The 72,089-nt window shown below is 36.8% G+C and overlaps 1 protein-coding gene across 1 annotated transcript; it reads right to left on the reverse strand.

Moving 5' to 3' along the window:
- Positions 1–575: 575 nt before the first annotated feature.
- Positions 576–55,504, reverse strand: SLC9A3 (solute carrier family 9 member A3; the record flags this gene model as incomplete). The annotated part of the gene is made up of 16 exons (XM_080339355.1): positions 576–823; positions 2,146–2,259; positions 3,943–4,018; positions 4,584–4,760; positions 5,279–5,408; positions 6,035–6,150; positions 10,814–10,943; positions 13,266–13,336; positions 14,560–14,649; positions 15,472–15,674; positions 18,624–18,844; positions 19,722–19,899; positions 20,709–20,787; positions 22,866–23,026; positions 27,401–27,703; positions 55,309–55,504. 16 exons carry the CDS (start codon positions 55,502–55,504, stop codon positions 576–578), a joined length of 2,493 nt encoding a protein of 830 aa, XP_080195481.1.
- Between the last annotated feature and the right edge of the window lie 16,585 nt (positions 55,505–72,089).

The following is a 72,089-nucleotide window of genomic DNA, read 5'->3' on the forward strand; positions in this document are numbered from 1 at the left end:
ATGGGTTAAATGACTCATGTGACCTCTTATGGGTGAACCATCCTTTGGCACCAGCAAATGAATTGTCTTTCTGAGGCTTCAGACTACTTTGCTTACATCTGTAGGCAGTAGTAACAATGTTACTCAAAAAGACCAATCACTGTCTAAGGGGGTTGAATCAGAATTACCTGATTTCTTATTAGGAAATTCAGGTACAAATTTTATAATCTAGAACTGACTAATAAAGAAACCTGAAGCCTCTTGAAACTGTTTGCACAGTGTACTGGTATTTGGAATACCATTTTCTTGGCATTTAAAGCGTTCAGGCCAAAGCAAAGAGCAGGACCCTTCTCTGATGTAAAAATAACAAGCTATTGGCCCACAAATAGTTGGACAGTTCTTCTGCAGAAGGAAAACGCAAAGATGTTTTGTTATTCAAACTGGAAGAAAACAGAAAATGTGTGGTTGTATGGAGAAATCAGGAAGGAAATAGGTACTCTGGGAAAAGAAAAAGCAGAAAAGTAAGTTTACTTGTCAGTAGACAGGGTTGATAGGGAGGCTGAGTAAATATAAAGGTGATAATATCTTTTAAAATATTACATATGTGTTGATTCTGGGAGAAAAGCTCTGGGTTGGTCCTCTGCACCATCTGCTAGCAGGAAGGAATCTATTGATTTATTGCTGAGTCGGAATGGAGTTAGCCGTCTGAAGTTGTTTGGAGAATATGGGATCTGGACTCGGGCCCTTTGTGATGGTACCACAGTATCTTCACTAGATAACCATGGTGAGAACTTCATGTAGATGCTTTGATCATCATCAGCTGTAAATACTGGGTTATCAATTCCTAAAAGAAGTTCACAAGTGACAAATACAATTAATCAGAATAATTCCTTGGTAATACAGCAAGATGCTTTCTAAAAGGAGAATGACTATAGTGGGAAAAAAATAGGCTGATATAGGCTGGTATATGTGTGACTAAGCCAACATACAAACCACTATATACACACAGGTTGGTCTTTCTACCTTGGTTATTGCTAGCCATTTTGGATTTTTATTAAAGAGAAAAATTTGGTATTATGTCCAATATTCAGTTACGTTTGCGATATCTGGAGACAAAAGATAAATAAAAGAAGAAATCAGCAAATTTTAAGCAAAATAAAGCACAACAAAAAATAACTGCAGAAAATTCAAATCAAAGCCATAAAAAAGAAACAAAAGATGGAAAAAAATTGCAAAAGCATGAACTGCACAACTTCATAAAAGAATGTGTGTGAGGCAGCTAAAGCAGGCCACAAAACAGTCAAGAAGACTTCTAATCTAGATATAAAATTTGTAGTATTCGAATAGAAAAATAGATATTAAAAATGAGCCTAGGTCTTGCATCTTGCCACCCACTTACTTCTGGATTGATTTATAGATGTCTTTATATATTCTCAGACATAAAATTTGTCATGGAATAGTGAGGAGGCTGTATCAGTGTGTCTGCCCAAAGAGTACAGATACAAGTATTTTTCTTCACTGTATGTACCATGTTACACATGAAGTATACAACGGCATGCCAAAACCACAAAAATGCTAAAGAGAAACACTAGATTTTCAAACTTTATAAATCATATAATGTATTTTCTGTTATTTATAGTGATATACTTTCAATCTGATATTTTGGAGCTATTCAGGGCTGAAACACAAGTCCAATGAATATTCCAGGAATGCTTCAAATCTGCCCTTTTCAGTGACATCTATGAGACTGTAAGGATCTGTGGGAGTTGTGAGTTTAAGAGGAGATATCCTGCCTGAAAGAAGCAGGATGAAATTTATCACAACAAAGTGCTTCAAATGCAAGTAGAAAACATTTCCAAAGGACTAGTATTATCTGGTCTTGTGAGGCAGTAAAACTCTAAAATAACATTTTCTGTTGCTAGATATAATTAGTGGGTTTAGGTCTGGCTTAGACAGTCATGGCCACAACCTCTATAAATAGCAAAGTTGATGCTGTCCATACTTCTGGACATCCAAGGCTTGTTATCTGTCAAAATTAATATTAAGCAAATATATTTTCTAAGAGAACATAAATTAACAAAACATACACACCAAATCAGCAGCATTTCTAGTATTTTTTTTAACATTTGAGAAAAAAAAAAATCTGTAGGTAAATAATATTTTTACCAGTAGGTATATCTGTGAAATTTTGCTTTGTCACATTAGCCAGGAAATCAACTCCTTTGCCTAGATGCAAAGTTTCATAATCATTATTTTCTTCTGATTCAGAAAACTCCAAATCTGGAAAAAAAAAAGAAAAAAGTCAAATTTGATTAGAGATTTTTGTCAGTTCCAATAGAAGATGCTATTTCATAATGTTTTGATGCTGCCATAGTTATCAAAAACACATCAGTAACAAGGCTCTATATATTGGCAAAATTTAATCAATAATTTTAGCACTGAAATGTGAATGTATATAGAGTTTGCAGCTTACATACCAATTACATCAAGAAGCTCAATACAGGCATGTGGCTCACATTATTATCCGGTGCTATGATAGCGAGAGGTTTCACACTCTGGCTAAGCTTTGGCTATCAGAATTGTCTGCTTTCCTGGGACTGAAACAAACCAACCTATGATGTCATAGCACTGTTGCTGCTGTGTTTTGTGTCTTAAATGCTCACAGATTGACAAATGTCATTCCAATATAGTGACCAGTCACTGCATTTTCACCATTTGATGGAGGTCAGCATTAGTATCCTGACTGATTTCAAACCTGATGAGGCCATTGCTACTTCTGCTTCAGTAGAACTGGTTTTATAACAGCTGCTGAACCACTTGTTAAGACTGTCTTCCAATGAAGCTTTCTTTTTCCAAGTAGAGGATGACATTGATACACAGAGTTCTTTGACAAGACAGCACTGAATGACCCACTTAAAAGTATTCAGAAAGCTCTTCCTATGCAAAAGATTCTAGAATATTACACTTCAGTAAGCCTGTGTTGCCCCTGTCAGTCACAGAAATAATGCTCAGAAAATTATTCAAAGAACATACATAAAGAAAAAGATCTTTGCTTGGAGCTACTGAGAAAAGATAAATCCCTCTCTACTTGACTTCAGTTCTCTTTAAAATCAAGAGGCTGCGTGTGTACACAGAGGAGAGAACACAAATAAAAGTTAGTTCAGTGTCTTTAGAACCACATTTCATTTTTTAAGCGACACATTTTATAATTACATAGCAAACATATAGATGTCTATCACATCTTGCTATGACTGACATTAATGCCAAAAGATGGCTAACACAAGATAAAGGAATTTGGGGCTTTACATGCAAAACTTTTTTTTTTTTTTTTTTTTCCCCTAGGCCAGTCAGCTTCAGATCACACTTTCAAGGCTGACTAATTTGATAGATTTGTGCATGAAGGGTGAATCAGTGCTGGCCTTGGACCGTATGTTCCTTTCAAAGTTACACACTCCTTAAGTTCTAATGTGCTTGCTTAGTGTCAATCTGATTTAGACCCTTCCAAACAAATGAACCTTTAATTCAAATTGGAATGCCATCACAACTACTTAATTTTATATGGCGTGGTGTGCTGGGCAGACATATTCTGCTGTGATTAAAAAGAAAAATGTTAGCAAAAGTTGCACTGTGCAGTTTATCCAAAAGCAAGCTGAAAGTTCATCTACTTTGTAGCCAATGCATTTCTTTGTTTTCAACACTTAAATGTGATATTTTAAAAAGATGAGTAAAAAAGCCAATTAAAATTTGGTTTGTCATCCAGCTGCCTGGAAAAACAACTTCTAAATCATTGAGATGCTGCATTTAAGAATGGAGCAGATCCCCACACTGAGTTCTGAATTATGGCTAGAAGTCCCTTTTTAGTATCAGCTTCACTGTTGCATATAATGAATTTTTCAATGATGCTTTACTGACAGTGTAGCTGGTAAAATACAGATAATGAAACTGGTCTAAGAGTCTTTTTACCTTTTTCCTTCAAAGTAAAATCTTGTACTGGATTTTCTGAAAATATTGTTCCATTTGGTATGGCACTGCTGTTTCGCTGAAAGAAAATAAAGTTACCAAAAATGCTGTCATCATCAGATAGCAATGACAGTAACATCCTTTGAAATCATGAGTTCAGCAGCATAACCCTGAAATCTGTTGTACTCTTTGTCTGACACTCAATATGGATGTCATTAGTTTCCCCCCTACATACATACTTACTACAGGAAAAGAAAGGAACTTCGGCCCTTTGTATGCTGTGTGTTCCCTCTTAGTTTCATGCAAATTTTCTGGAATTCTCTATGCTGTAGCATTACCCTGATATATCTACCCTTCAACATCTCCCCATAGGGTTGAAGCATGCCTCAAGGTTTGTTGGTTTTCAAGTGACTGAAAATCTCTCGCCCAGAAGAAGAGACCCAAAGCACAGCGAAAAGCAGCATGTGAGAAGATGTCCCTTGAGTTATCTCACAGTTTAATCTCTTCTTGCTTAGGCCTTAATTCATGAAGTTCTATAGGGCAAAGCTAAATACAGGATGTAGGACCCTTCAGAGTCCTCTCTGCCCTCCCCACCCCTATGTATAATAGGCAGCTACTTTTGGGTCCTTGTGAAAGTATTTTACCCTTTTTTGGCCCCGGTCTCGCTTGTGGATTTTATTGAGCTTCTTGGCATTGTTTATTCCTAGTTTGGTACTCTTGAAAGATTCTAAGCGCTTCCTCATTGTTCTGTGGAAAATCTCCTTGTCCTGTTTCTCATCTTCACTGTGCATGATCTCATGTCGACTGTATAGGTGTTTGTGCTGTGGCCAGGAAGGGAAGACAATATTCATTTATTTAGAAATACAGTTGGAAGCCCTGAATCCATGCATTCAATCAGTGTCATGAAAATATGAACGACTCCATTAAAAAGAATAAACCAAAAACTAGTCTGAAGGCAGTAATGAAACTCCTGTTTTCTTTCTCTTTCTTCACCGTAAAACATGCATAAGTCCAGGAATTTTAAGTACATAAAAGTGACTGTCATTCAAACTAAGCCTCTCCCTAGAGGTGTCTGAATCACTTCAGCTGATACACACAATTTAATTCTGCTTCAGAACCTAAAATGGACCCAGTTCTGCTTTCCACTGGTCCCAGTGAAATCAAAGGCACTAGTTCTGTTAAAGAGGCATGATCATAAATGAGAAAGAATATAGACAAAGCATATGTTCCTCAAAGGTGAAAATTTTGCTGATGGGTTATTTACTTTTGAGTTTCGCTCCCAAGTTTTGCTTCCTGATGTCTCCTAGTTTTACATTGGAAAACAGTCCCATGTACTCACCTCCTGCCTGGGTTTATACAGGTATTGCTGTAGGGTGTGATGAGCAATGGTGTCTTCTGTATCCCGGATACTTTTCCTCCTCTGCTCTAAAGCTTGCATGTCAAGGCAAACTGGTCCAGTTTTGTCCCTCCTGAAGAAGAATAAAATATATATACAGTAGGTTTAAAAACCAGTAGTCACTGAAAAGGAAGAAAAAACAGGATAAGGGGAAAAGATAAGGAAAAATGAAGATTTAAAAAAAAAAAAAGGAAAAGTCAAAATTGGCTAAATGAAAATGAATGAGCAAATATCTAATGAGAAATGTGAAACAGTTATTGTTTTTTGTCCTTCAGGTGTGTGCATTAATTTCCTCAGTTTACAAGACACATGGTCTGTTTGTTGAAAGAATCATGGAAGAGTTAGGGAAGGAGCAATTTTTTTGCTTGCATCTCTCCTGGGTTTTTCTGAACCAGACACAGAAATGACATCTAGCTCTGTCTATAGCAGCTGGTAAACAAAAGGCCCATGAAGCAATGCTAACATGAATGTTCACTTCATCTTACCAGCCTTTACTGCAAAAACTTGTTTGTGTGTAAAATGCAACTATATAACTGTATATTTTATGTGGGAGAAAACATTAACTGAATTTCAAAAAAGTAGTGAATGAAACCCCTGTAATTTGCATTTTTCAAAATTTATAACACTGTTTCCGTTTCCTCAGATAAAACATGAAAAAACCCACATCAAACCCCCCCACAATCAGTCTACGTAACTTACAGTAAATAAGAGACAGAACTTTCCACAGTACTTGGGCGTGGGGTGCTGAAATCCACATTTACCATGTTGTCTGTACTTGGAGAACGTATAAATGCCAAGGAACCTCTACGTTCTCCCTGGCCACAAGAAGAAACAAGACATATTACGATTGTAAACACCTTGGGCAAAATGTGTATCAGAAAATGTGGATAATTTGTGAGGCTGCTGTATGCAAATGGCACAAGAAACAGGCGATGATAAGGTATATTTAGGTAATGAATACAAACCATTTTTTCATGTTATGATTTCTTTACATTGAGTGACCTTATCCCAGTGAACAAAGCTAGGAGAAAAACTATTCCACACTTGTAAATTGATTTTGAGGAGGTAAGTGAATTCTTAGCTCTTAAACTGTTTGGAAATTATTTCCTTGCCTTTTTGTAGTCAAACTCCTTTCTCTTCACAGACCCTTTCAGGGATGAACCTTTTACTTTGCACCACATTGCAAACCAAGTACATACAGATATCTATGCAGATTTTTATGAGTCAGCATATCACTGCACTAACAGCAGTGTTTTCAAATGTACAACACTTACTTTCTTGTTCTCGACCAGACTGGAAGCTGCAAATGCTAAGTGGTGGTAGAAGTCTACAAGACTATTTGAAACTGGTTATGGCATAAAGAGATGAGGTACTGAAGAGGTGACATTTACTTTCAGTTCTCTCGACCTACTAACCACACCCCTTCTAATACACCCCAGGATGTCATTGGCCTTCTTGGCCATAAAGGCACAGTGGTCATCCTGCTCATGGTCATCCTGCTGTCCATCAGGACTCGCAGGTCCCTTTCCCCTACACTGCTCTCCAACAGGTCATTCCCAAACTTATGCTGGTACCTGGGGTTGTTCTTGCCCAGATGCAAGACTCAAGACACTTGCCCTGGTTATACTTCATTAAATTTTTCCACACCCAACTCTCCAGCCTGTCCAGCTCTCGCTAGATGGCAGCACAGCCTTCTGGCGTGTCAGCCACTCCTCCCAGTTTGGTGTCATCAGCAAACTTGCTGAGAGTGCACTCTATTCCCTCATCCAAGACATTGATGAATATATTGAATAGTACTGGACCCAGTACCGACCCTTGGGGGACTCCACTAGATACAGGCCTCCAACTAGACTCTGCCTCATTGACCACAACTCTCTGGCTTCTTTCCTTCAGCCAGTTCACAGTCCACCTCACTTCCCAATCATCCAGTCTACACTCCCTCAGTTTAGCAGCAAAGATGCTGTGGAAGACGGCGTCAAATGCTTTACTGAAATCAAGATAGACCACATCCACTGCTTTGCCATCATCTGTCCCTGTTGTTATGTCCTCATAAAAGGCTATGAGGTTGGTTAAGCATGACTTCCCCTTGGCGAAGCCATGTTGACTGCACCTAATGACCCTCTCATCCTTGATATGCCTAGAGATGGCACAAAGGATAAGTTGTTCCAACACCTTTCCAGGAATAGAGGTGGGGCTGGCTGGTCTATAGTTACCTAGGTCTTCCTTCTTGCCCTTTTTGAAGACTGGAATGACATTTGCTTTCCTCTAGTCCTCAGGCACCTCTCCTGTTTTGCACGACTTGGCAAAAATGATGGAGAGAGGCCTAACAATGACTTCATCCAGTTCCCTCAGCACCCGTGGATGCATCCCATCAGGACCCATGGATTTATGGATGTCCAGATTGCTCAACTGGTCCCTAACCCAGTCCTCATCAACCAAGGCAGACTCGTCCATTGTCCTGACTTCCTCTGAGGCCTCAGTGGTATGGGGCTCCTCAAAACAGCTTCCAGCAGAGTAGACAGTGACAAAGAAGGCATTCAGTAACTCTGCCTTCTCTGTATCTTCTATCACCAGGGCACCCACTTAGTTCGTCAGTGGGCCTACATTGCCTCTGGCGTTAGTTTTATCTGCCATGTATTTGAAGAAGCTCTTTCTGTTGGCTTTGGCTCCCCTCGCAAGGTTTGATTCCAAAGAGGCCTTAGCTTTCCTAGTTGCCTTCCTGCATCCTCTGACAACAGCGTTATATTCTTCCCAAGTGGCCAGCCCTTCCTTCCATGACCTGTAAACTCTCCTCTTGCACTTGAGTTTGCTCAGCAGTTCCCTATTTAACCAAGCAGGTCTCCTGGTATGATGAAAGACAGTTGTTGAGTGACATTGTGGTAACATAGGCTGGACCCATCTATGATTCTGAATCACAGCAGAAAGAAATCATGTAGCAGGTGTCTACATTTTAAACTGTAATAAAAAGTACACCAAGAAAAAACATCTCCCTTGCAGAATACTGAAAGACATTTTGTCTACCTTTCTCCAACTCTAACTGTATTGGCTCCATGTTACATTTCATATTCATAGACCAAATGAAGCAGATGTTTCCTTTTACTGTGGTAGACTCACACATGTTACAGTAGTATGTTTTGGATCAGATCAGTGGCATTAAGAAGCGCAGTCTGGCCTCTGTGGGCAGAAAACTTCCGAGAAGAAAATAAAAATTCTGGGTCAGCATCATCCTGTCCATTTTCTTAAGTGCATCTGACTTTCTTTTCAAATCAAGTTTAATGCTTCATACATACATCATATCATATCATATCATATCATATCATATCATATCATATCATCAGTGGAGGAATTTTGGTCAGAAGTTATGACCTGTAAGTATTTTAAGTTGCTTGTATTCACTTGCTCTGGATTATTTTCATTTTGCCTGGTTTAGGCTCTCCACTCTCAACTGTAAGGAATTTATTTAGTTTCTGACTGAACTCTTTCAAGCTCTTGTTTATTGTACAAATGCAGCATAACAGCAGAGCTGAAAAAAAGAAAAAATTACAAAATACTTTTTTAACTCCTCAGTTTAAAGGGAGAAAAGAGTAACTGGGGGAGGCAGAACTTCACTCTTCCTGGAAGAAACGGCTTCAATTTCTATGTCAGTTTGTAAGTCATAGATGTTTATCTTAAATATTTATTTCAGAAGTCAAGGAAAAGTAGTTAAAGCAGTGTAACACCAAAGCAAAAATTAATGTGAGAAAGTTGTAGTGACTTCAGGATTCACAAAACATGACTAATCAGGCATATTAACATAACTAATTTCCACTGGAAGGAACTATGTTGCAAGTCTTTTGTAGAATCTGGAAAACTTTTAATTTCTATGTCTATTATTATCAGATCAGTAGACATTTGCCAATAGAATTTCTCTGCAAGGTACAATATATGCAGATAGTATTTAGACTAGGGTAGCAAAAGTCAATTTCCTTGTATTATGAACTGTAACTAAGGTACAATGAAAAAGGTAGGTCTCATAAAAAATTAATAACTTAAATTTAATCTGACATTACTATATGAGATTCAGGACATTCTTTGGTAAAGATTCTGGGCCTAAATCTATAGAGCTTAGTGATCTATAGAGCCCTTTGCATCTGTTAAAGAGAATAAATACTGTCATGAACCTACTGAACAGGTTCAGCAGTGAATCTGAACATGATTCTCATCGTCATCAGTATCAAAGTCATTATCTAGCTTTCTTTCTCTGAGGTACAAACCGGAAAACACCATGAGAAATAAAATTAGTTCTTGAGTTCAAATGGTCTCAAAACTGAATGGGTAATTTACAAAATCTGAAATGGAAGTCTTTGCTTGTATTGTGAACCACTCCCCATTTTTCACACTAACATAATTTCCTAATTTCATTTTATTTTCTGAATACTATCTTTGTAATTCTGTGTTTCGTTGGAAGAGTCTGCCTGGATACAACTCATTTTCCAAAAAAAAAGATTAGTAGTATCAGTCCTAGAAATAGTGTTTATTTTAATTAAATAAATTAGCAGTTATCTCCACCTAGCTGTGAAAATGAGTTTACTTGGAGATTACGGGCACAGAAAGATGATAACTTCAAAGATCACTATTTAAAATACTCAATTTAAAATAATCCTCTACAATATACGAACACTGCACGTTTCTGGTGATTTGAACTAAGGTGGCCAGTTTCACACTGAGGAAAATCACAAATTCTTATACAATCTGTTAACATTGCTCCAGTCTGGGAATAGTACTCCTGCAGAAGGCTGATAACTTCCTTCCATTCTGTAACTTCAAAAATTTCTTATATTGGAGGTCTTAAGTTTCTCTAACTTTACAATGCTGTGATTGCACTTGATATCTGTAGTGTATCACTTTAACCTCAGCTTTTGAAGTATGAGTGTTATGATTCCATTGAGCTAAAGTTACCCTTCCTGATTTTTATTCTATAACTGTGATCTGGCAGAATGAGATTATAGAAGTCCACTACTTGGATCATATATCCACAGCATTTGAAAGTGAGCTTTTTCAAATCAGATTTCTCATCACATACAGCCACTGTTCTACAGGACCCAGACTCTGTTGACACGTTTAGAAAGACAGTAGCTTGCCTGATCCCTTTGGTATTACAGTTTTTTTTTTTTTTTCATACAATGAATATAGAGAGACAGTTATTTGGTAAATCTAACAGACTGACATAAGTAAAATATATTCATACTTGAGAATCAGGCATTATACTGTCAACTACAGCCACTCAAACAGGTGACAGAGACTCAAAACACATTTAGAAAAAAAAGAGCAGAGCAGAAGTGAAAATAGTTGTCTTTTAAATATCTCTTGCAATATATCAACTTTAGGTTATATCACAAATTAAAACAAAAAAAAAAAGCAAAGACAAAGACAAAAAAAAAACAAACAAAAACCACAAAACATCAGTGACCCTGTATGTCAACAAGTGTTCATAAGTACCTCAGCCACATAGCTAATTGCATCCTTCAAGTTGAGTTCATGGAAAACATTAAGGATCTGGTCTCTTGATTTTTGAGCAGACCTTCTCATCAGTACTTTACTGAGGAATTTCCTATCAAAATTGGTCCACCTGATAATTTAAAGAAACTGTGTTAATGGCAACAAGCAATTTTAGTTTCACAGCATTTTTTAGTTTAGCATAAATGATATTTTTGTGAGTTAAGCACTTTTGAAAAAATGGTAAACACAGCAATGTGAGGAATTTGTGTTTTGGAGCTTTCAATTAGCATTTAAAGAAAGTTAAGGAAAAGCCTGCTACAGAGTGATGCAGCTGTCACAAAGCATTTAATAGGTTAACTTGCCAAACGCTACTACAACAGCAAGAGTGCTGTGATTACAGTATCCCATTCCAGAATCACTTTATACTCTGGGAGATTGTGCTACCTTATTTTTCTACTTCTGATGATGCATTGTTATATCTAATAGCTTCATTCTAGAAGTTTAATCTTCTTTTCTGCTTTGGAAGGGAATCTGCTTTTCCCTAGTTGTATAGTAGAAGAGCCAGCCTAGAAAATCAGTTCACAACAACAGTGCCCTTCCAAAAGCACTTCTAGAGGGCCTTATTCATGACATCTACATACTGTGGGGGAGAGAAGTGATGTATATTTTCTGTGATTTACACTTCCAAGCTTGTCTGATAGCAGGATATCTGCCATTTAATATTTAGGCTCCAGAAGATAAAGGCTGCTTTGCTCTCATCTGCCTTCCTCAAGATTTTCTCTAAAGGGCATGAGGCAACTTTGGAGACTACTATTCAAAGTGATTCTATCCATCTTGGCCAATGGCTATTTTAAGTTTATGACTTTTTATTCAAGTTGTTGAAACCTTTTTGTTGTTACACATTATTCACAGAATTGATAACTATTCCTCTTCTCTAGCCAGGTCATCTGAGAAGCAGCCTCTAATTGAGGCTGCCACACCTAACCACATCAGTGAGGATGCTTGGGTCTGGCATTTCTTTGAGGAAGCAGCATTTTGATGTACATATAGTCCAAAAGATGCAGACTTAGAGTGGTCTCTTTCAAAATACATTAGTCATTCAAACCACACACTCAACCATGAGTCTACATTAATCTACTCCTTCTCTTGTTACTCAGGGAAATTATCTTCTGACATGTAAGTCAAACTCTAATCTGAGATTTAAAAATATTTAGCCCCATGTTCAAAGCAGTATTTCAAAACTAGGCATATATTCCCCTGTATTTTAGCCTGCTGAAATTAATCACCAAAAAGAAAAAAAAATTCTAGACCAAAAGGAAAAGGATGTTCTATTTGAGAAACCTCATGAAAATTCTTCACTGCATAAATGAACAAAGAGCAAAACGAAATGAAGGAGACTGTCCCTGTAAGTGGGTAGAGACAGGTGAGCAACTGCTTGAGTTTGGATATAATCTAGCTCCAGCCTGTGAGTTGTATAGTTATATGAGCATAATGCTAAACCTAAGCTAATATACTCAGCTTCTCAGCAAGGGTTAGGAGAGTCCTTTGCAGAAAGCTGACACAACCATATGGCTTTTGGATTGGAACCGACATGTTGAGTCAGCAGGACATTAGCAGGTCAGAACTGTGACTGTCTGCACCTATGAAATGACCTAACTTCAGGGAGGGAACTGCCTAACCTTAAATAAACTCTTAAAGATATGCAGATTTAAGAGTTTTTCTGGTTGGTGGGTTTTTTTGTTGGTTTGGTTTGGTTTTTTGTTTTGTTTTGTTTTGGGTTTTTTTTTTTCCACATTTATTCATCTAGATTATGGAAGTCTGCCCATCATTATGGTAACTCTTCACATGTACTTTAAAGCAAATGATGTCTATATCTTTCAGCTGAATAATTCTGCTTCTCTCAAGATGAATCAACTATAAACAGAGGGGGATGGAAATGACCCATAGTTATCATTATTGATTTCAAACTAAAATACTTAAACTATGCAAGTAATTTCAAGGCACCCTATGCCGCCACTTTCAGGTGTTGAACCCATCCTTTGTAGAAATAGGATAAACAACTAGCATTGCCATAATTGAGTTTTTTAGTGTCTCCACACACAAATAATATTCATTAAATGCACTATTACATAGGAAGACCAATATGAACATTTTAGGGTAAATCTTGTGAAAATGGACAATCCTAAAACCTTGAGAGAAGCTGATCCCTGGATGTGAACTCAGACATTTGCAAGAGCCTAATCTGAACTGTGGAAGAAAAATAATAAATTCCAGTGTAGGGGGAAAAATAAACTATTTTCATATTTGCTATATTTCCAGTATTTTCAGTATATAACCTTGTAAACTACATTTGACATCCTTGCTGTCCTTAAATTCACAGGCTTGAAAAGTCATAATTTACAGATAAGATTTCCTAGCAGTATTTCAACATTCCAAGTTAGTTACTACTTACTTGTCTCTCAGATAATTATGTCCTATTTGTCCAGAAATGTCTTCTATAGCAGAAAGAATGTGATCAAAGGCCTAGGAAAGTGAATTTGGAATTAATATGTTTACAGAAATAAAAAACATATTTAGAAAATAACTCTGTTTATGTCATGTTAGACCAGGCGACTATGCAGAATAATTTTCTTGTTGCTAAGCAGATTTTCTTCCCATTTACAGAAATACTGACTACTATATGCTTTTCTTCAAAGGTCCTGATATTTCTAACATGTTCTTTACAAATTCACTAACTATTCTTGAATTACAAAGGTCTCAGCAATTTAAGCACCTATTTTAACATTCAGTTTTAAGGCTCCTTTTATCAACTCATTTTACCGTCTCCCTTTCTGCCCTATGAAGTACATCACCCACTATTAGTGTCAGTGATAAAATAAGTTGAAAATTTTCCCTAGTGTTTCTTTTTAGATGTTTTAGGAATCCGTATTTCTTTCAGAGTAAAAGTAGGCACTATTCTTTCGATGTCTAGGGCAAAATCCCCTACTGGGTATAGTAGATGGCTGATAGAAATCCTGAGGTTTATAAATCTTAATTCAAACCAAAACAGTTGCAGGTAGAATACAGTCTTTTTCTGTATATTTCACTCTGAACATTGGAGTGATTACTACAGAGTCTAGAGCATGCTAGGTTTAGAACAACATGGGTGATACTCATTATTCCTGAATATGATATTAATTACTGCCTCAGGAGATATCTGACATGGAAGTGGAGAAAATGATATTCAGAAAACCTCCATAGCATTCACACTGAATTAAACTATTACCATGAATCTGGAATTTCAGTATGTAATTAACATCTGCACTGGGCAGCAGACTACCTTTCTATGCAACATATAAGCTACAAAGCCTGCTTTCATATCTTTTCAATAAATAAACAATATTTAAGAAGGAAAAATAAACCTACGTCCACATGCTTTACCCTAGTGCTCTTCAATCAAATGTTCTCCTCTTGTAGATGAAGAGAAAGAAACATATTCCACCTATGCTGTTTCCCCAGAACTGTCAGCCCCATTTAATTCTCAAGTGAAAGATCAGAACCTTCAGTTGAGTATTCCTTCACATGACTCAACCCAAAGACAAATTGCAAACTACAGATAACTTTTGAAATGCTTGAAGGATTTTGCACTTGAAATTTGATTCTCCCCTCCCTTCCAAAAAGAAACTTTCTCCATTGTATTTTTTTTTCTCTTAAGGCACTCTGTGAAAATCCAAAAGATATCGCAGTTTTGTTTAAAAATATCTTACTCTGCCATGAAGTTTCTCATTCAGTTTTGGCTCTCTGTGTTCAGTTTTCTTCACTTTCAGCCACTGTACCAAAGGCTTGATAGTCAGTCCCTAAGGATTGAAACATGATAGTCAGTACTTAGGCATTATCTTAGGTTTCCCTCCAGCTGGTTATTGTTAAAGACAAATAGAGCATTTTTGACCGTTATATTTCTCATACTTCCTCAGTGGATCTCTGTCACATTTAGAAGATAAAATAATGCAGTACCCTCAACTCCTGTTAAAAAGCTTTAAAAATACACCAATCAGTGAATAAAACATATCTTCTTTAAGAAAAATATGGTAGTGGAAGTCTTTAAAGTGTTTCCTGTACCATTGAATGTGGCAGTTTCTGCACATATCAGTAGTTTGTGACCACAATTAAACTTTCTATAATAAATTTGAGAAAAAAATCTAAGCTGATATATACTGGCATATCTCTATTTAATTTAATGTTGTTTCTTTTTTCATCCAGAAAGTGCCGTTTTGCTTGGATACTAAATAGTTTCTTATCCCACTGCTTAGTATTACATTATGAAACAAGGACTTAGGCTAAGTTAGATTAGCTTAATGACTGTATTTGCCCATAAAAAGGACTGTTCCCTGTAGTTATTCACATGAGGTGAAGGATATTTAATCAGATATTAGCTTGAGCACTATTAATACCAAGCAGCTAAGATGGAACATTTTTTAGCACAGAGGTAATTGTGTTTTGTCCCTTGTGATGCCGTATGAAAACATAAAATAGGATCTTTGCTACTAAAATTACGAACTCAATTATGCTTTCAGTTCAGTGAAACAATATGCAACCTTCAGCTGAGAACTGCTTTAACCATTCAGTACTTTTGGGGACTCCTTCTTCTTGCAAGAAACATACTTAAGAAGTTGAATTACCTGGAAAATAACAGTAAAAAACACAACAATGATAGTTGTGCTGACAAACAAGTTTTTCTCTTTCACTTTGTTGGCATCCAGAAGTACAACCAGAGCAAAAGCAACTGCTCCACGTAGTCCACCATATGACATCACCACCTGGTCTATTATCCCCAGCTGGACCATTCTGTAGTGGTTAAGAATCCATGTCTGTAAAACTACACCTATAAAAAAGAAATGACAGCGTGTCTAGGAATACCCTTATGAAATGTCCATATCCCAACTGTGTGTAACAGAAACAGTATCATCAGTCTGCTTTCATAATGAACTCTCTACACCATCTACTTCTCCCTCTGTATTGTTACACTGCTAAGAAGGGTAGGGCCACTTGTTACCTTTATGTCTGGGCAAAGGAATTAGATGAAGCTTGTTCTGTGAGCTAGCAGCTCTTCTGAGAGTGCTGCCTTCTGGCATAGACACCACAGGTGAATTTCTGACATGTGCTGACCTTTGAAATTCACAGTTGAGAACGAACACAGCTTCTAGCACCATAGTCAGTGACATGCACAGGGTCTTTTAACAGAAAGAGAAATGGCTTGCAACAGTGTTGACATAGGGAGCAAGTGTGGTACTCTTTACAAATCACTAAAAATGACATTTGTGTCATTGTCTTATGGAGGGTTGTGTAATTATTCTAACACTGCCTTCAGGCCAACAGGTGAGACGCTGCCTGGTGTAGGAGACCTAAAGCTCTAGAAATCACGTCTCCCAGAGCTCCAGGCCATACAGATGGAAAACAGCTTCACCACTCCTGAAAGTGGCACAGCATGTGTGTCCCACTGCAGCAGGCTGGGACTGTTAACCAGTGCAAAAGAGATATTTCTCTTTTTAGAGAACTTTGAATTTGTGCTAAGGGGAGGGTGTCTTGTGTATATCACTGTGAGCAAGGCCTCTGGTGGAGGCAACGTTTAAAATTAACTAATGCCACCAACCTGACTCCTCCAAGGGTATGAGAGCTGCAACTATGTAAGACTCAATATCATCAGTTCTTTAGAAATTTATCAATGCCTAAGCTCAATTACTTTAATGGATGCATATTATTACTGCACAATATTTACTATTCAATTATTGATCACACTTATTATAGGACTATTAACCACTCATTCCAGGAATAAAAATGACAAAGTCAGGATACTGAAAACCTATTTAAATATCTCACACACATCAGCAGTTACTGAGAAGTGGCTAAATGAACAATAGTTACAGACTGTTTAGAAAGGAGGACATGGGGCTAGGCCCTTCATTCAGCCCATGCATCTTTAGACAAAATAAGAAGAAAATCTAGGAAAACTGATAACTAGAAGGGTGTGTTACCTTTTATTTGAAATTAATTCAAGACAAACATGTAAATAAACCCATTTAATTTATTCCCAGGTGTAGGTACATACACCAAATAACTATGTGTACTACTCTCTAGGAGTACTTAATTCTATGCCTTTTTTTCAAATTAGCACCTTTGATATTTCACAAAAAAAGTGATTAAATAGTAGAACTACATAGTTGGGCAAATAATCATTAGTATTTTGAAATGTTTGCAAACTTATATAAGCCAAATAAATTGACAGTAGGTAATCCCTACCTGTCACAGTCTTGTTTACTCAATTTTTCACCAGTCCCTGAGAATTTTTTCTTAAGCCAGAGAAACTACTGTGTAATTATGTATGGTCTTACATCACTGTGTCTAAAGCCTGAAGTCAGCCATGAAATTAGTGTAAGACAATCTCTTTATTAACAAATTGAAACAGCTAAAAGAAAGAGATGGCTGAGAGGACTCAGATATTTTGTTAGGCTGCAAGATAAAGAACCAGTGCCAATACCATATGCTGGGTCAACAAAGGTTAGCCACTGGGTGATTCACAGTATCACAGTATGTTTGGGATTGAAAGGGACCTCAAAAGGTCATCTAGTCCAATCCTCCTGCTGGAGCAGGAAGGCCTAGGTGAGGTCGCACAGGAACATGTCCAGGTGGGTTTTGAAAGTCTCCAGAGAAGGAGACTCCACAACCTCCCTGGGCAGCCTGTTCCAGTGCTCTGTCAGCCCCACTGAGAAGAATTTTTTTCTCAAATTTAAGTGGAACCTCTTGTGTCCCAGCTTGATCCCATTACCCCTTGTCCTATCATTGTTTGCCACGGAGAAGAGCCTGGCTCCATCCTTGTGGCACCCACCCTTTATATATTTATAAACATTAATAAGGTCACCCCTCAGTCTCCTCTTCTCCAAACTAAAGAGACCCAGCTGCCTCAGCCTTTCTTCATAAGGGAGGTGCTCCACTCCCTTAATCATCTTTGTTGCCCTACGCTGGACCCTCTCCAGCAGTTCCCTGGCCTTCTTGAACTGAGGGGCCCAGAACTGGACACAATATTCTAGATGTGGTCTCACCAGGGCGGAGTAGAGGGGAAGGAGAACCTCTCTCGATCTACTAACCACCCTTCTTGTAATATACCCCAGGATGCCATTGGCCTTCCTGGCCACAAGGGCACAGTGCTGGCTCATGGTCATCCCGTTGTCCACCAGGACCCCCAGGTCCCTTTCCCCTATACTGCTCTCTAATATGTAATTTCCCAACCTATACTGGAACCTGGGGTTGTTCCTGCCCAGATGCAGGACTCTACACTTTCCCTTGTTAAATTTCATTAGGTTATTCTCTGCCCAACTCTCCAGCCTGTCCAGGTCCCGCTGGATGGCAGCACAGCCTTCTGGCATGTCAGCCACTCCTCCCAGCTTAGTGTCATCAGCAAACTTGCTGATAGTACACTCTATTCCCTCATCTAAATCGTTAATGAATATATTGAATAATATTGGCCCCAGTACTGACCCCTGAGGCACTTCACTAGATACTGGCCTCCAACTAGACTCCGCACCATTGACTACCACTCTCTGGCTTCTCTCCTTAAGCCATTCATGTTAACCGCAGGGCTAGTGATATCCTCATATGTAATCAAAAGTGAAATTCTATTATATTTTCAGCATGTGATGAATCTTACTGTGGAGATCCACCCTCCTAACCCAAAACCAACCATAAATTCAACAAAAATAAATTGAATGATTTAAACAAGCTTCTCCAGAAGCATCAGCAATACAATGCAAGGACGGGAAGAAGATCGTGTCCTTACCAATAACTCTATATACTGAGATGAAGACCAGAGTCAATAGAATAAAAGCTGTATTCCAAGTCCAGATTGCTGGATTTACAGCTGAAATTCCCAGGAACATGAAGATAATAGTTTCTGCTCCACTGGCCATCATTTTCATGGTATATCTTACAGTTGTAGAAGATTGTTCAGATATATTAGCCTTTACATATTTCTGACAGCAGATGCCACAGAAAGTTATCCTAGGGAAAAAAAAAATAAAAAGAAGTAATTGTTCTGAAAATATTTGTTGTAACATTTAATATTATTTCTATCTATCTGTCATGTACTTATGAAACCCCAGCATTAATTCCTAAGAAAAAATACACCTAGGAGCCATTGCTGAGTCTAATCTAGGTAAAAAGCATATCTCAAACATTCATCCTGAGGTGACCCCAGGAGGTGAGAAAATAGCATTTCATTAGATCATAACAGACCTTAATTCTCTTCAGATTACCATGCTGCCTTTCATGAAAAAATTTAAATCTTGTTTACATTAGACATAATCTTAAAGTAATGATCTGTTTGAAGTAAGATTTTCAGATCTTGAATATGGCCACTGTAACATCCACAAACATGACATGCAAAATTGAGAAGGTATGCCCGTAATCAATGGATACTAAAAGAAGAAAGAGCACAGAAGTGCTCAAGACAAAACAAGCAAGATTTAGGCAAACCTTAACAGGCCAATCAAGACAGCAGCAAATAATGGACATTCACATAATGTCTTAGAAAAACATCATTTTAATTACAAATTACAGGTAAAGATGTCAATACAAATGAACAACTGTTAGTTATTGACGTATGATTAATCACAAAGAGGAAAGAGTCAAATCTGTATTTTGCAAAGGAAATTCTCCTGTTGCACTGCAGATACCGGAAAACTTGTATTCCTTTTCAAGGCTGAATGACAGTATTTGCAAACTGTAGTCTACTGCAGTGTAAAGATAGTAATATTCAGCATAAGCTTCATGAGTGTCATATTCTATAGCTGTCATGCATAAGTTAGACCCTCTCAGTGTTTTCAAAATACTTATTCCCTTCTAGGCCCTTCACAGGCAGTAATAAAAATAGACTTACGCAAGGATAGCAGAAAGAGAAAGCATCTCTGCTGTGAGGTAGGACAGGTAGGCAACGATAAACACAAATCCAGGTTCAATGATTCTCACATGCTTGGTGAAACGACTGACCAACGAGAGCAGGAATGCAAAGAAAATGCCAACCAGTGTCCCACCCAGGCTCACCACAAAGAATGACACTGAAAAACAAAACCAAACACAGCTTAAACAGTAGAAGTATAATGGTTTCAACTAGTTCTCTTCTATTATTTGGCCAGCAAATCAGAGAAAAATTTCGAGGACATATAAAAAATTATTTCTAAAATGCAACAACATTAATTGTGTTTGAGCACTTGGCATAGGAATGCAGCATTGTGTAGAAGAAACAAGGTTACTTTCTGTTAAGCCTCACCATTTTAGGCTTGTTTGAAGCCCACTACATTTCTTTGACTGATTTTTTTCCCACATTCTGTAAACAAATGCTTTTCCAAAAGCATATTAGAGAATATGCAAAAGTCACTTGTTAAAACATTGGTTTATAAGATAATGTAGTATCATGTTGTGCTTGGAATGGGAAATATTGAGTAAATTTTTTGGCAAATGACATTTCTTGAGTGTTACTGGCAAGTTTTACTTAATAGCACTCAGTGATAAGCAGTGAGAATGCCTGTATGCAATCTCTGTTTCTCTGGAATGCAGGAAGAGCATTGGCTGAAAATGAGGACAAGTTACAAAATACAAATGAAATATGTATAGCTGTCAATTTGGATGGTCCTAACAACTGAGCTCCACATCTGTTGCATCTTCTTAGAAGAAAACAAATCTGATGGTGTATCCCAAATACATTTTATTTTATTAAGAAATTAATCTATACCACAGGAGTGTGGGAAGATGAGTGACAAGGGGAAGGGGTGAAAAGCAGCAGTTACTGATAGCGTAATAATAGTATTTTGTTCAAAAGTCTGCATATATACATAAATGATGTGGTATGGAATTAAATTCTACGCACCTATGCCTTTGACACATTCAATTCCCGTCACATTCTCTGGACCTATTTTAACAAAAGTTTCGAACACATTGTACAGCACCTGAAAAGAAAAGCAGATTAACTTAATATTTACTCCTGAATTAAGCCTATTAAAATAATGTCATTGTTTGCCCCAACATTATGAATCCTGAAATTATGTGTGTCTGAGGGAAGTTCTGTGTGGAAGGAGGGAGAAGATTTTGCAGATTTTTTTTTTTTTTTCCAGAATGCAAAAAATGCAAGGAGCAAGAAGAAACAAAAACCAAACCAAACCAACAAAAGACCCCAAACACAACATTTACAACAACAACAACAAACCAACCAAACAAAAAGCCCAACAACAACAAAACAAAAAACCACAACAAAACAAAAACCCCAAAGCACTAAAACTTTCCATCTCTTATTTCAATATGATTTCTGTCTATAAACAGCTTTGTGACATCTAGATGTTTTCTCTAAAGCACTTTTCGCTCTAAAATCCAAGTATTTGGCAGATTTTTAAAATTGTCTGTATAAGGTAATAAGATGCTTAATAAGATAATAATAAGATGCCAGTAATAAGATATTAGATTGCAATAGGTTGAACATATGTAAAATAAGTTGAACATAAAAGAGAAAAAACTTTAATAATTGTACTAAAGCTATTAAAATAATTGACTAACAATGATAGTGCTGAAAGTAAAGGATTCAGCTTAGTCATATCCCTGCCTAAGGAGGTTTCTATAAGCATTATTCTTGACACATGCCTGTCTAATCTGTTAATAGTTGCTACACTGATGGAGAACTCCACTATGGCTTTCTCAGCTTCCCCTGTGGCAGCTAACCTTCTTATTATATTTACCCCAGTCATGGCATACAGGTTATTTTGTCTGTAACAGCAGATTTTTACATATTTACATTTAAAGAATGCTACATCATCCACTTTCTTCTGTCCTCCAGTCTTTCCTTTTTCAAATTAAGAACTCCAGTTGTTTCAAATTTTCTCATAGGCTGTGCTTTCTGACTCTTGATCATGCTTACTCTTCTCTTACGGATTTTCTTCAACGAACAATCAAACTTGTTTTTATTTATAGAGTGAGTGCTTGTATTGATTTCACAGTAACAAAAAACTCTTTTCCTTCTGAAAGGCAGAGATGTTAATACTTGAGTTTAGCAAGGGTTTATTTTAATTTTTTTTTTTTTGGATAGTACCCCAGAAGTACTAATGAGACTGATACATAAAGCAATTAGGTTTCTCTGGAGGCCCTAAATGGCATTTTCAAACTCATATAAGAGTTAGGCTGCTGCCAGTGACTTTGTAGTGCTTTGCTGCCTTGGTTGCAATAAATTAAGTAACTGAGCCTGATGGACATGTCTTACCCTCCTTTGGAGATATGCAGGAGTAGCAATAGGTGGTGATTTGAAGCTAATTGAAGCTCTATAGCAATTCAGTCATATAGCATCTTTCTGCCATAAGACTTCCCGGTCCCTGTCCACTAGCACTATACCACAAAATTATTTATTTTATTCTGAGAAAAAATTTGTGTGAAAAGAATAAGTATTTCTGTCAAAATAAAAAATCAGCAGAAAATTTGGATTGTTTTAAGTCTGTTAAAGTCTATTACATTTTCCTTTTCTTTCTTTCTAAATGAAAACAAGTCAAAAAAACCACAAACACACAGAAATTAACATGTTAGCAAAAAAAAGAAACCAAATCAGAAATGTCCCACATTTTTTTCCCAAATTGTCTTTGTTATATATCTGTTTGATAAACAGCTGATTGAAGTAAAAGAGAGGAAACAGACATACACAGTTTGGTGAGTATTCTCTCTCTGCCTATATATTTGAGGTATGCATATAAGTTATGGGCATAATGGAAATATGCAGAAAAGTATATGTGCATTTTAAATGTTTTTATGTTCATCCAAGCAAGGGCTGTATATTTTTATGTGACTTATGGGCTCCAGATAGCTTTCATGCTCAAGCATTTAATCTTTGTAATACAGTGTTCGTAAGCAAGACAGAGAACACCATGAGCTATGCTATACTACCCTGTGACTAGATACACGCAGATGATATAGCATTTAATTTAAGGGGAAAATACACTTCAGAAGAAACCCTCTAGTGTCTGGGTGACTTTGCGATATATAATTTACTTACCACAGTTACAGCATCATTCAGAAGTGACTCTCCAAAAACAATGATGAATAGAACTTCGTTGACATGGACTTCTTCAAACACTGCCAGAACAGCTACAGGATCCACAGCGGCAATTAAGCTGCCAAACAGGAGGAAGTCCAGCAGTCCAGTATTCAGGTGACCTTCAGAAAACAAAGCAAAGTATAAGCGGAGTCAGCTCTGTACTACATACAGTAATGACAGACTGAGATATTACAAGTAACGCAAAACTCTTGAAAATAGGGATTGTAAGACTGGAAAGCATGGCATAGAATCTACTTAACAAGTTCTTCACTGTGTCACTTTGTATCCTAGAAGGCTTGTTGAATCCATAGTTGGCCCATGGAGATCAAAGTTGATTCTGGAAGCAGTACAGTCTTGTTCTTATGGCAAGGCCCTTGAGATAAGTATGTCTAGATCTAAACTGGCTTTGTATTTGTGTGTGGTATAGTTTATATAACTTGAGTAAATTATCTCAAAACAACTGAAAAATCACAAGATGGTGAAAGGAATATACCATTACTCCTGAAGTAAACACTCAAAAATACTTCATGCCACAGGCCAGATTTGACTCTTGGTTGTTCAGTGGGGCTTAACTGCACTCAGTGCAGTTCAGTACCACTTGTGGCCTCCTTATTGAAGTAGACATTCATTGGTAGGTTCAGTTAAGCCTTTTATTCCCAAATTATGATTCATGAAGCCACAGTTGGATTATCTGCAAGTAGGCCATAAAAACAGATGAAGAACTAAAATGTTTGTGCTGTAGCCCCTTAGGAATTTTGGCAATGATTTCAAAAGTTTTGCAACTACAAAACTCTGGTGAAAAAATTACCCAGTACTTTTTTTTTTTTTTTAATATTCTTTTAGTCATTAAGGTTATTTTGTTCAGTTATGCAAACAGACTGAGACAAGCATCACTATAGTTTTCAAAGTAACAGAAAAGGTAGACCCACAAGATCACTTTGCTCAGATTCTTAAATATCTTGCAAAATTTATCCTCTTCATGCAATCAGGAGTGGTATCCCAGTAATTTTTTCTGGGAAATAGATTTTTGAAATGGTAGATGACAGGAAAATTCAATTTCTGTTCATTAAGGGATGGAGGAGGAAGCAAGGTTCTTCAACATGTGATGAAACCCCAAATTATTTGAGGAAGAACAAAGAGTGATTAAATTGAGAGTTCATTCATTAGAACAGGGTGTAGAGGCCCACGCCCAAAATTAATAGACAGTTGGCATGGTTTCTACAGGTGAGGCAGAAACCCATCCAATTAAATTGTTTGGAAGTGTGAGTCCATGACAGTCAGTAGCCACAGCCAAAGGATCAAGGTTGTCTGTAAAGTACTTCTAGAAAAACATGGCCACTCCTCTAGCAAGAACTCTTACAATATACTATTTCAAATTCAGAATGTTTAGTGCTTGGAAAGCAATTGAAACAGAAACTAGATTTCAAATATTTTTGATACAAAATGGCACGGGCATATTTACTAAAGAGGACACTTCACATGGGCAGAGACAGGTGTAGACAACACCCTCTTGTATGCAACAGTGGCCAATAATCTGGGGGAGCTGCAGAAGTACATATTCTCTTAGCTGCTGTCTGTCAATCAGAGCATCTACAATGTTTCCATGCAGTTTATAGGGACCTTAGTAAGGCCCTGAAAACAGAAATTGATCGTTCACACAGTCACATAACTAATATTTTCCAAAAGAGAAATAGTCTTGTTCACTCATGGACATATTGTGCTGTGAATGAGGACAAAATCTATACATTTTAGAGTAAGAGAGGGGTTAAAGCTGTGAGCTGAAGTCTGTGCCAAAAATTCTGAGAACAGCCTTGAACTTGAATCTAAGTAATGGTTCCATAAAATGTTGTCGTTCTCTGCCATGCTTAAGGAAGGCACAAGCCAATGACAATAACTATCAGATATCAAGGTACAATGGAACATAAGGTATTAAAATAAATTGTCTCACTGAGATTGCTTATCTTTTTTATGTGTTACCAATTACAATCATTGGCACATTCTTCGAAGATTTGCAAAGCTAGTGAGCAAATATTTATAGAAAGGTTAGGACACATCTATGATTCCTACAAAGCAGTGTCAAGAAGCATGGAGTTTCTAAATGAGACTTTGTTTTATACTAATGATTCAAGTTATTTCAAAGTGATTCCTACAGCTCACCAGAGTCTGGAGTTACTAGCTGCCAGCAGTGGCACCTGAACAAGTTAAGTTCTCTGGGCCAGTTTTAAGATTTCTGCACATACTGAGCATGTTGTTGTTATGACCCAGACTGCACAGGAAAAAACTTTTCTAAGCACTAGTCACAACCCACAATTATTCCATAGAGAAGTGCTAGATGTGTAAATTCTCCAGCAGATGGTGAAGAGACAGGTACAATCAGCCAGAAAGATTTAGGATTAGGTAACCTCTTCCTGTTCTGTGAAAGCAGACTGGTATGGCTCTTAGTTAATAGTTAAGGTGCTGATTTTTTAATTTCACTTCTAAAGAAGAATTTCTTTGTTGTTATCATTCTCTCTCTTTTTCCTCTGCAAATTATAGTATCTATAAGAATACTGAAGGCAAACATAGAGTTGGTTTTATGTTTATTTACATAGGAAATCTATATAATCCAATTTGGATTATGCCCTCTCATATCGATGGACAGTATTACAGGGCCATTCAATGGCAAAGTTGGAAATAATTGGTTTTAGTTCATCTTAGTCTGTAGTGGATATACATTCCTATATTTTAATGACATTATTTCAGCATTATTCATTTAAATTGTAGAAAAAGTGAGGTAGGGAAAAAAAAGTGCCATAGAACTTCAACCAGAGGCTGCTATGACCTATTCTAGAAGTTGAGTAGTGCAGCATTCTCTTATCTTCAGCAAGTAAGTAACAATAGCAAGGCTTTTCACAAAGTTTGATTAGTTAATAACGTATTTTTGGTCATATTTTTAAATTGTTCCAAGCAGCGTGGATATTTAAAGAAGAAAATCTTTGTCTGATCTGTTGCAATAGCAATAGCCTTTTGTCATCTTTTTAGTTCCTGAAAAACCTGTAGTAATAGCAAATGTGAAATTGTGGATCCAATATGTTGTGCCTACAGGCTGAAAGCACATAGAACATCTTACCTACCCATAAAAGCCAGTAATGTCTGCATCTGAGCTTTGTATCTCCTAAAGAAAAGTTGTTGCTTATAAAATGTGAGTTATAGTAAAGTAAATATCTAACATGTAAGGTAAATCTATTATAGATGTCTATATTGCAAACATCTGCAGTTACATAAGATGAATCTCATATGAACAAGTCTGTGGTCTAGTTCTTCCAGACTGGGATTTTCAAATAAGGACAAGACAGGCTTCCCCTAAAATGGATGGAACAGATATCCTAATCTTATGCTCATTTTCAAAGAACCCACCCCAAATTTCTGCTGCTTCCCTGCGCTGGACAATGGGGACAAGTTTTGAGGCTGGAAAACTCTACTATGTTGTCTTCTGTAATAATAATCTAATAGTTTAATTCTTCATAAAAAATGTTCTCTGCAACATCTGCAACTTCTGATATTTGAAGCTCTCTTTATCTGAACTGAAATCTATCATAAATTGCTCTAAGTTGATTTTGTACCATGGTGGTTAGAGAACAGCCCCATTGCTAGCTGTTGAGCCTTTTGTAGAACATGACATACACCTTGCAGTCTTGGAGCTACTTGCTCAGTCCAGGATCTCTGCATCGGTTGCCGAGCACTGATGGGCAGAGTGCACAGGCACAGCAGTATGCTACATCTATGCTCCCAGCAACATTCAAACATGCCCTTTAAGTACTTTCTAGGACTTACTAATCTAGGAGAATTTTGTCCTAGGAGGGCTCGTGGACTTCTTCAGTACAGACATTAAAAAAGCGTAGGTAGGATGCCTGTTTCAAAACACATGCAATCCACATACAAAGTGAATTATTGTTTATCAGTTGGCAGTACATAGTTATGTGCATTCCACACGTGCTGAGGAGATTAAGAATTTCAGATCTGCGCCTCGTCTAGCGGCCCTGTGACCTTATGTTGTAGTTCAATTAAGTCAGAGTGCATGTTACAGGTACTACTTGGCTCTGTAAGTCTTTAGTTACGATTTCCAGCCTCAGAAGACACAACAGAGTTGTCATGCACACCACTCAGCAACCATTGCCTACTTAATATTAAAGCTGACTGAAGGAAGACTGCTCCATTTCACAGTAACTTTGACGGTTTCTATCACAACAGAAAGAAAAAAGCCTTTCAAAGTGTGTTTTTGTCGAGATGTCCATCATCCTTAGAATGTACACACACATTTAGAGTAGGGAAATATGAGACATAGGTTCAAGTCCCTTCTGTGCTTGCTTCAGAGATGATTTCTCAGATAATTCTTAAATTGGGTAAAAATATTACAAATTGCTCCAGTTAAAATTGGGTATTTCTGCTGAAAAGAGTTGCTAAGTTGTAAAGTATCACCCGTGCAACAGCTGAATTTCACAAATCAAACTTACCCATTATTCCTGTCCGGTAGACACCATACAGAGACAAACCAGTTGTAGCAGCATTCCAGACTGTTCCAATTACAGCGTACAAGAGGATGGTACCCAGATTTCCAAAGAATAGTCTGTTTGGCATGAAATATCCAGCATCCAAAACAATGGGGGGCAGCAGGTAGAAGAAAAATACTGTTGGTGTAAGGGTGAAGGAGGCAATGTGGTCTGCTGCCCATACAATGCCACCAAGAAAAATCCCAAGAACGATCAGCAGAGCGCTCTCTGGAACCACTCGAGTGACTTTGTGAGACAAATGGAAAACTGCAAAGAAAGAAGAAAACAGTTTGTCAGAAATGCAATGGAGAAACAATTTGAGCGACAACTGTTGTTAGCTGGCAATTTTGACTTTACGCAAACTTCCTACTTCCATTGTTATTAGAGCCAAAAGCATGCATGGAATGCATGGGATACAGACAGTGTCAGAACCCAGACACTGATGAAATAAACTAAAAAGGTTAATTTCCAGATTTTATCTGGTATATTTCAATTTATATGAAACCAATATTTCATGAAATTTATTTTCTTTATTGGATTGTCTTCAATTGTCTCCATACAAGATCTGTTTACGGAAAAATGGTGTTCTGTACAAAGCAGTAAGTGCAAGACTAAAAATAAATGGTAGAAGTGCTGGAAATGTTTGTCTTTATGATTTATTTCTGTATCTAAATATACACGTCTGACTTCTCAACATTTTTCTATAAAAATGATCAGCGTACTAGCAAGTTTACTGGAGAATGGGAGAAGAATGCTGAAATAAGAACTAATTATTAATATTACATGACAATATAGCCTGCAGCAGGAGTAGAATATAGCTGATATAATGGGAGATTTCTTTTGGGCCTCTTCCTCAAAATCTCCCTAGTAAGGATTTCAGTTAAATCAGAGGCATTCTGGAGTAATAGGGGCTTCAGTGCTGCCTTCTTCATACATTGCTATATTTGTGGGAAATATTTCTGCAACAGGCTACTTTCTTTTGTATAAACAGTGTCATAAAATCTGCATTTTACAGTAGTATGTCAAAGTTATTACAAAATATGAACAGGATTTGGTATCTATTGTAGAAAACTGTAATAATGTGGTGTGGTAAGACTATTAAACTAGACACTAATTAGAAAGAGAGAAAATTACAGTGTCATGAGTGAATCTAAAGAGACAGAAAGATGGCAGGGCCAAGAAAGAAAAAATAGACTGTTAAAGATGACAGAAACACAAGTAAGAGTGCAAATATTTTTGGTAACATATATTTATAGTGCATGGATAAAAGAAAAAAAAGCTGAGACAAGTCTAGTCTACAAAGAAAGATGTAACATGAAAAAGGGGGATGTGGCAAAGTTGTTTGATAACAGAGAAGCACAGGTGTGCTAATTGACTTTCTCAGGATTTCTGTGAGCTTTTCCTTTAGTTTATCTTAAATATTAATGTGTCCCAGATGGTCTGAACCCTGGAACTCTGTGATACTGACTTAATAAATGGGATTTTACTTCTATAGCTTTGTGTTGAAAATGTGAATTTCACTTTAGGAAGAAAATTCCACTGAAAGCCACCAAGTTTCTCCTGGTTTGAGCATCATTCTAGGACTGTGTTGAAGCTTTTACAATGCTAATGCATGTTAGCTCAAAAGTGGTTTGGACAAGAAATCATCATTAAGAATTCCAGCCTTTTAAGGTATAATGGAGGAATTTTTCTTATGATTATGTAGATATTTCAGACCAGGTTACTTTACTGAAAGACCATTATTTTTCCTCTCAGCCAAGTATTTGTTGTAGTCAAACATTAACTAGTCACCTTTTAGTGTGTTTTAAGGGCCCCATTCCTGAACTGCTTCTCTTCATCTTGGCTGCATCTACACAGGCAATGTTAGAAGCATCACCCAGCATTATAGTAGCCCCACAATAAGATGGTTTCTACTAGCTGTATAACCTCCATGGGCTCATCAGAGTAGAAAACATGAAACAAAAAATGACAACGGCCTGCCTATACCAACAGTGAGTATGAATGTAGACAAAACTTGAAAACTAAGCCACATTAGAACACAGCTTTGGAGTGGGATTAATACAATAGCAATCACACATGAAAGCAAACTGCATTCAGTGAAGCCAGCTAAACCATATCAGTTCTACGTGGCATCTGTGCCATGTAATCAGTAGCTGAATAACAATTCACAGAAACAAACCCTGTTTCTTCTCAGCTAGTTTCCTCTCTTTAAAATAATTTTTTAAAAACAAACAAACAAAAACCCACCCAACCAAACCAAACCAAACCAAACCAACCAACCAAACAACCAAAAATACAAATCAAACCAAAACACCACCACAACAAAAAACAAACATAAAAATGAAGGAAAACAAACTAGCTACTATTCCATGTATATATGTTTAACCTCTCAAAAGTCTTTCCTACTGGTCATTCTTGATTCCTTGGATTTCCAGGCAGTGAATTATCAACTAATTTATCACCCAACAGAGTAGGGATTATCTACTTGTCCCTTAAAATGAATTTTGCTGAGCTAGGCTTACTAACCCAAGTCTGTTTTTCCTACTCTTGAGTTTGCAGATAAGCCACGATGACAAGAAGTTAAAGTTAAAAAAAAAATAAAAATAAACCTGTGAAGAATTTTCAAATCTAGACATTTGGAAAAAAAAAAAACCACAAACATGTCCAGATAAAAATTCATAGTCTGTAGGATTCTCACCTTTGCCAACCAAAAGCAGTTTCTTCCAGTGGGCATTGGGAAGCCAACATGATTTTGGTTAAAACACTGTCTTCTAGAAGTCACATGTTCCAAATGAATCAACTACATCATATCTTTCTGTGTTGCCTTTAACTCCAATTGACTGATCTGATAATCTGTACCAGATTTTAATATTATCAGCAAAAAAGACTTCTAATCTGTTAGTTTGGCAATGCAGGCTGTGGGCAGGAAAGTTATTACATGAAATGGGGCTCTAAAAACTATCTTTTTTATATTGCCCAAGCAAAATCTGAACAATAAATTTAATGAGTATTTGTATTAAGGTAACGGACTAGCTAACTCTGCAGGCAGATAGTACACAATACAGTTAGCAGAATCCTAATGTCTATAATCATAGAAATATATGTAAAAGGGAAATAACACAACTGATGAAATTCAATGAAATGGCTTTAGACTAAGAAGTAATTGAAACTTAGATCAATGTTTGAGTTCATGTTAGCACGTACAATGATTGATTTTTTTTTTTCTGGGTATGTGCATAAAATACATTCAATCAAGACTGTGGAATATGAGTAGTTATTACATGTATAGAAGTTCATAGAGACAGATTAATTCCAATTCACTCTTTTTTTTTTTCTTTTTTTTTATAATTCATTATGTTGAGGTTATGTCCCTAATACATTCTAAGTGTGTTACAAACTGGCAAAATGATAGTACCTTCATTTCATAATCTTCTTTTCACTGCTGTTAATAATGAAATGTTCATTAATATATTCTAATGAGAAGATGGAAAAGGCAAAGAAAGAAAAATTGTAGACAGTCAACAGCATAAAAGATATATCAGTGGACAGGGCAATCTTGTGATTTGTAAATTTTAATATTTATTATTTAGAATTTATTTACATAAGTCTAGGTACAGTATTAGTGAGAAAGTTAAAAGTATGCCTTCCATCTAGCACACGCTAAACCTGGCTTGAAAGTGGGTTGAACTGATTAGTGGGTAAACTGTGTTTAAATTCAAGCTGAGCATCACTGAATTAGAAGCTTTCTACAAAGTTAAGAAACAGTTACATAGTATAAACATCCTGCGAATTTTTTTTTCTGGCACTTCCTTTGAGATCCAAGAAAAGAGACTGCGACATTTAACTTATCTGATGAGAAAGACAAAACAAATTAGCAATCTATGATTTGATGTCTGGAACCAGTTTCTTTTGACTCAAAGAAAGAAATGTACCTTGAGAACTAAGTTGTCTTTTATCATCCTTTAAAAACACAGTAACTTAGATTAAATTCTTCAGTGGAATTTACAGCATTCAGTGAACTATCTGTTTCTAAGGCCATCTAAGTCTTCTTCGCAAGAAGTGCTTCAACAAAATAAGCTTTTTCTCATTTACTAAATGAAATAAAGTTAGAAACGACTGATTAAATAGCAACAATAAGTAAAATAATAATAAATAAGAGATAATGTACAATTCATGTACAAGTCACTTAATATTTGTAGACACACGAAAGTTTTTTGAAGTAGGGTTTTCCCATCGTTCTTTCCAAATTATCTCTAAGAGCACCTTTTTTTAATGAATACTAAATTTTGCTTATCAAGCAAAACATTCAATGACTTAGTTCTAGAACCTTGTGCTTTGTTTCCAGATGAAATAAGCAATTCAAGACAGATTTGCCACCTTTTGAAAATACAACACTGCAAAAATGAAAATCTGAGGGTATTTATTTAATATACTGTTAAATTTCAGGATTTATACGGTCATTTCAACACTATCTCAAGTGACTGATGTAATTTCCATTAATGGTTTCATGTCCTGTTTAGGGTTAAACAACTATTTAAGACCCAGAGATCAACCCTGGTGACAGAGAGAGGAGATATGGAGGGTACACACCCCGAACCACCCTTTGATTTTACCTGTGTGACCACAGAAAGAACATGATGTGGTGGGATAGAAAATCTACCTCAAACCCAGAGGCAAAAGTAAGTGAGTTGCAAGGAAAAGCAATCACACAGGATTCATCCAGAACAATTGCTGCTTCTGTTTCCAGCAGGCAGTTCCCCAGACAGAGCAGAAGGGCTGATCTAATTTCTGCTCTTAATGAAAGGACTTCTGCCTCATATTTACAGGAAGCAAGTAACAAATACCGTGACCAGGATTAGAGGGGCCCTGCCTCCAGCTAGGTGGAGGAAAGGGGCAACTAAGTTTACTGGAGTGTATGGATTTGATGGTCTGGCACATCAGACCCACTGGAGTACAAGGCTCTAGTAGACACAGGTGCACAGTGTATCCTAATGTCGTCAAGCTGTAAAGGCACAGAACCCATCTGTATTTCTGAAATGACCAGGAGATCCCAATAGCTAACCTTATTGGAGACAGAAGTGAGTCTGACTGGGAATGAGTGGCAAAAAGGACCCAAAAAGCTACCATTGGGCTTTTGGTATAGATACGCTAGACATGGAGGAAATTAAACAGCTGTCCACCTTACCTGGTCTCTCAGAGGACTCTTCTGTTGTGGGGTTGCTGAGGGTCAAAGAACAGCAGGTGCTGAATGATACCACAACAGTGCACTGGCAGTGATACTGCACTGAGCAAGACTCTCTGATTGCCATTCAGAAGCTGATTTTTCAACTGGAGAGCCAAGAAGTGATCAGAAAGCCTTGCTCACCCTTTAATAGTCCCGTATGACTAGTGTGAAAATCTAATGGAGACTGGAGACTACCAGTAGACTACCATGGCCTGAATGAAGTCACACCATCACTGAGTGCTGCTGTGCTGGACATGCTAGAGCTGCAATATGAACTAGAGTCTAAGGCAGCTCAATGGTATGCCACAGCTGACATTACTAATGTATTTTCCTCAATTCCTCTGTCAGCAGAGTGCAGGCCACCATTTGCTTTCACTTGTAGGAGCATCCAGTACACTTGGAATTGACTGGCCCAGAGATGGAAACACAGCTCTTCCATTTGCCATAGATTGATTCAGAAAATCAGAAGTGATATGCCCTGTTCAATGATGGATCCTGTCGTATCGTAGAAAAGCATTGGAGGTAGAAAGCTGCTGTATGGAGTCCTATACAACAAATTGTGGCAACTGCTGAAGGAGGTGAATTGAGCCAATTTGCAGAAGTGAAGGCCATCCAGCTGGCTTTGGACATTGCTGATTGACAAAAGCGGTGGGTGCTCTGTCTCTGTACTGACTCACGAATGGTAGAGAATGCCCTGTGGGGCTGGTTACAGCAATGTCAGAACAACTGGCAGCGTAGAGGCAAACCAATCTGGGCTGATGCATTGTGGCAAAAAGTTGCTGTCCAGGTAGAAAAAATGGTTGTAAAAGTAGATGTTCATGTGCCTAAAAGTTGGTCCACTGAAGAATATCAAAACAACCAGCAAGTGGATGGGGCTGCTAAGGTTCAAGTGTCTCAGGTGGATTTGAGCTGGCAACATAAGGGTGAATTATTCACAGCTTGGTGGGCCCATGCCACCTCAGGCCATCAAGGGAGAGATGCAACATATAGATGAGCGTGTGATTGAGGCATGGACATGACCATAGACACTACTGTACAGATTATCCATGAGTGTGAAACATGCTCTATGATCAAGCAAGCCAAGTGTCTAAAGGTATGGCAGATGATGTCTTAAATATAAATATGGGAAGGCCTGCAGATCGATTGTATCACACTCCCACAAACCTGCCAAGGCAAGCACTATGTGCTTACAATGGTGGAAGCAACCACCAGGTGGCTAGAAACATATCCCCTGCTCCACACCACCACCTGGGCCTTGAAAAGCATGTCTTACGGCAACATGGGACCTCTGAAAGAACTAAATCAAACAATGGGACTCGTTTCTGAAACAATCCCATAGACATTGGTTCAAAGAGCATGTTATTGAGTGGGTATTTCACATCCCTTATCGTGCACTAGTATCTGGGAAAATCGAACAATACAGTGGACTGTTAAAGACTACACTGAGAGCTATGTGTGGTGGGACATTCAAACGTTAGGATAAACATTTAGCAAAGGCCACCTAGTTAGTTAACAGTAGGGGACCTTCCAATTGACCTGACCAATCAAAATGTTTATGTACTGTAAAAGGGGATAAAGTCCCTGCAGTCTACATAAAAACTATGCTGGGGAAGACAGTCTGGGGTACCTCTGCCTCAGCCAAAGGCAAACCCATCCATGAGATTGCTTTTGCTCAAGGACCTGGCTGCATTGGAGGGTAATGCAGAAGGATGGAGAAATCTGATGTGTACCTCAAGGGGATTAGATTTTGGGTGAGAATAGGCAATGATTTGAACTGTGTTATGTTAATTGCTACATAATACTGTATGTCATCACTACTATGATTGTTATATGCCATATCAACAATATTACAGTAAAAATCACCTAGAGTAATGAAGAATTAACTTAGATGAAACTGAACAAAGTGCAGTGAAAAATCCAACGCCCTGAACACACTGAAATATTCTTTTTTAGATAATACCACTGTCCCGGTCAATCACAAGATCTACTGCCTGTGCACACTATGTAACGTGTCATCCAAAAAATTCAACAGCTGATTTATTATTATGCTAGTAATTCTCTGCTGAAGCTTCTTTTCCATGTATCTTTGGATAAAATCCAAGGAATCACAAAATAATGTAGATTATTAAAAGATTTTCTACCTCTTTATTCAGACTTATTTCCATAGTTCCCATGAAATACATGAATTTTGAAATGTTTCTCAGCTCCTCCTGCCGTGGCTAGTGGCAGATGTGGGGGTCTATCATATGCATTTTTGCTAGTGAGTCAAATATGCACTTATAGTATGCTATTAGTCTATTCTTCAGTTTTGAATTTATATTGTCATTTATAAAGATGAAGTTATAATACTAAATCAAGCCATGTGTGCTTCTAATTTGAGATCCAAGACTTGATTCTCTGTAACTGATGAGAATCCTTGCCATTTCCCAAGGTGAGAGCAAAATGCTGCAAACTTTACTGCATGATTCTTTACATTTACTTTACAGAGATACAAACCATAGTATCTCCAAGTATCTCCGTATTAATCAGGTTCCTGTAATGTCACAACATAGAAGCTACTTAAGAGAAGACATGAATAAATTCCAGAAAAGACCATTCTGCCCAAAGGGAAATCTTTCTTCTAAACATCTTCCAGCAGTTGAACTCTGACTGGGAAGCATGAAATTTTTGTTTCTTATCTTATCTAGATGTTTGTGTTCTCCTTAGCATTATAGAAGGGGAATTCTGTTTAAAAATTGCTTCAGTTTTGGTGGGGGTTTGTTTGTTTGTTTGTTTTCAGTAGTGCTTTCTGCAGCTTTATGTTATTACCCGATTTTTTAAAAACCATAAATCTGAAATATTTTCAGTTAGTACAAATGGAAAAATCTGCTTTACCTTGCCTGTATAATAGTTCAAAGTATGATCAAATAACAGTTTGCAAACCAAATAGATCAAGCATATCTGGGCAGTAATGCAGTCCAAAAGTGTCTGGAAAGTCCCAATGCATTCTTATTATGTTGGTCTACCTACATAGGGAATGGCCACACTGTCTAAAACATATTTTCAAGAAGGGAACATTTTAGTTCCACCATCCCTGAAAGGCATGCATCCCTGGCCACTCTCTTTCTTCATATCTCTAAGCATTAGTTGCAGCCAGTTAGTGGATCATACCTCAGATTCACCAGCTCCATCTGCCATACAGTTACAGAGCAGCTGTAGAAATGTTTGATATGTTCTATGCAAGCTCCTGGGCAGAGCCTGAAGCATTCATGGTTTAGGAACTGTGTGTAGATGCTGGGGCAGAGAGATCTGTTTATTTTCTATCCATTTTTTCCTGCTTTTTGTCTGCAAACTCCTTTCAAAGTTTATTGACAATTTTTTTTCTCATTAAGCTGTATATGTAGGAGATCCAGATATTGTGACATCCCCAACATCTAAAAATAAACTGAATAATCACAGTTTTAAAATTACTTCCAACTCCTGGTTTACCAACAGTGTCATATAATCCCTGATCTTTATTGGCTGGCTGTAGCATTCCCTGTGGTCCTTTCACAATGCTGAAGGAAACGTATGTCAGTTTCATTCCGCATATCACCAGGTCCATGCTAATGGTTCTTAACGGTTCTGGAGACAGACCGTACAAACTCCTTTAGAAATGTTGCAGTTGTTGGAAACTACTTAACAATAATGACCATTAGTGTTCAAATCTTTTTTTTTTTTTTTTTTTAAAGGAAGGTTGGCTGTCTTCCACTCTTCAGTCACCTTGTCTTCTGTTTCATGGGTAACTTTCTTTAGACTTTACACCTTTAATCTCAAATTTCTTCAGAGGTTTTGCTACTTGCCCTTAAGTATTTGGTGTTAATTGCTATCTATATCACATATTTGTTCAAGAGTATGCTCTTCTGACAAGTCCACTTCCTACTTACTCTACTTTTCTATTATAGGAAGGTTTTTGGTTCAATTCCCTGTAATGCAGTTTCCCATATTTATATTTGTCTTATATTTTGTTATGGCTCCCTTTACTTCTCAACAGTCCTGCCCAGCTAATAGGTCTCTAATAAACTTCCTGCACTTGCTATACTTGACTTCTTTATACTCATTTGTCTTTCATTTTCTGCTCAATCCTTGAAATTCTAATTATTTTCACATGACATGCCAGTTTTGCATCCCTGTGCATTGACCTTGGTTGTACTAGATCTCTTTTTTAAGATCTCCTTCATGACTTGACCACACAAGTTTTCTACCCTTGCAACATTACCAAACACAGCATTTCTTGCCTGCATAGCTCTAGGCATATCTTTCAACTAATTACAGTTGTTTATGTAGTCTGCACAGAGGATATAGGAATTTTAATTATGACCATAAGAACTAGAAGAACTATTTGGTTGTGTAGCCAAGCCCTTCATTATCACAACACAACATTTAATGATCTTCATTTCAGAAGACTTTTGCTAAGCCTATGTGAAGGCACACCAGCACCTCTCATCACGTAGTTAGAAACTTGATTCTGATTTCTAGCTTGGACTTGTTCATAGCTATTTTATATCCATTTTCCTTTGTGAAAGTGATGTCAATTTTCTTAAATAGTTCTTTTCCCCTGATGTTAAATCCTTCATTTCCTACAATATAAACACAGAGAGAAACATTCTGGTTTTGTTGCTTGTTTTTTGCTTGCTAAACTAAACCACTTATTTTCAGTCTTCAGTTCTCTCTATTTCAATCCGAGTTCACATTTTTGGACTGAGAGTCATGACAATATAGGTTGCATTTGGCATGAGTCACAGTAGAAGCAGATCCAACAGCATTATCATCATCTATCGTTCAGCTACATCCTGGATTTGTTACCACATTGGTGACTCACAGTTATCTTGTATTCACTTCATGCAGGTGTCTACCTCTCTGCTTTTCATTTACAACCTCATGTAGAAATTCCTGTCACTGGTCCCTGAGTGAAACTGCCCTTGGAATTACTGTGTTTCATCCCTTCTCCTAGTCCTCATGATTATATGTTTTTGCTAGTACAACAGCCGGATCAACATGAATATTGATAAAGCTTAGGGAAGTTTGTCATCAGAAACCTTCAGTAGGATACTTCACCTATTTGTGCAGTAGTAACTAAAAAAAAAAAAAAAAAAAAAAAATCTGTTTAAGACCAGTCCAAAAACTAAACTCTAGTGACTTCCACAAATAAACATCCTGCAGTTTCATACTTTGTCTTGTCCTTTCCTTACCCATCAGTAACTGTTCTACCCCCATCTTATTAACAGATGAATTCAGGCCTAAATCAAAGGAGAAAAAAAAAATTCCATTATGTTCTAAGAGTGGCTCGGTTGAAGTAAAAATTCAAAGCATTAGGGAACTGTTTTTCTATTCTGTCCAGGAAGTGTTCGAGCAGACTCGACATGGCTGAAGCTGATAATTATTATTTGTATTTGTCTTTCTAATCTTTATCAACAAAGTGAGGTCCGTTTTTTTTCCTGGTCAGGAGACTGATAGCGTATTTTATAGTCCTTTACATTCTGTTCTATGGACCTTTCAGCAATTGTATTCTGCAAGTCTTATGAACTGATTTTGACATTTTGAATTGTACAAAAGTGGTACAAAACCCGTAAAGAAAAAGCTTTTACAAATTTAGTATAAGCAATATTACTCAGATAAATCTTAAATTATTTTATTAATCAGTATCTTAAGCTTTTACCCAATCTAGCAATAATTTAAAGATTCATTGAAAAACTCAGAGATATTTTATATCTGAAGAAACTCAGAGATATAATACATGTGTATTGTATAAAAAGCCATAAAAGCCGTTTTTGGTATAGGTCCTTGGATACTGTCTTAAAATGTACTACATGAACATGATTACTAATATTATTCATACTTAATCCTGGACATATTTTTCCTAAGCAAGGAATAAAGTCCTTCATATTTCATTTGTTTAGATGAACTGGTTTGACTTTGGTTTTATCCAGCTCAATAAAGCTTTCTTTATTTGTCACATATGCAATGATCATCATTTACAAAGTATACAGCATTGTAATGGGATCATTAAACAGGAGATTTTAGGTCGCTGTTCTTTGTAGGTAAACAATTAACAAAATATGTTAGCAATTAAAAATCCAACAAACATACAGGTCAAGGTTCCAAGTTGATAGGCCATAACGTAAAAAGATAGCCCCAAGTCAAATTCAAAGAAGTGTGTGAGTAAGCAACTATTACCTCTATAAGTACTTAGAACCTAATGAAATTTAAACAGCCAGGTGCAGTTTGTCATAATTGTGCCAAATAGTTCTTATTTGAAGGAGCAGTCCCACTGCAATGCAAGTGTGGTACCATTTGGCCCTTATGGAAATGAAAGGCCCTGAAAGAAAAATGGGAACAGTCAAAAATAATATTTCAAAATGAGAGCAAAGTACATGCTAAAACCACCTTGAAGTATGGTAGAGGATATAAAACAGGGCAGCAAAAGTTTTGTAAAACTTCTTCATTTCCTATGCAAAGGTGTTAGAATTAAGTTTGAAATACTGCCTTCTTGCTCAAGTTAATATTCCTCACAGACTGAACTCAGTTAAGGGTTCCAACGAGTTTTCTATGTTTAAGGTGCTGACAGTACATGATATGCCATACCAAATACAAATATAAAGAAGCACAGTTGAAGGGTATTACATACCAGAGATACTCTGTTTACAAAAGAAGAAAAATACTATGTTTCTGTCATAACCTCTTCCATTATGTGTGAAAGGGTCAGCAATAATTGCAAGTAGAATTAGCAGTAATTATCTGATCACTAAGGTAGTAGTGACTAAAATTATTGCCTGAGGTCTAAAAATCTGGATAATTTTGCAGTAGAAATTAAAAAAGCATTTTGGGGCACAAAAACAAGGTAAAATCTACTATCTACTACTAATCTACTACTAATCTACTATCTACTATCTATCTACTACTAATCTACTTTCTATTAACAACATACATTGCAACTGCTCCAGCTATTAAAAATAATCAAAAATTCACTGAAATTTATTAAGAGGGTGAAAGAATTTTTTTATTTTTAAACTACCAGACTATTTTCCAGAAAAAATGGTGAGAAATGACTTAAATAAAGACATGCCAAGAAATGCTGAGTTAACTCATTTCACACTATGAATTTTAGAAATTATTTTCCTTTTGACCCTCACTTTAATACAATAAATTAATTAAATCAAAGATCTGCCTTTGAAAATGTTCTGGCTTTTGCTCATACAGATAAAGAACTGCAAAGAAAAGTATTACTAGCAATATATGGAAACAGTTGTTCTGGTGTCGTGATAAACTGCATAAAGAATTACCAAAGCCATTTACACAAACACAACCAGTTCATCTCCTTGGTTCAGCTCCACTGTACAAAGAAGAAAAATAAGATGAAAAATAAAAATTCAACTAATCTCAATAGTAGGTTAAAACTCTAAAAATTTCTTTTTACTATAGGGACTTCCTGTTCTTCTCCAATACCTCTTCTTGCAGGGCACAGTAAGGATGGCTGACTGTTAAGAAGGGCATGAGGGACATAATTAAAGCCTAAGGGCTAGGGGGAATAGTTATGAAGGTTGCTCCAAGTCATGGGTTAGGAAAGAACTCTTTTTAAACCTTGGCAAATTGCTTTTCTTCCTGCCCCCTACATTTCACCTTGGCAAGATTTTAATCAATACAACTGGAATAACATGGGATTACAGTGGAAATATTCCTGATTACAGCAGTAAACTAGATAAGCATTATGGTACTCAAATTCAGCATTGATGCCCATCGACAAAAAAACCTCACAGATGACAAGTAGTTCTTGCTCAAAACTGAAAACAACTTAATTTGAGAGTTGACTAGTTTCCACTGAAAGTGAATATTACTGTGCACTCTGCAAAGCTTCAAAATCTTGCCAGAGTCTTACATTGGAGGAAAGGCTCTAGCAGCTTGATAAGAGTTTCGTGATCGATTACAGCTCTTGTACATCATCTCAGAAACTCAGGTACGTTGTTTACATGTGCTAGGAATTTGGTAATTTCAGATTTTCTATATGATATTATTTTTAATTAAAAAGTTAGAAACACTTCTAAGAGAAACACTCTCTGTTGCCATAAGTTGTCCAGAATCCTCAGTGAAGGATTTGGGATTCCAAAATTTTGTCAAGAAATAGAGAAGAAAATATAAACTTTTTGTATCTGAATGATGGTAAAATCAGGTGTCACCCACCTATTTCTCCATATACAATTTCCTTTGTGGAGTTTTACCTAATGACACAATGGCTCTTTTGACATCAGTGGTACTAGTCAGAAGTAAGATGGTGAGGAACTGAGGGAGGTGATAAGTGGGAAAGAAATAGGCAAGAATTCTCATTTTATAATACTTGCACACTACTGTCTGTTCATTCCACAGAAGGTTAAGAAAGCACCATTTTCACCAATCAAGTCTGTGAGATTCTGTCTTTGGCAATAGAGAGCAGAAGACGTCCTCACTGAATGCTTCCTTACTGAATGCACTTATTCTTGCCCATAAAGGGAGTAATTTTGCTCAGAAATCCAGGTACGTGTGTTATTTTGCCACAGATTTAAGAAGAGATTAATTTATATCACTCTATATTTTTCTGGCAAATGGGTCTGAGACACTATCATGTAATGTGCTTTAACATAGCTTTGATTTTTGTCCTTATAACTTTTATGACTAGGTAATACGTTAACTCTCATACCTTCATTATCTCATTTGAGAGGTGAAATACATGATGATAACAGCGGGAAGAACAGTAGTTTAAGAATTGTCCTTATACTACAAAATGTAGAACATGGAAAATAGGTTTGGTGGTGTTTCAAAATGGAGTAGGAAGGTGCTTTTTCAGTTATGTATTTGTGTTTTGTAGTGCATATACAGGGAAAATAAGAAAGGTTAACGTACAAAAGGAAGTTCACAAGGAGATTAGTTTAAACTGATTTTCCACAGTGAAGAAGCAAAAAGGAGGGGAAAAAACAAACTGACTGAAGTTGTACTTGAAGTAGCTCACAACTCAAACACTTTAGTTACTGAAGATGAATGCTTGTTTCAAGAAAAAAAAAAAAAATAAAGGAAAGTAGAAATCAGACACAAATCTCTTCCTAACTAAAAACCAAATAACCCTTGAGGTCCCTTCCAACCTAGTATTCTATGTTTCTATGAACCCAGAATGTCACATATATAGACTAAACACGATACACAGTACAAAGTTTTATCAACATAGGATTCTTTGCTTTATATAGGAAAATGTCCTTTATACAGTCAGATGCCTTCTGACATGGGATAAAGATTTTGTATTTATTCCTAAAAATATTTGTGCAAAAATTCATTTTTGGCGAACAGTAGGAATTCAGTATGAATCAAATATTATACCTAGCATAAGCACAGTAGTGACTCTTATGTCTTCTATTACGACATATATGTGAACTGAACTTCAGTAGAAACACAGAATCAGAATAGTTTGGGTTGGAAGGGACCTTCAAAGCTCATCTAGTCCAGCCCCCCTGCCATGAGCAGGGACATCTTCAACTAGATCAGGTTTTTCAGAGCCCCGTCCAGCCTGGCATTGCATGTCTCCAGGGATGAGGCATCTACCACATATCTGGGCAACCAGGTCCACCACCCTCATTGTAAAAAAAATTCTTCTTTATATTTAGTCCAAATTGCCTTTTAGTTTAAAACCATTATCCCTTGTCCTATCACAACAGGCCCTGCTAAAAAGTCTGTTCCCACCCTTCTTATAGGTTCCTTTAAACACCGAGAGGCTGCAATAAGGCCTCCCCAAAGCCTTCTCCAGGCTGAACAACCCCAACTCTCTCAGCCTTCCTTTATAGGAGAGGTGTTCCATCACTCTGGTCATTTTTGTGGCCTCCTCTGAAGTCTCTCCAACAGGTCCATGCCTTTCCTGTACTGAGGGATCCAGAGCTGGACACAGTACTCCAGGTGGGGTCTTACCAGATCTGAGGGGCAAAATCACCTCCCTCAAACTGCTGGACACGATCCTTTTGATGCAGCCCAGGATGCAGTTGACTTTCTGGGCTGTGAATGAACATTGCTGGCTCATATCCAATAAAGGGAGTTAAATTATTTACACACAGATAAATCATAAGTAAGAAAAAGCTTATAATGGAAAAAAATATGTATGTGGACTTAATTCTGTAATACCTTCATATGTGTGTAAATGTCAGGATACATTCTGGAAAAAAGAAGAAAAAAAAAAAAAGCTAGAGCAGAAAATCATCAACCTGAGAGAAAGACCTAGTAGAACTGACACTGACTTATATCAACTATAAAATGAAAAATACAGGAAGGTTAGTCCTGCTTTTGTCCTAAGCTGAAAAGTGTTGTAAAGAGCAAGATTTCATAATTGTCTGCTAATATTGTTTGTTTGTTTGTTTGGTTGTTTCATTAATCTCTTGAAATCCTGTACATGAATATACTGCTAGTCCTGATAGAGAGGGAAACAAAGAGGGAGATTAACAGGTAGCCAAGTTTCAGCTGAATTTTCCTTAAACCTATGGATTCTCCACTTTCTGCCGTGTTCGCTAGCATCTAAGTAATCTTATGATATACAGGATATATTTTACTATTTTCATTTCAGTTGTGAATGTTTAGTGTGGCAACAACTGAATCTGCTTGATGGTTTATTTGTACTTCCATCATATTCTGAACTGATAAGCAGTTCCCAAAGTATGGGGCTCTTTAGCAGGCTTCTTTCAACCTCAGGAACAGATACTGTGTTTTAGACACTACAGCACAAACACTAGTATTGACTGTAGTACTACTTCACTTGACTATAATCATAAAACATTTATCAGATGAGGGCATAAAGACAAGATTCTACTGACTTTCAACACATTGGGATCCTTCGGCATGTATCAGAGAACACATGCTACATCCGGCAGTAAGAGGAAAACATAGCAATAGAACATCCATCCTCACTTCTGAGTGTGTCCTTCCTGACACAAGAGCTTCAGTACCCATACACAAGCTGAGTTTCCACCTACAGTAGCAAGTTTATCTTGGACTGGTTTTAATCTTTACTTCTAAATCACAATAAACAGTAGGAAACTTCATACTTCCTCTTGCTGTTTTCACATCCTCATACTTTCAAACACCAAACAGCATTATTCAAGGGAACATGCCTTGAAAACTATGTTTTTAGTAAGGTTGTATTCATTAGGAAAAACTGAAGAATTAAGATGCTTTATTGAATGCTCAAAAAGAATAGATTTGTCTCAAAACAAAGGGCTCAAATCTTTTCACTTAATTACCATTTTATTCACTACAAGTATTCCAGACAAAAACCCAAGATGTACTTCTGCTTACTGAAATGCTAGGGAACACCAGGTTGCAAATAAGAATAATGTATTATGTACTAATGAACTGCTGCTCCTCTGAACTCTGTGATAAATGTGATGACCTTTTTTTTGACTCATGAAGTGTAATAACCTCATCCTCAGATGAGAGAATGTCTGAAACTTGATTGAATTAACTTGAGCAGGGGGAGGGGGAAGCATTTATCTTTCACTGACTTCAAAGCCATATCATCACACTCATGTGTAGACATGTTATTTTTTTATTTGTAATAAAAATTTTGAAAGAGTACAGACCTTTTTTCTAAATGTTATCAAGGAGAAACTAATTAAACCAGCCTTCTCTTTCCAGACACTTTTACTGTGTAAGTAATGTTACAGATGCTGCACAACCACTTAGATAACTGATCTGAGTGAGCTACCACCTTCCTTGTTTTACAACCTGTCTTTCATTCTTGTCTTGAATCATAAGACTTTGCTGCACAAGAGACTATGGAACACAGAAGTAAATTTAAAAAAAAAAGGTAAATACTAAAACAGAAAAGCACTTCAAACTCTGCAGCTATGAATAGCTGCAACATACTGTTGTTTTGTTGGGTTTTGGGTTTTTTTCTAAACGCGTTAGGTATAATCATGTACAGATCAGCAACAATGCATCAACTGTGAGATTTGTAATCCACCTTTAAAAAACCCAGATAAAATGAAGATATATAGGATTATTTGGAGTAGATAGTAAGGTGGCTCCCTGCTTTGAAGGAATACTTAGCATAACATTGAAGAGAACAAAGTGATGCTGACTAGTCATCTTGCCTAGGAAGTGCCTTGCTAGTGGGGAAAAAACTGAGCCTTGCTATGCATGTTCTTTTTACAACTCTAAAAGGCAACATCCTCTAAGATACACTGTACTCGACAGGATAACATGTACAGCCACTGGATGAACCCCTGAGGACAGTTTGCCGAAGAGAAAAAGTTATCCTCTCAAAGCTCTATAGAGCAAAGTATAAACAATCTTATCTTGCTAATTCATGGTAAGAATTTATGACTAATGGACATATTGATAGAATCTGTCAGGTAGAAGTTTATGACAAAATCCATTCAATGAATGGAAGATACATTAACAGAAATCCTCTGATGGTAGTCAAATATTTATCTTTTTTATGATAACAAAACAGAAATTAAGAAAAGAAATTAATTAATACATTTATTTACTAGACACAAGGTAAATATGTACATACTTTCTGCTTTTCTTTTTTCCCTCACAATTTAATTACACCATTTTTATGGAACATACGTAATAGCCTTCTTATTTGTAGCTTCCTTTCTGCCCTTTCTCTCACAGTACTTTCTATCTTACATTTTTATTATTGATCAGTGCACTGATCAACATAAACCCTTTTTTTAAGTCTAGACTATCTTATTCAGCTTGTTACACTAGAAAGACTGTGCATGCAATTTAAGTAAATTCTTTACCTATTTAAATACCTATGATTGCTTTTCCACATGGCATCTATGGTAGTAAGTATTAAAGAAACATGAGAATAGATGCAGTATTTATGAAATATTTCTACTTAGAAAAAGAATACAGTATTCTCCACTAATGATCATCCATGGCTACTAATCTAAACAGATAACTGAGCTCAAAATATCTTCCTCTACACTCCAATAATATACCTTGATGAAATACAAGTTCAATAGTCTAAATATCCTTCTATTCAGAGTCAGAGCTAACACAGTCTTCTGTGAGGTGAAATTAAGATAGGAAAAAATAAGTTTGTATAAGGAAGTGATAGGAGACTGCCACGGTCATAACTATCATGGACTTGGAAATTTCCTTGTCCCTTCTTTAGGAGAGTAAAGAACTGTAATGATGGAATATCCACCTGCATAGTTTTGCATGAGGGCTTGGATCAGGTTTTGTAGATTTGTTTGCTTGTTTGTTTGTTTGTTTTGAGGTTCTTTTTTTCAGAGGTACAGAGGCAGTCATCTCAAGAAAAATCCCATTAGAAATGGGGAAACTGAGACAGTATTGCAAAGTACCAGTGCTGCTGCTGCTATTCGTGTAACTGGAAGACCCAGTACCTAGTACAGAGGAGGACTACAGATGTGTGCTTTCTGGCATACAGTTGTAGGCAAAAGAGGGATTTGTAGTAAGCAGATCTATCACCCTGTTCTGCAAGAAGCAGGGAACACTACAACCACCACCTCCAGGTTTATACATGTTCCTGCTGAATCGGCTGGCTACTGCTTGAGCTTGGTACTGCCAGTTAATAGACCTCACTGCACATTCCCATCATGTAATACTATTCATTGGAATATTAGATAATCCTGAAGAATTGTTTGTCTAAAATAAGAGATGGAACTCATACTGTATCAACTAAGAGAAGGCAGAAGAGTGGTTGACATATGAGTGAAATCTGTTTGGATCAGAAAATGGAGGCCATTCTGATCAGAAAGCACTCAGATTAGAGGATAGCTGAATTTTATGCTGGTGCCTTGTCATTCTTTAATTCATGATGGAATGACTATCGTGGCCACCATATGGCCACCATGTATTCTCCTCTCCTCTGTATATTTACATGCAATTTTTCTCCAGTTAACAGAAGTGTACTGATTCCATCAAAACAGCATGCAGAAGTGTTTCTTTCTTTGACCAGGTAGGATATGGGTAAAGTTTATTCTGTGTATGAACACTGCTAACCCAAAGACCAGGATCTGCAGGTCTAGCTGATAGAGTAACTAATTCTAGAAACCATTTCCAGGCACATAAAGGTCAAAAAATTCCTCAAGAGTAGTCAGCATAGCTTCACGGAGATAAAGTCATGCTTGACTCCCTTGGTTAACTTGCATGATTAAGTGACAGGTCTGGTAGAAGAAGGGAGGTCAGTGGCTAGTGTCTATTGGGCCTTCAGTAAGGCCTGTTACAGTCTCCTCGTAGCCCCATATAGTCCAAAGAGCCTCATAACCCCTCAAGCTGTTGCCATAGGGTCTGGATGAGCAGACAGTGAGGTGAATTGAAATCCAACTGAATGGCCAGGTCTGGAGGATGGTGATCAGTGGCACAAAGTCTAGTTGGAGGCCAGTAGGATGCAGTGTACCCCAGGAGTGCATACTGGATCCAACACTGTTCAATATCCTCATTAATAGTCTGGATGATAGGGCAGAGTGTACTCTCAGCAAGTTTGCTGACACAAAGTTGGGAGGAGTTTCTGATAGGGCACAGGGCCGTGCTGACATTCAGAGGAACCTCAACAGGCTGGAGAAATGGGCTGACAGGGACCTCAGGAAGTTCAGAAAGGAGAACTGCAAAGTCCTGTACTTCACAAGGAACAACCCCATACACCAAATATATGCTGGGGGTCACCCAGCTGGAGAGCAGCTTGGCAGGAAAGGTCTTGGTGTTCCCAGTAGACACCAAGTTGAACATGAGCCAGCAATGTACCCTTGTAGCAAAGAAGGCTACTGGTATCCTGTGCCGTTAGGCAAAGTATTGCCAAGCAAGCCAAGGTAGATGCTCTTTCCCCTCTACTCTGCCTTGGTGAGGCCTCATCTGGATTACTGTGTCCAGTTCTGGCCTCCTCATCTTAAGAAGGACAAGAAAGGCAGTCCCATGGAGAGCTACAAAGATTATTAGGGCTCTGGAGCATCTTTCTTATGAGGAAAGACTGAGAGAGCTGGGTCTATTCAGTCTGGAGAAAATTAAAACCAAGTCCTATAGCAATTTGAACTGTAGACTATGCATTGAAAGAGAAGAACAAGCATTCAAACCCTGCTTCATTCACCCTGGCATGAATATTATAACCACTTAAACCACTAAATAACATTTATTAAATCAATTTGGTAAGCGTATGTCTAAGCAGTCAAGGCCTGAAAATCTACATCCAAATATTCATCAGTGCTGCTATTCTACTGCAGTAAAAGGATTCTAATAACTTCATACGGCAACAGTATTTAGTTTTATGTATGAACACTTAATAATTATACCTTCTGTACAACTGTTAGTATTGTTGTACTTAAGTTAACATAAAGCCATCTTATTTCAACTTATGTCATCTAGTCCCTGGAGTACTATCATACCACCAAACCAATGTAACAATAGTCATTTTAATAAAGGAGACAGAATGTTTTAACTATGACAAAATAGTTAACATAAAATCAGTTTTGTGTTTAGATGAGCCTCTCCATCAGTTTACAATCTGTTTGCACCTGGGAGATTTTACTTATGAAATCTTACTGGCTCAAGACCTTTACAGATTTCTGAATATTTAATATTTTCCTCAAAGTCCAACTTTGGGAAGTGAATGAATCCACCTTTTTTTTTTTTAATACTTTTAAAAACTGCAATTGAAGCAGAGAAAATCATAACCAAATGTTTTTGAAAATCAGTTTACAATCTACTTGGATATTTTCTTTCTTTGGTGTCTGACTATTGTTACCTATAACATGTAGGGCTGACAACAGGATGAGGCATTTTTTGCTTTCAATAAACAAAAACAGAACTCACTGAGGCACACATCAGTGAATCCAGAATGAGTTCTACTTTCAGTTATTGGAAGGAGAAAACTCTCCGGATCCATCTACTTTAAAACCTTGCTTTTGCATAGGCCTTTCAGAATATTTTGCCATTTTCTTCTTCCATGAATAAACATGAAATATTCGTGCCTTAATTAAAAGTGTTTCCATTTGAGGTGTTGCATTTCATCTTGATTGGCTCTTCCATGTCAGCCTGTAGTTTTAGTATTTATGACTTTATGGTTCTTTACACAGCAGCCAACTGGGTGTCATGTCACTACTTTCTTAGGGGTGAATACATCGTAAGCTATTTTACAAAAGGAATCAAAATACTACAACACAGACCACCAGTCATAGTCTGTAGTTTACTGTGATTTTAAATGGCTGCCACTTGTAGCAAGTTATTTGGGACGTTAGTTTAAGTGCACTACTGCAGAGTGATAGGAAAAATCAGGAAGAATTTCCTGAAAGAGTAAAAAGAATATTCAGATAAGAAATATTCTTCTGACTTTGGACTCGACACTTCATCTTGGAATAGAATGAACCATACAGAAGGTACAAAAGAACTCAGTAATCCATTAATCCATTATTTCAGAGCAACTAAACCATGGTAAATAGGGGAGAAAGAAGTTTTGTATTTGAATTCAAAACATTTCTTTAAGCAAACTGGTGGTGAAACTCACTGACTTTTTATAGAGTTCTGATGGTATGAATTGAAACAACTGGAAAAGCAACCCTCTTACTGCCAGGTAGGAGTAATAACTCAGGACTTCCAATGCCAGCTCCCCTGCTAAGCATCTCTAACGCACAGATCTCCACAAAACAAAGGAGACCTCACAAAGCCTTTTACTCAAAGAACTAATGTACACTTGAAAAAGTTTGCTGCTTGCACTTACTACTTGCAGGCCTGTGGTCTGCTGCATTACCACATGAGACATTTACAGTCACTTGGGGGGTTTGTAGATCAACCTTAGTAATAAGTGGTTTTAGCTCTGAAGACAGTAAATCAATGGTTTCAACAATCCTAAGACTACGGTATTAAAAGGTTTTCATTGTTCTACAGAGAACACCGAGCACTTTGCACACAGGTACCTGAAAGTAATTTATGGCAGAGATCCTTTCTTAGGTATGCGTGCCTGAACTGTACTCAACTCAGGGCCATTCTCAAAATGCCATTGTTTTCTTATGTAATTCCCACAAGTTGTCATTGTATATTTGCTATTCATCAGGGGATGTAACCTGAATCTTGTTGAATTATACTTTCCTGATATCTTCTTCCCTAGTCTAAATAATTAATACTTGAGACTTGCAAGACTTGGCGGGGGCGGGGTGGAAGAAGAGAGATGTGTGTTTCAGGGAGGCAGGAAGGACAGGAAAAGAATAAGTAAGGTACAAGAGTAAAATGGAAATAAAATGTGGAAACAGACATCCGTTTGTAGATTATAAATTTGATAAAAACATGGCTTAAACAGTTGTTCCTAGGACTGGAAATGCTAAATTGCTATTCTGTGTTGGAAATGTTATTTTCAGCTGCCTAAGATGTTGCATAAAGAAGGTAATGCCTTAGAAGTCAGAGATTTTACAGTACCTAACATTCCTAGCTCACAGGTATTCTAAACAGCAATTTGCACGAGGAAATACAGCATCTTACTAAAAGGAAGATACCTCAGTTGTATAACATAATTGCCAGCACAAATTTATAGTATTTCTATGTATATGTATGCATATGCCTCCTTGATAACTATGCCAACCTGTTCCAGCTTCTACTGAGTTCAAAATAAAAGATGTATTTTTCCCTTGTTATCTTGTTCAATATATGGGGGAAGGTAGCCAAGTCCAGACTTCCTAATCATAATGCCAAGTCATTCTTCATATTATCACTTGCTAGTGAAAGCAGGTTTTAAAAAACACTACAATCATGACAAGCAGGGTAGTTAAAGCTTTGCAGGGTCCTCACCATTTGAGTCTCTGACTCCATTTTCAGTTAAATACTTCCAATAAAGTTCTGCTAAGTGTCCTTCAAAATTTCTTCTTAAAGGTGTTATTTACTGCAGAACTGCCAACAGAAGAGCTTTTATCACATTTTTTGCTCTTATTAAAACAATAACCTAAATCACTTTCTCTGAGTAATTGACACTTTTCACTAGTGCTAAAATGCCAGGAGGAAAAAACTGGGAGTCAAACAGGCTTTTGTTTTGACAGTTTGCTTTGGAGGGAGAGCTATTGATTTCTTCAAAGAAAATACTGCCTCAGGAATCTAAGTTGGATGAGTTGTTAGACCTGCATTTCACAGTTCCTTCCCTAGCCCATCCCTAATATGCTTAAAATTCTCCAGAGCAATTGTTTATGTTAACAAAATACTCTGTAGATTTCCTTTCTCAGAGTAGTTTGAGACAATATGAAGGGACCTGGGCTTGCAGAAACAGGAGCATTTTTGGGAACCCATATGTCTGTAAGCTTAGACATACAGTGTGTTTTACAGCTCATGTCCTGGGGTCTAAAGAGCTGATGGACTCAACCTGTCCATCTGACACTATCTTTTTGAGATATCACTAGGCCAGCCTTCTCCTCAACGTTTGTTCATTGTTGTTGAACCACTTCTTCACCCTCCTCCAAAGCATTGTGGCATTCCTGAAGACAGATTTACCAGCTGCCCTGGATTCAAATTTCACTTCCACTTTCAAATTTCTTATATAAAAGCCTTTAGAATTTGTGCACAACTACAGAGATATTAAGAATTTTTTTTAAAGTCTTTTGTGACACTCTTAGACTCAGCATATAAACTATACAAACAAAAACAGTGGCAAGAGGTTTGACTCAGATAATGAGAAGGCTATGTAGCCTTCCTCATTCCTGTTCGTAGTCTCTCTCCCACCATTTCTTACAGTTGCTTATCTGCTCCACATTGAGCAAGTTCAGGGGGCTAAACAGACAGAAAGGCTGCTTTGTAGGGGTTTTTAACTATCCTGAAATCATATATCTTATATATATCATATGTTATCATCCACAAAAGGATCTAAGCCACCAGTAGGAATTTTACGAATTGCCCAACATAAATTCCAATGAAAATATAAATGCACTCTCTGTCTCCTAGGATTTTGAACACGCATAGAAGCATGAAACAGATTTCTTTTTTTTTTTCAACAGACATGACCTCAGAAACATCCTCAGAAAAAAAAATTATATACAATATTCAGAGTTAAAACTATTTATTCTCTTGCCCATTTTTAGTTCTTGAGTTGATTATTGCTTTCCTTCTACATGTTTCCAAATTTGTTTTCTGATCTCCTTCCTATTTCTGGCTTTTTTTGTAGCAGACTGTCCTGCCACTGTTTGCATGTTCTACATGTCTGTTTATTAAAAAGTTATTTTCAATATGTCATCTGTTAAAGGAGGAGAGCACATGATAAAGTACACTTAGAAAGGATGTGAAAGGATGGTGAGTGTGCATGTGTCTTAATTTGGAACTATACAGTGCAATATGTTGATAAAAATGTAACATCCTTTATCAACATAGTTAGAGTAGGTAAAGTCCTAATCTATGTCTCTAACTACATATACATATATGCATGTATTTGCATATTTTATTCATTAGCATTGCTTGTTTCATCCAGAGAACTGAGGTACAGGAAGTAGACACCTGAAGTCCACTAGGAGGGTTCTCAGCTGTACCTCATGTACCTTCTTCATGTAGATAAGATGTTTTTCTGGCTTAGCTTTACACATTTAAGTAGTTTATTGGCCTTATCCCGTAAGGATACTCATTTGTAGTGATAAGAGAGCATATCAAAAGAGGAAATAAAGATCATTAGCCAAAGGGTGCCTTAGAATGAAGAGTCGGAGCGTTTCAAATGAAGAGGGTCAAATCAAATAAATTGTAGTATGTAAAACAGTACACTGAGATGCATTAGAAGTTTCATAGCAGACAAAGACAAATTAATTTATTTCCTATGGTGCATGAAAGCCAACTCTATGAAGAGTCTTCTTCCACAGTTTCATTTGTGTCAATACTTAAACATGCCCAAGAGATACAAGTATTCTTCACATAAAGGAAAAAAAAAAAAAAAGCAGCTTCCTTCCTACAAAACCCAAAACACTAGGCATCTCTTCATGCTTACAAGATGCTTATGAGATTTCACATACAATAGTTTATGTTGCAGTTCTTTGACAGCACAGATTTACATTCTCAATGTACACAACACGAACGTCAAGTCCCATAAAATCCACCAGAATCTCCTATTAAATACACATTTCCCCAAGCAATATAAAATCATGAACTGAAACTTTTTTTCTGAAAAACAAAACAAAACACACAAGAATTAAAAAAAAAAAAACCTATGATAATAATTATAATAACCCACACACAACAAACAAACCCCACAAAGGTCTAAGGTTATCCTAATGCAAGAGAAGGCGAAGTATTCTCATACACTTTTCATCCTCAGCTACCAGTTGTAATTCCCAGAACACTCTTTGCTGACCCAATTGCCTATCATCCACCAGAAAAATAGTTTTCCCAACCTCTGTAGCCATGGAGAATTGAGCTTGCATGTGTGAGAATAGCTCCTCCCCTGAAGAAAAACCCACAGCAAACCCAGCATTTTGACTCCACTACCTTTGCCCTCCTTCAGGTAGTAAAGCAAGAGACACAAGGGCAGATGTTCTGTATTTTCTTCCTTAGTTCTTTCCTGTCTGCTTTTCAAATGTCTAAAACTTCTTTGATCCAGCATAGCATTTTTACCATTCAAAGTCTTCCAATAGATTTCTGGTCTGCTTTCAAGAAGCCTTGATACACCAAGACAGATAGAAGGCTGAGAAGCAGTTTTTTTCATTTTCCTTTCTCATTGACTTATATGAATACCTTCATACTTTCTTCATTAATAAGATGTTGAACAATGAGTGTACATTTCTGCTTTTCTCTATTTTATTTGTGACTGGTGGGGAACGCAGGAGCATTCACAGGCTCTCAGTGGAATACAGCAGTTGTACATTGCTGCTTCAGAGACCATGTCCAGATTAGTGTATCATTGCAATTACAAATGTGAAGAAATAAAATAATAAATCTTGAGAATTTTTCAGAAGAAAAATGATAGCGTTTATGATAGATACTATCTACCAGCAAGTGACATGCTCTGTGCAGCTGTGAAAAAGTGCAAAGAATTTAAAAAGAGAACAACTAACATTCATCTTCTGAACTCAAAGAACAATTAGTGCTTTATGAAGAGTTTATACTGAGGACTTCATGGTAAAATGGCTCATTTTAATACAAACTGATCTTAACCCAGGCCACTGCAATTTAAATATAGGACAATCTAACTGTCCTATTAGCTTCATTTGGTTTCTGACACAGCACTGATATGGTTGTGCAGCACTAATACTACTCTGTACAACTGTGGCATATGTACAAAGCAGCAAAGCCTTAATAACACAGAGGGCAAAGAGTTATTTAGAAGAGCATCTCAAAAAGAAGGTATAAATGAGCAACCTGGGTTTTAGTTTAGTTTAGCACCATTTTATAGGGATTCAGCATTGTCACTGTCTTTTCCTGTATCTGGTTTCCCCAGTTTTCTACTTGATATAACCCACCAATAAAAGTAAATTAAAATAATACTGTGTTTTTATATAATCTACAAAATGCAGCAGCCATCTGAACACAAACTATTTGCAAGGTGTAGTTCAACAGTGATTCGTACAAAGGTATTCAGTTATATCTATGGTTAAGCAAGTGAAACCGAAGATGCAGATATAACTAAAAAAATGCTTTACAACACCTCTACATAACTTACTCCTCATTTTTAAAATGTTTTATTTGGATTTGGAGACAGCATTTTCCAACCAAGTCTTATTGTGTTTATCTTATGTGCTAAGCAGAATATACCTGAGTACATCTTTTTACATCTTCCATTCTCTGTGACATGTTAAATCCATGGAATATGATTTTAATATCCCAAATTAGTATTAATGGTACAAGTACAGAAAACTGTTAGTAGGGTTTTCAGCTGATCATACCTTCTGGGTTAGAGACAATTTATTGAAAATTGAAAATTATATTTTTGGTGTCAGTCAAACTACAGGACTGCTTTTAGATCCAAAGCTAAAAGGACTGAAAATAATAGCATCAACCAAATAAAATACATTCCAATTGAATGGTGACTATTCTAGTTCAGCAGTGTCATAAGATTGTTTTTGGAAAAGTCACGAAGTTCAGAAAACAAGAGTTAGAGCGTTTGTATAAATTCACTTTACACTGAAGTTAGACTAAGTCCTTGCTTTTCACTGATTCCAATTTCTTGAAAAAGCTCTGTGTATTCTAAAGCTTGTATTTTTTTCAGCTGTATCTCTATAAACTACGCTCTTTCACTAATTCAGCAGCACTGCAAAGGAAAGAATGTTCAATTCACTTGTGTAGCGTACAGTGTTTATTTTTGATGGTGTTAGCTAATACTGCTATCAGTCACGATCAATAGAATAGCATATAATAAACTGGAATAGGTATTGTATAGTCAATACAGCCTGATTTCTTTTTCACTGCTATAAAAAACTTTTTCCCGGGAGCAACAGTAATGCAAGGTTTCAAGGAACTGCAAGGGTTTGCAAAGAGTCAGATGCCGGAGCCATAGCCTTAGGCGTTGAAAATGAACTAGATAACCCAGTGGGACAGGCGAAAAATCACACAGTTAAGCACCATGTAGGACAGTATTATGAAATAAGAACAGAGTACAGTAAACCCCCCGAAAACGGGTCAGTGAACTGATGATAAACTTTCTTCATTTACATGAGTGGGAGAAGGGAAAGGGGAAGGGAAAGCACATATGTTAATATAACTACAGACTCACCGATTTTGGCCAAGCTGGCCACAAGTATCCAGAGTGTAATGACATAAGGGTCCTTGACGTGTTCCCATTCGAAAGAGACGATGGCAAAGCTTTGGTGCTGGCTGCTATTTATAGGGCTTCCCGAGCTTCTCTGTCCCAGCGCCACTGGGAGAGCCATCAGTCCCAGGAGGAACTCCACTCCAGATACCTGCCTCATCTCCAAGCCACACAGGAAAATCCTGCTTCCCCTTCCCGGAGAAATCCCGCCTCTTCAGAGGTCCTTGGGGGCGAGGTCCTTGTCCCTTCGCAGAGACGCGACCGAAGGCTGCGGGCGGCGGGACAGCGGTGCGCTCAGCAGGCGGCGGTGAGAGAGCCCTGTCCCGGCGGCGACACTGGCTGGCTCCCGTGCTGCTTTGCACAGAGTGGCCAAGGAGGGGTCAGGGGCTCCGTGCACAGACAGATGCTTCGAGCTGGGGTCCTGCTGCTTGCCCGCACCTGCCTTTATCAGGCTGTTCCCGAACGGCCGGAGGCGGAGCTTTCCTGCCGCTCCCGCGGAGGCTGCAGTGCGGGGACAGCGATGACCTGACTGAGCACCCTTCGGGATCGGCAGGGGAGCTCCGTTCCGCCGAGGGAGTGACAGCAGGCTGAGGCTTGTGTCCACCGTCCCGGTCCGGCTGGGGGTTGGGAAGAAGTGTGCTTGAGCTTCTGGCTCTAGGAGCCAAGGCTGGGGGGCTCCAACGGGCATGTCCGAGGTGGAGCCCGGGGGTCCCTGCTTCCCATCGGAGCCGGATAAGCAAGACATCCCTAAGTCTCCCTTCGGGTGCTTTCGATGGGCATCCCAGTGAGTCAGCCTCGCTCTCTCAGCCCCACTGCCCTAGCCGCTTGCCACAAAGGAAATGCACTCTTCTCTGCTTTTCAGCTTCAAGTCGCCTTAGGATCTAGCTCACAGAAGACACAGCAGATTTCTCAAAACAGCTTTTCCTTCTGACCACCAGAGAGCACCTCTTCCCACGGTGCTCGGGGACATGATACCAGCAGGCACGGTTTGGCTTTCTGCTTAGATCTGTTTCCAGATATTTGTGCTATATTTAAAAACTTTTTCTTTGTGTGTGTGTGTGTGTGTGTGTGTGTGGTTACAACATGAAACGTTTTAGAAGGTTCTCACTTTCCCCCTAAAGCCTTCTTTCTTTCTGATAACATTTGCCAGATATCCTGGATGGTCCATGTGGTGTGTTAGAGCGTAGGTGGACCCATGGCAATAATCACCTTTCAGTAAAAAGGCAGCAAAGCAGCATGTTCCCGGCAACACAGAGCTGAGTGAACCTTTCCACACACCACAGCAGCAGCGGGTCCTGTTCAGTGTTGCATGCTCTGAAGCAATCTACTTGGCCACTTGTGCAGTCTGATGCTTTTGTGACTTTCTGAGGGAAAATACTACCTTTTTTGTTTTACTTATATGATGGTTTTATCAAGAGTTCAAAAATGAACAGGATTAAGGCTCTCCTTTAAAATCTTTGGAAGATTAAGAAATTATTTTTATTATTTCAATCACTTGAGAGAAAAGCTAAGTACTTTTTCAAAGGCCAAGTGACCTGAACAGACACTCTATAAATCAATTAACTGGTTAATTAAAACAATAAATTTGCATGGAATATTATTAAAAGGCTGTCTCACATCTCACATTAGCACATAACAATGTTATTTAGCTAAGGAACTCAAGGAGCAAAGTTCTCTTGAGTTACTGCACTAAAGATTCACTTATTATTACCTCAAAACAAGGCACTCTCTCTTCAAACAACAAAACATTGACTTTTTATTTCCCTTGCTTTTTCATTACTTAAGGGAAAGGAAATTATGTAGGATTTTTTTTTAAAGTAGGAACCAATCTGAAGATTGAATTGATAACTTTTTAGGAAGCATGATAGGTGGTAATATTTTTTTTTTTTTTTTTTTTTTTTTTACATATTGGAAATGTTGTAGATGAAGACCTGAAGAATATTTCAATGTCTAACAAACAAAATCCTATCTATATTATTTTTCTCTTTTTCAGAGTATGAGTCAGGCACTCAAATGTCCTTTAGAATCTGCTCCCAAGTCTTCTAAAGGTTCCATAAATGGCTTTGGCCAATGTGAGAGTAACATTTTTGGGCAGTGCCATTATAGAGATAGAACTGCACTTGGAAGTAAGTAGCTGCCAATCAGCTGTTGCCGAGCCCTGTGGATAGTAGTGGTTCCTATTGCTAATGCCATTTGTTGATATTAGGAGAACAATGAACTTAGTAAAGACAAGCTGTCAGCACTGTTTTTATTATCACAACTTACTCTGAATACTATCACATCACAATCTAACACTTGAGCTGCAGCTGATAAAATGGCACCTCAAGTGCCACAGTGTCCCATCTTATATGTGGGATTCTTTCCAAATCTAGTTTCACAAAATGATAACTGGATTAGAAATAAACCTTACTATTGAAAATGTCGAAGCTAGACATGTTGTAGGACAAATGTGTCATAGGTGAAGAATAGCTGTACTAGAAAAATGAGAAAGCCTTCTCCAGTGGATCTTTTCTACAGATAAGCAAAGGCTTACACTTCACTTGGAGGGCCTGCAGCCGAGATCACACCTCTGATTGCCCCTAGGTAATGTTCTGTTGATGACAACAGAGACAACAGCAACTAAGGTTTACAAGACAATTCTGCATTTGCTGATGGAGGCAAACCAGTATTAGCAAACAAAAAATGTTGGGAGTACCATCTTAATACAGACAAGCTAATGTTAATATGTTCCTTCATTGAAAGTATAAAGCCCAGCAACCAACCTCATAAAGGGATGTTGTGAGAATTTTAGAATTTGTAAATATTTTTAAGGCCTTGGTCCAAACTGCTATGAAGGTACATAATTTTGCTTGTCACAAAATCTCAAAACAAGGGTTACAGCACTGTTAAAATGCCAACACTGTGTTTTTCTTTAACAATAACAAGATAATAATTCAAGGTATATCTTTGACATTTGTCCTATCATCTGTCTGCTTACAGAATTTACAGTAGGCTGGATATCAAATGACTGTATGTATCATGGAATTCTTCTGCAATTCATTAATATGTTAGAATGACACAGAGAGGACTGAAGAAGGAACTTGCAATCATGAATCTCCTGTAGGTACATGAATACATGCTAAATCAACAGTCCACTGAATATATATGAACTTGTATGGAATATCTAGTTGTACAAGAATACATTTGCATTCATGTATTTATTAATAGATTACATTTTCTTTATGGTTCTTTATGGAAGCCTTTAGTTAATTTCCTATGACCTCATTCTGTATCAGTAACAAAAAGCCTTAGCTTGAGTTCTATGTTTACAATAAAGACATCACATCAGACAACAGCTGATATTTCCTGACTCTCCAAAAGGTTGCACAAGGAAGATCTCTACTCACTTTGTGTCATGGTAACTGAAAGAATGCAAACATTGTTGATTAAGGAGATACAAGATTTAGTAGTATCTTATACACTCTTCACATGATCCCTAAAGATTAATTCTTGGGGACTTTTTTGAAGATGAAGCAAAAGCCAATTTCAGTTAAAAATCTCCAACCAACCAACGATCCAATGAAAATCCCCCAAAAATACTAAAAAACACACCAGATAAACTGAAATATTTAAAATTATATTAGTTTTCTATAGAGAACTCTCACAGTATTTCAGTTGAATTAACTCAGAGGAAGAAGTTACAATTCACTTTCAGCATTAGTATTTACAACAAATGTGTTTAAAATGACATTCCTGTAGAACCGAAAACTTTCATAAAAGAAAATAAATAAATCTAAGTAGTGAAGAATTTGCAAATGAACTGTGAAAAATCTCCTGATGCAACATAAACCATCATAAATCACTTACTACCATTTCTGTCTTTCTTCAGGGAAATGTACTGTTTATATTAATATATCAATGTCTATTAAACACATAAAATTTTGAAAGAAATATAGTTCCAGCATATATTTTTATGCCATAATTCCAACTGTATACATAATTTAATATAACAGTAATTGACGTGAATGGCAGTGTATCAATATAAATGTATGATTTGGTGAATATTAATGTGGTTTATATGCAGATGAAAACAGAACCATATTAATTTATAGTGAATTTACTTAACAAGTGACATTTTGCCAGCTTCTCTCCAAGCTAAATGAGTGCAGTTGTGCAAGTTTATGGTGCAGGGAGTTGGACATACATTGCTGGACTGAGTAATGTTGCAGAGCATTATGTTAGAGTAAGATGAATATCAACCTCTGAAATCACTTTGAGAAGCAATGCATTCAGCCCACACACACTGCTACCAGTTTAAGTGAACAAAATGAAGATGAATGAATCAGAAAGGCACGCAAAAATGGATTTATATGAAAAGTAGGATTGCAGAGGAAATTAGCTGGATTCTTCATGATTCATTTCAAGACATGTCTGAATCTAAGGAGAGTAAGTGGAGTCTATTTTTAACAGATCCCTCTTTTTTTTTTTTTTTAATGGTAGATGTTTTGGGCAGATTGTGAGATTTTTCTGTTTTGTTTTTGTTGTTGCTATTATTGTTTTTAATAAAGCCCCACATCTATATCACAGATTATATTAGCTAATCTAGTAGGAGGGTATAAGTGACTAACGTTAACCTCACCTATGATCTCATTTAAGGATGGCCGCCTCCTTAAGGGATTATATCTGTGTGAGCTCTCAGTGTAATGAGCAGTGAAAAGGGAATGGGACAATGAAATAAGTTGTTACATAGCACCACATACTTAATACATTTGAACATACAATGTTCAAAAACAAAGTGATTTTATAAAATGCCATGTGTATTAAAAGTCCTTCTTTAAGTTACAATTTCAAAGGAAATTCTTCAGTTGTGAACTAGGACTCGTGGGCTTGCTGCTAGTCAAAGAGGACTGTGGAGATTTTCACCTGTGACAGCTTGCATCTTCCACACTATCTCTCTTGTACTGTTTGCATTCTCATGTCCTTGGCATCCCATTCCTATAGTATTTCTATGTATTCCTGATCTCTGACCTCCTTCATTTTCATTCATGTTTTCTGTCCATAGTGACCGAAAATCCCAAACTCTGAGACCTAAGGAATACTCAAAATGCTATTTGTGTATGATGTTTCATGCCAGTACTTAAACTCCCACACGACCCTCTATTAATTCCTTCAAATTCAGCTTTGTCATTTTTCACCATATATCCTTCTTCCAATTACTCAGAGCAGCCTGACCAACACAATGGTCTAAGTATATCTAGACTCAAGACACAAGTCAATTTCTAGTTTTCCTCATCACAAGGGAGATTGTAATTGCTGATCTTTAACAATCAGTTGTCATTTTGCTCTGTGTTAAAAAGGCTGGAGGAAGACTGTGTCAGAAGCCTTAACCACAGATTGCAGAGATCAAGTGGGTAAAAAGAGAAAATAATTGTGCACCTCTCTGGACTGTTTCCATATCTAGGTAAGCAGTTTTCAGTAGCTTAACCTGAGATGGAAAACGCAACAAACAGCTGAATTGCACAGGGGAAAAACAAATTAACCTTAAATCACAAAGGCAACTAAATAGAATAGTTTCATTTTCTAGTACAGTAATTTTACATTTATTTCTTAGTTTTGTATCCAGGGTCAGATGTTTCTTGATCTCTTAATTTTTGGCTGACCTATGGGGAGGGAATCTTTCCTTTTTCTGATTCTCCATATACCATGCCTCTCTGAAAGCTGTGCCTCATGGCTTCCCTGCCTAACTCAATGTGTGCATGTTCACATTATAAAGTCCATTTGGTTTCACCTAAAGTAGCTATAAGATTCAATGTCATCCCCAGAGCTCCTCTTTTGGCAGACATATAGGACTTGTTCAAAAGCATTCGTCGCATCTGCAGGTGGAGACTCCCCGCATCTCCCCAAACTGAACAAGAGTGTCTCCTGTTCTCTCTGCCTTTCATAAATTACATGCTGAGGTCTGCATAGCTGACACCAGCCACTGTCATGCAGTGACACACACTTGTTTCTATTGGTAGGCCATGGAGTGGATGTGGATGGTTTAACCATTCCGTGAAAACTCAGTAACACCAGTAAATTTACTTACTTGTTGCAATCCGAAGTTTATTCCAGTAGAGGGAGTGACACCGCAGTCTGTCCGGGCTTGAGGACAGACAGTGACCTGTGGGGATGGGGCTTCCCGGAGCTTCTTGGATCTGGTGCATGTTTAAAGCCGCTCCTGCCTTCAGGATGCCTCCTAACGTCAAAGATGCCCAATCTAAGCCTCTCCTCTGTCATTGCGCATAAAGGAGCTTTCCTGTGAAATATCTTTAGAAGGCAGTTGAGATTTTGTGAGAGCAAATTTTTTATTATTACTAATTTTCATTTAATGATTTTATTTTTTCTTTTTTCCTTATCTAAATTATGATAAACAGTGCACCTTGTCTGATGTGCAACAATAATAATGTAATAATTAGCAGTTACTTTGAACTTATATGAGGTAGACCAGAGTCAAATAGTTAAATTATTCATGATACAAACAAAACCTGTCAACACAATTTATGGTTTCAGGTATTGATTATAGCAATTTGATCAACAAAAGAAGATAAATAACAGTCAGTACTTCCTTGTTGTTGATACATAGTTTTAAACCTGGAGATATTTAAGAATGATGCATTAGAGGTGGTGGGGAGTTTTGTTGTATAATTCCAGTTTATTAAAATCAGAACATTTAACCATGACATACATTTTTTGTTAATCTTCTTCAGAAAGTTTTCACATTATCAGAGTGGTATTCATGAACAAAGCCACAAAGGAAGGAAAAACTTCAGAGACAATGATAATATCAATAATCTGCCTAACTCAGTGCAAAGATATAATCTTGAGTCTTGCATATTTCAGGTGAATACTCTGATACTGATAATGACTCAAAATAAATTAAGATGGTCCCAATTTAATTTTGTTCTACACTGAAGCAAAAAAAAAAAAAGAAAGTTGGAACTTCAGTTTTTGAGGAAAAAAACATGAAAACTGGTTTACAACCAGTTTGAGTTTTTAAAGACATTTATTATATTAGTATACAAATGTTTGCACTAATTGTGCTAGAGGTTATAGCCAATTTGAAGAAGTTTGCATGTGGTATTTCAAACATCCATTTATAAGGAATGTAGTACATGTTTTGTAGTCAGTTGGACAGCAGTGGTATGGAATGGGACTAGACGGTCTTTTGCTGCTGGTACAAAAAGTGAAAAAGATTCTTTGAAGTAGAAGAGCTTCTACTATGAATTGAGGGTGTCTGAACTGGATTGCTGCTTATCTCACTGAAGTTCCAAAGACCATAAGGTGCAGCATATACACGGCATGCACTTTCATATTATCAAAATAGCAGTCATAAACTGACTAAGATAGTAAATGAATGCGTAAACAGGAAGAGGGATTTTTTTCTAAATATGCAAAATAATTTGACCCTATCATATATAATAATTAACTACAGCAATCTGCTTTGACAAATTTCTGGAATCTGGAAGCCTTGATCAGAGTTATTATTACTGAATTTTCAAGAATTCTTTCTAGAATCAAATAACATTGAAAAAATTAACTTTATCATGATAACATTAAAGTGAAAACAAGAAAGAAACTGATTAGAACATTTCTCTCATGAAGCTATACAAATAAAATTATGCAGTGGATCCAGGCTTGTCAGACCAATGTATTTTAAACTGCCATTTTCTGCAAAGTCACACTTCTGGAAAAATATACAGAAAAATAAGCTGCACAATTGCAGAGAAGTATTATTAATTTTATGCAGTACTGCATTAGGGTGCTGCATCTTTTAATATTATAGGCTGATCACCATATTTAAGGATGAATCAAAGTTTTTGTCATATCACCTCCTTATTTATACTGATATTTATAATATTTATATAAGATTGAATACTCTTTATTATCAATGGTGAGAGATATACAAAAAGGTATTAGTAGATGTTTATATTTCTCACTTTTTTCTTGAGCAAATGCCTTTTCTTTCTCACACATAATGAAATATGACAGATTAAAATTTGGTCTCTGTGTGTAAACAGGTGTACCATAATTTAGCTGATGATATTAATATCACGAATATATGAAATACTTCACAGAATCATATTTACTTTTCATTTATATAAATGGGCTTGGAGACTGTGGGATAGAGGAAAGAAGAGGCCTAAAAGTATTTCAGTTGAAGAAAATCACTGAAGTTCTTTTTATGTTCTCTAGTATAATCTATGGAAAAATAAATTATTCCTGGTGTGCTGCTTTCAAGGCACCTTCAAGACCTGCAGGCTGCTCAAAATTGTAATAGGAATTGGAACCCAAAATTTAGACAAAACTCCAGCAATGAATACACAGTTTCCTACCAGAAAAACAACAACAACAACAACAACAAAACAAAACAACAACAAAAAAACTAACACAGAGGCATATTTATGCTGTTCCTGAACTTCTTTCTGTCCATCAAGTATTTACTGCTGTCAGAGAATGAGGTGACTGGTTTGAATTAGAGTGACCTTTCTTACATTCTTATGATCATACCATGTTTAATTCTAGCAGTGGTGCTCATCAGTAACATTTAGCACGAAACTTCATGATCTAGAAAATAATGTAACAAAGGAAAAAGAAGCTAAACAGTGTCAGTTTTTCATTGTAGGGGAGATTTCTGAAAGGTCAGAAAGTTTCCGAAGTAGAATGCAGTAGTGCATGAACAATCGAGTTTAAAAAGATCTAAAATCATCATCAGGGGTTGAGTTTACACAATATTTGGAATTATTAGACTCTACGTAAGCAAGAGACATTTTCATAAAATAAGCAGGCATCTAAATCTAGAGAGTTCTTATGAAATAAAATGACAGGATTTAGATTTATAGAGCAGAGCATTCATTGATTTTATTATTTACTTGAAATAATGTGGTACCCATGAACATTGACTAAACTCCTTGTTGTTCCCACATCTAATTTCTAGGATTGTAATTATGGACTGAGTAATTATTTTCTGTTCATTAGTTTTGAATTTATTATCCTGCAATTTCACATAATATTTCCTTGATTTTTATTTTATAGGAAGAACAAAACATTCTGCCCTATTTCCTGTGTTATTTTACCATGTACAATTACCATATGTCCTCTTACTTTCCTCTTATACCATGTAATTCCTTTGACTTGTTCTTTAGATGCAAGATTTCTCCCATGCTTCCCAGCTTTCTCAGTGTTGTCTCATTCTGAACTATAATATCACTTTGGTATTTCAGATTTAGATACAGGTTAATTTTTCTTTATATTACATATCTCACTGAAGTTAGGACCATATTTTGGCATTCTGTATTCAACGGATGGACACAGGCTGTTCATAGGGAAACACAGAACATTCTAAAGTAAAAATTCATTACCTCTGGAAGTGTTTGTTTATGCTTTGTATATTGAAACTAGCATTAAGGGGATGTACTTTCATAATTTAGCCATCTCGATGATACTCTTACAATTAAGTGAGAAGAATGTGGACTGAAGTTACAGACAATTAAAAATATATTCTAAATAGTACTGTAATTTCAACTTGTGCCAGTGTCTTGGATTTTTTTTCCATACATCATTTCTCTTTCTTTTTTTTTTTTTTTTTTTTTTTCCCCGAATTCTAATATCCTTATCACTGCTACATGCTTGTCAGGGTTGGTAGTTTGGTGGGTGTTTCGTTTGATTGTTTGTTGTTGTTCTGTTGGTGGTGGTGGTGTGTCTGTTTTTTGTTTTGTTTTTTGAGTTGACAAAAGTTATTTACATCAAACCTGTCCTGAAGATGATAGGATTTACTTAGGACTTCATGAGTGGTAGTTCAGATCCCCCTTCTCAGTCAAATACATTGCTTTAATCAACACTGAATTTCATCATTGCTGAATTCCTCTGAAGTTCCTCACAGTTTAATCTTTGCCTGACTGGTTTCTGCAACATAATACCACTTGCATATTTTTAAGTGTATTACATTGGAAGTTATTACAATTGAAGTATAAATACATGTGAAATTAAAGCATCTTTAACCAGGGAGTGGTATACACATTTACCTCTCTTAAAGTGGGAGATGAAGGCTTGATTTCCACTGACTCAAAAGTTTTCAATCAATTGTTACCAAAAAAACCCAATAACAGCCGAAAACTTTTTTTCAGAAGGACTATTTGCAAAGGCTAAAATCTCCCGAGTTTCGCAGTTATATAAAAATGACTCGTATTTTCTTTTGAACTGATGAGAGTATGATCTTATTTTAGATCAAATAGGACATTGCTTTAGTTTGCAAAGTAAACTATGATCCTCAGTAAACTCTAATCTTGGCAATGTAACAAATGCAACAACAACAAAGCCATTTCTACATGTTGTTCCTCCTTACAGCTATGAGTAACTTCCCATCTATTAAACACAAAGCTTAATATAATCTTGGTCATTCTTCTCCCTCTTGGGGGTCTTTGTAAATTGTGTTGCTTTAGGAAACTGAATACCAAAGACATTAAAGAAGAGTGGGGAATACACACTTAGCAAAAAGATCTGTTTACTCGTAGGATTTTTTTTCCCCTGCATGTTATCATTTAGAAGTCATATTGTTATCTGGCATATGTGAAATGTTTTAGCAGAAACCACAAGATTCCATTTGAAAGAAAAAACTACTACCCAGCTCGACTTTACTGTAGCGTCTTTTCCCTAGAAGACTTATTTTATTACACTTGATTTTTTACTGAAAATATATGACATTCCAACATGATAATTAAAATACTTTCTGCAGAAAATATGTTTTTTAAAGTGGATTGATATGTCATGGCAGAAAAGCAAATGGTTATTCTGCACTTATTCTGGGAAAGCAGGCAGCAGTATTTTTTTACTTGTGGAAGCAGGTAATATTTTGCCCAGGAATATAAAATTTTGTTTGTTTTTAATTGGCACTGAATACATTCAAGAGAGGGCTTTACTGTGCTTTTTTAATATAAAGTATAGCTATACATTGGAAAATTCTATAGGGACTACAGAACAAATAAAATATTGACATAACAAGAAACTGGAAACAAAAGGAAAAATAATTATTTTAATCCAACTGTTAAGAAATGTTTGATTATGCTTTTAGTTATTTAATTCCAATAGCTAAAGAAAAACAAAACCAAACAAAACTCCCACAAACAAATAGCACACAAAACAAAAACAAAGAAACAAACACAGCAGAACAAGGGTAAGATCCAACATTTTAAAATCACATATGAATAGATTAATATAAGTTACAGGAACTCTTTGAAATCGCCAAGTTGACTACATGAAATCAGTTGATTTAGCATAGTTAAGGAAATAACCTCAAAAGCTCAGCCAAAGTGAGAGTTTTTAAGGAAAGATAACCTTATTTTATAAATATGAACTAGAGGTTACAGTACAAACATTATGTTGTTTGGAGAAACTAAATGACATTGCCATATGATGCACATCATTGAGCAATGTTTTGTTTGTTCATGTCCGCGCTTCAGCATGATAATGGCATTTGCATATAAGATCTTGAGTATAAGGAACAGATTTATTGGTTCATTTAATTGAATCTGTCACAAACTTACTGGGAGTGACAGAAGACATTTTCTCTAAAGCCATATAGCATCACAACACCCAGCTACTAGATTGGAAGTTTCCATTTTATATTACATTGTCACAACTTCGGTACATGCAAAACACTGTTGCAGTGAACACATTACCTGTCTGATTATTTCATTAGCCACATTCTTTATTACTGTCATTAATACAATTTCGAGCCCAGATCTTTATAATTCACAACAAATTAAACCCACTCTGATCAGGATTTTCCTAAATTCCTAACAATATAGTGATCACCCTAATCCAAAACTAAAAATGTGAGGTTAGTTCAGAAGCCTTATTTGACCTATCCTGTGTTCAAACTCAAAAGTGCTACTTTTTTCTCAGCCTGACTGCTGTTTGTGGCCTGATAAAACTTATGAAATTCAGATGCAGCAAACACACTTGTGTCTTATAATTTTACTTTTTATTGGCATCTCTACTAGACCAGTGCAAATATTATTTTCTTTCATTCAGTAGTTACATAACTAGAATTGAAGCAAAAAAGAAATATATTAGTTTGGATGAAATCACACAAATCACACTTATTTCCAATAAACCTGGAATCTTTCACTCTAGAAAAAAAATGACCTTAACAATTTATTTTCCAAATTACTTAGGCTCTTTTTTTTTTTTTGCATACAGTAAACCAAATGCAAATAAAAATTACTGTTCAAAACAAATCCTTTAATTCTAAGTCATTCCAAATGAGTAGCTCAATATTTTAATATTTTCATCACTCAGCAATTTTTTCAAGTAAAACATTCCCTAGTAAGCAGTTTAGTGCTCTTGAAAATATGGTTATCATTGAGTTTGCTTTAAAAATTATTCACATTGTATTTATCTATAAATAACAAAGATGGAAATCATTATCATATGCAAAGTAATCATTGTCTTTACTCTCTGAGTTGATTTACTATTAAGGCTGAAATAATTTCCCCTAAAAAAGAATTTGAAAGCACTACTGTTTTCCATCTTTTTTTTTTTTTTCCTGCCATGTGTGTTGGTTTTTCAGTATTGATCTATTAATAAGGTAGATTCACATACAAAGTAACACCTGACTAGGACCCTTGTTCCATTTCTATTTTCACTAGTTTGTTTGTAAACACTGGGTGAGTAGGCTAAATCGGTCTGATGTTGATTGCTCTGTACTGAGTTAATTTTTGGTAGTCATAATTTATTAATAATCAAAGTGTTCCAGTATGGTTCCACTAGGCATAGTAGAAAACATTTTCCTATTATTAATTGTAATATACAGGACAATAAACGACATGACACTGAACAATAGGAACAGAAATGTTTGGAAAACAAACTTACATTGTATTAATTCAGAAAGTCAATCCCCTAACACATATCCCATCATTCTTTCTATTTACAACCAGTCTCTATTCAAGTACAACTCGTTATACTGGTACTGTAACATATTAAGAAAGAAGTGAGCTAAAGTTTAGAATATCAGACTGAGTTAATTTCAAAATGTTGGTGTCTAGCCTATGTCTACTAAAATGTGATCTGTGCTGAAGGAGGTGTGAAGCACAAGGAGTTGTCAAGTTCACTGAAAAGCAAGGTTTACTTACTCTTGTTTACTTTTGGTCTGAAAAGGTCTGATATTTTATTTAGTTAGTTATATTTTCATAACTTGAAATTCTAAGGAAAGTGCCCCAGGTGCCCTGCAGCTGCTCAGGGAATTTAAAGTTCATGTAGATATCAGTATTCTTCTAACAAATTATTAATCAGAATTGACAGTAATGACAATTTCTCTGGACAACTGCAGCAACCTGAGTGGCAATCAACACCTGTCCTTGGGGTAGATCCCGTCTGCAGGCTGCCCAGAAGCCACAGATCCATAACGCTTCAGGATCCCTAATGTGGAGAGAGAGATTGGACTCCCAGGACTTTCAGTGGCCAAGAAACAAAAAAGTATTGATGTTCTGGATCAAGAAGATAATATTTTCTGGCAATTTTTTGTTTCACTGAAAGTTTGATACTAACTGTAGTGTGAATAGGATGTACCAGCGTGCAAGAAATGCATGTAAAATTTCCCCAAGAGATCCCAGGAAATCCATGCTGTGGCAGCATGCTCTCTGATGCTGTGGAAAAGAGAACACTCTATGTTCATCTTTAGCAATGACATAAGTTTATTCTTTTTTTTCATCTCCTCAGACACTGAACAACCATAACGCATCATCTATGAACGGTGACTATCTGAGATATGGATGCAGAAATTACCAAAATATCATTATTTAGCAATGAAAAAACTGCACAATATGTATAATAAGAGTTAGCAAGCCATCCTGATGTCCTCCCATAATTTCTGGTTTTGTCAGCCTGGATATATGCGACTAACTGAATATAACTATTATTACTTCCTCACTTCCCAAGTTCTAGGAAAAGTTCAGTTCTTCGCATCAATGGCCCCAGCTTTCACAGAACACTCATATACAGAACTTCTAATAACTACAGAAGATACAAATAAGGGAAAGCCAGAGATCCCAATTTTAGGTATTAAGGGAAGCCACAGTATAAGCACTGTGAGTAATGAAGAAAATCGGAAACACCTGAGATGAAAAACAGGGACATGGTGAGCATGGGACAAAAGAAGAGCACAGTGAGACTCTGGATGGGTTATTTTTATGTGGAAGAGCAAGGAAATGCTCTGAAATAGGAAGAGATGTATGTAGTAAGCTGGGTTCAGGGCCATGGTTCTGGCATACAATTCATGTTTCGACGCTTCTTCATAATTTTTGTCTTACTGGGAATCGGTGGTCTTCTTTATGAGATCTATACTGATTCTTATATCTGGAATGAAGCTCTTGCCTCACAGTAGGTCTGTGATGGTAGATTCTGTAACATTAGAAGCTGAAGCTAAGAACAGGAAGAAATATTTTTTGGCGTTTTTTCACTTTCACTGTAAGAATTGTGACTGTTGTCCAGTTATACAGTTCTACAGTTGAAGGAGCATGTAACATTATCAGACTTTGACAGGGGAGAGAAGTAACCAAAATTCTATTTTTTTGTGTGTGAATTTTTACTTTCTCATGCGTGAAAAAGAGGAGGTGTATATCTTTGCAGATTTGATGAATCATGCCATCACAGCAAAGTCTTTTAGGGCCCGAAACACCAGACACTTTCTTTTTAAGGTGAAGGCAAGATTCATCAAGATAAAGCTAGGATTCTACTGGTAGGAATACTAGTATACTACTAGTAGTATTCTCCTGCAAGGTAAGTCTGCTTCAAGAGTCAATAGATACAGCTTTGATTCTGTCTTATTTATATTAATTTTAACTTACTCTAACTTCATGAGTTTTAAGGAGGTGGATGTTCATGTTGCTGTATGCTGTAGGAAAATGGCTTCTGATTGAATTTTCCAGTCCTTGATTTCTTATCAGCTATTATATCATAGCCATCCTTTCTATGGTATTCCACATCCTCTCACAGTTCTAAAGTGACACTGCAGAACCTCTGCTTCCCTCATGATACACACTGTAAAGGAATTTGCATTAGTGTCAAAAGCTGGAATTCAATTGCTTTTGTTTGTGTTAGGCAATCAGGCTCTGCTGACCACACTTTCAACAGCTGTAGTTCACATGTAGGGTGGCTCAGGGGCCCATTAAAAACAGCTGTTAATGACAGCTATCCCATTAGCACACTTAGCTGAATTTTGTGAAGAATTTACTTTCATTTTTGATTTCTCAGATGGTTTAGTCATAGCCATGAGGGCCTGTTATTCAAACTCCTTTTAGCTGCCACTCCCAGAATAGTTCAAATTGCATACCTGAGTATTACAGCCATCCAAAAATCTGATCTTGTCAGTTAGGTGTTTTTGAACAGAAAAAATAATCTGAGTAAAGCACTTCTAGATCAGAACATTTTCTGGAACAACAGGACAGCACCAATAACAAAAGGACCAAGGCAACAAAAGGAAGAATTTAATATGATTGTTAACATTTTGGAAACTTAAAATTGCAATAAAAGCAACAACATTAGAAAACTATTTCTCCTATTACTCATCGATCAAATAGAAAGGGTCTTATAGTATAAACAACACTAAATACAGATACATGCTAGTCACTGTTCACCTATTCATTTCAGCCTACTGGCTTCTCATTTTAAAACTAGCTTAAATTTCCTGAGGCAAAGCCTGTAGTGTGTTTTCGTTTTTCAGGAACCAGACTTTGTTGCTCCTGAAACTCTGAGGCCCTTCTACTAATCTCAGGGTATAGTCAAGTCAGAATTTTGAACCATAACAGTAGATAAAGAAACTACTGCCACTGAAGAAAGGGGGATGCATATATGGTCTGCTTTAGATGGATATTATGGAAATATTCTAATTGGACTGAGATTTTGATTGAAATAACTTCAAATGAAGTCATTTGGCTCCAACAAGCTTGGATGATTTAAAGCTCATTGATCTTGGTGCTCATGTACACTCAAACCTTTGCCTTAAAGTAATAGTGTAAAAGTGTCTTGACATACGTAGGAAATACTGGGGAAACCTGTAGGAGCGAGAAGCATTTTCCCAAACTGTAGAACAGATACACAGGAAAGCCAGTGACTGTTTTTTGTATACATTTGCAAAAAGAAAAAATAAATAATAAAATCTGCCAATGTTCTGCATCTCACTGGGATCAGTTTCATATCCTGAGCCTTCACCTTGCACTGCCCCAGGGCTGCTGCTGCTGCCACTTTCTGGCTTCCAAGGCCAAGAAACTATATCAGCTAATGCCATTCAGAATTCTCACTGTGTTCCTGCACTGTGCTCATCAACACATCTGCTTTCAGCAACGTTTGGTGCAGACAGCAGAACTACACAAGAGAGTCTATTTATTCAGGCCTTGTGCTGTATTTTACTTCTACTTCCTATATGTCTTATTTCTGTGAATTACTCATTAACAAGCAAGTGGGAATCACTTATATGGAACATATATGGTTGTCTTTATACTATGCCCAGGGGGAAAAACACTTCAGTGCATTATTTCTACATAAACAAAAATACACAGAAAGCAGATAAAACACATAACTGCATTTCTTAAAGTTCATAAAGATTGGTAGATGCAATACTTACTTCCAGTATGTGTTAGTAATTAGTAATTTACAAAAGGAGAACATTAAACCATAGTGTCTTTGTTGTTAATCCACACTTAACTGTTATGAAAGCTGCTGTGGAATGGGTA

The sequence above is a fragment of the Nesoenas mayeri genome, assembly GCF_963082525.1.
Source record: "Nesoenas mayeri genome assembly, chromosome: 2".
NCBI classification, from domain to species: Eukaryota; Metazoa; Chordata; class Aves; order Columbiformes; family Columbidae; genus Nesoenas; species Nesoenas mayeri.